Below are 65015 nucleotides of genomic sequence, written 5' to 3' on the forward strand. Positions count from 1 at the left end.
ACCCACACTAACAAAACGGTTAAGACAGCCCGAATGAGAGCACCTGTCATCTGAAACCCAGCTGTTACTCATATTACTCATGTCAACAAGAGCTGTGTCAAAAAGGTGGGTTTGGTTAATCTTTGGCTGGTTTGTTGAAGAGAGAGATTGTTTACAAATGGAGAATTTTAGGAATATTGGCTTCTAAATACTGGGACAATTGAAGGGCTAAAAGCATGGTGTTCTAGTGTGTTTGACTGCAGTGGTCATGTTTTTTCAAAGGATTTTGTTTTTCTTCAGCGTGTGAAATTGACCAGAGGAATGTCGTTTGACTGGGGAAGTCCTTGGGGAGTTAATATGCTTTACAGCCTGCAGAGATAGTTTGTTTTTCAACTTCGGAGATGAGGTCATTGCTGTGTGAGCCCAAAAATGCACAGAGGCAGGAGGTTTTGGAGAAGCTTTGGGAAAGAGAAGAGGTGAATTCTCATCTGCCCAAAATTGAGTCCACAATTATCTCAGTTGGATAGTTATAAAAGAGTAATAATATGTAAAGCAGAGCAGTCTTGTCTGGGACAAAGAAGAAGCTGAAACACGCCAGATGAACCAGATTTTTGACGATATTCAGCCAGAGTCTGAAGGGGTTCCAACCAGAGCCAAATCTGTTTTCTCAAGCAAGTATTACTCTATGCTACGCTAATTTTAAGATTGATTGAGAGCTGTATGTTTCTACTCTTGTTGTTTAATGGGAAATTGCACAGTAGTGTTAAGGGTGTTATGGGCCAGGATTTAGAGAACCCCAAAGTGTATCATAGATTTCACCTGACCCACAATGTTTAATAGATTGTGGTATGGTAGATTGCTCTACAGGTGTGGTACAGCAGAAATGGAAAAGTATTTTTTAAGGCAAAGCAATGTTTATTCTATGAACTCAAGTTAACCTTTTTTAAAACATACAGTGAACATCTTAGCAACCATCAATTCAAATAAACCCCTCAAAGACTACAACACTAAGTAATCCTTTAAGCTTTCCTTTTAACATCCATACGACTTAAAAACAAAACCTTTAACAGAATGTTAAAGTCACTACTGAAAACATTTATAATTATGAAGTCACCAAATGATCAAGAGATAGTCTTTTGATGGCAGAGAGAACAGCAGTACACCTGCTTTGTCTGGCTTCAGTTCCAATGCTAAAGAAAAACTAAAACACACCCTGCAGCAAACAGCCTAAAACGAAAGTAAAAAGCCGACAGCCCAGCTCCACCCACTCTCTGACATCACTGCAGTAGTAAACACCCATTTCTTAAAGGTACTCCCACTACAGATATTTATATACACACCCATTTATAAACACCCATTTCTTAAAGATACTCTGACATGACAAGGGGTAATTGTAAGCTGTTCTTTTCGGGTGTGAAGTTAAAAGTTTAATATTGTATTTATAATAAAGTTTTGTTTTAGAAATACCAAAGCCCTATTTTTTCATGCAATCACTTCTGGAGCAAATCATTCTTTCCACACGGTGTTACAATAAACTAAAATATTCGGGTTTCAGATCAATATCCTAGCAATATCCAATATCCTTGGGATCTGGCCTGGGATCATAAAATACTGTTGAGGCAGCATTGTGTATTTCTTAACATCCTTCTTATGATAGCGGGCAATTCTGGACGGTCACTAATATTCTCAGGTCAGCTCAGGCATTCTTGCCCTACGGGGGTGATCAGTGTGCTGTTATTAATCCTGTTCTGATCCGTTGGTCTCGGGGATATTTCCCTTTTTGTACCAAGGGAGGCGGGATCAGCACCCCTACCGGGGCCCACAATTATTGGGTGTCTTGGTGATTCTTCTTCTCTTCGGTGATGTGGTCTCCCCAGCTGGACCTGGCTTAATTTTTTCTTTAGTGCAAATGGGGTCAGTGCACTGCCCTGGGTATGGTTGGTGAGGTGCTGAACCATCTGAGGTGTCTGTTTTGGGGTGTATTGGACGTCCTGGGAACAGTGATTCCTATGTGTCAGAGTGTACTGGGCTAGGCTGATCTGGTGCTGTGGCTGATATCCTTTTGCCCCTTGGAGCTTGGGATTTCCCTTCTCGAAGGCATTTATTAGGGACTTCCTGAGAGGCTGTTTCTTCTGTGCAAGGGGTCCTGGAGTTGAGCCAAGTCCAGTACTTTGGTTGATATCCTGTTGCCCAACGCCCCCCCCCCCCCCCCCCTAATGGGAGGGGCACTTTCTTGTTTGAATGAGCCGCTTGTTCTCTTCTTCATTAATGGGTGATTGGCGTGCACCAGGGGAATATGAAACCATGGTTGGTACTTTATCCTTTGTTATCCTTTGATCTACATCTGGAAGTTCTAGTTCGCCTTCCTTTCTGTTTTTCTTGGGAGGCCTTTAAGGCATCAATCATTATCTCAATGCGTGTTGTCAGTCCGCTCTGTATTAATGTGGGTTGGTTCTGTACTGGGCCTGAGATTAGGGTTGTATGGTACCTTTGTAACTCACCTTTAGAACTGGGGTTTTTGTGTTATTTGTTTGATTGTTTCATCTTTTCTATAAAGAATCTGTGATTTGTTCCTGCATGGTGCAGACAGGTCTGGGGCGGGATTCTCTGCGCTGAAATCGCGCTCGGCACGGGGGCAGAGAATTACCCAAAATAGGCTCCCACACCGGCATACAGAGAATCGCCACCAGTTGCGCTCGCGCGTTCGATGCGCCCGGTTGGCGATTCTCCGCGCTCAATGGGTCGAGTGCCCAGTGAGTCCCACTGGCATCATTTGCGTATCGGGGACAACCGTTCAGCGGGTGCGCTCATTCTGGGGGGGGGGGGGGGGGGTGGCCTATGTTCCTCCCCGCAGGGCTCCGCCATGTTGCATGGGGACCGGCACGCATATGGCCGCTGCGCGCATACGCGGACTAGCAGGGCCCCATATCCAGAGCAGTAGCTGCGGGGAGCATGCCGAGGCCCTGCCAGCCCCCTGAACAGCGCAGAATGACTCCGGACTTTTTGAAAGAATTTGGACATTTTCGGAGAATCCCACCCCTGGTAACTGAGGAGAGGTGTGTCATTGGTGCCTCTCATGCTGATGGAGTTTTTTTTAAAGTACCCAATTTATTTTGGGGGGCAATTTAGGGTGGCCAATCTACCTAGCCTGCACAGCTTTGGGTTGTAGGGGTGAGACCCATGCAGGCACAGGGAGAATGTGCAAACTCCACACCAACAGTGACCCAAGACTGGGATCGAACCCGGGTCCTCAGTGCCCTGAGGCAGCAGTGCTAACCACTGTGCCATCGTGCCACCCCACACTGCCGGTGTTGAGGGAGATATATTTTGGAGCATATCCAAGCATGGGCTGGGATTCTCCCCTACCAGGCGGGGTGGGGGGTCCCGGCGTATTGGAGTGGTGTCAACCACTCCAGCGTCAGGCCTCCCCAAAGGTGCGGAATTCTCCACACCTTTAAGGACCAAGCCCTCACATTGAGGGGATAGGCCCGCGCCGGAGTGGTTGCCGCTCCGCCAACTGGCACGACCGGCCTTTAGCGCCCTGCCAGCCAGGGCCGAAAGGCCTTCGCCAGGCGGTGGACGTCCGCGCATGCGCCGGTGCGTCAGCGGTTGCTGACATCATACCGGCGCATGCGCAGCGGAGGGGGTTCTCTTCCGCCCCTGCCATGGTGAAGGCCATGGCGGGGCGGAAGAAAAAGAGTGCCCCCACGGCACAGGCCCGCCCGCCGAACGGTGGGCCCCAATCGCGGGCCAGGCCACTGTGTGGGCACCCCCCGGGGTCAGATCGCCCTGCGCTCCCCCCTCCCCCAGGACCCCGGATTCCACCCACGCCGCCATTCCCGCCAGCACCAGAGGTGTTTTGATTCCCGCCGGCGGAATTGGTCTGTCAGCGGCTGGACTTCAGCCCATTGGGGGCCGGAGAATCGCTGCGGGGGGCCCGCTAACCGGCGCGATTCCCACCCCCACCGATTCCTGGGTGGCAGAGAATTTGGGCCACGGCGGGGGCGGGATTGACGCCGGCCCCAGGCGATTCTCCCACCCTGCGGGGTGTCGGAGAATTCCGCCCATGGTGTGTAAAGCTTATCCTGATCTCTCATGGTAATTGCGAGTAATGGCAGCACAGGAAGGTGTGTGCCATTTCATCACGTTTTCATGGCTACGTCCTGTTTCTCCCTTTTTCTCTTGTGGGTCTGAGAGACATCAAGTTCTGTCTAATGATTGTGTGGACCCAGCTGTTCTGGCCCCCTCTCTATTCATATATATTGAACTGTTCTTTGGCTTGCTTGTGATGTGCCATTTTAGTAGTTTTGTTGCGTTGTTTGTAAACATGTAAAACCTTAATAAACACACCTTTTTAAAATAAACATTGCTTCAGCTTAGGTACACTCTACGAAAAGCGTCTTTAGAATGCTCAGTCTCTGTGCTCTAAGAGCGATCTAAATCCAAGGCAGTGACAAATTGATCAAGTGTTTAATCAACATAGAAATCCAACATATGCAATTCATCTAACTGTCATAGCTGCATATAAATCATTAGCCTGACAGCACTTGCCCCCATTATGCCCTGCCGGCAATTGTCTTGTCCATGTGCTTTCGCTCGTTGTTCCATATCCGTTTGTACTTAAGGTAGCAGATTATCTCACGATTTACAAGAAATAGGTTGCGCTGAACGGGCGGGGTGTTGAGGTTTTCACGTGATGCAGTCAGTGTGGCTGGTGATTCCTGACAAGTAACTTCTCGTATGTGTGACATGATGGTATTATTTTGCCTTTTCCTAGAGTTACTGTTCGCCCTCTCAGGTACGTGACACATTGATAATACTTTTAGTTTGGAAATCTAAACTAGAGAGACATTAAATTTGAAGTTAGATCTGTGTCTAATGTCATTAAGATAATTTACATGATATGGATTTCCTCCACTGAGTTTTTGTAAAACGAGGATAGGAATATTTCAGTTTTACCTAAATCAGCGATATCTAAATATATTACCTGCTTAACTTCCACCTGATTTCATTGCCAAGTTATAGTTTAATTGTGCAATATGCCACTGTATCCTGGTAAATGCAACTGAAAGCTGTAGGGAATGGATGTAAACTTTTCAAACAATCATTGTAGACGCCAGAAATTAGTTGGTTTATGCAAAATAAACTATCCGATTCAAAGATGCTTGAATCACTTGCTGCATGTGCCGTTCGTGAACAAGCCATTGATGTTGCTCCATTTAGCTTTCATAAACTACCATTCCGTGCTTTTATCCCCTCGTATAGTACTTGCTCTTCGGACAATGCAGTTTTAGTAAAATACCATAATATTCTCAGTTATTAAGGTGGATATAGATAATAATGCGTTTCATTCCATACGGTCTCCCGTTACTACAGTATAATGCATTCGGATTATGTTGTAAACGCTGTTTATATTTTGAGTCCGGTCTTGTTCTTGTGTTAATCGGGTAATTTGTGACCATCGTGATACTAAATTCCTGTTTGTTTTTAACACCTGGAGAAGCTTCTTTAAAACAATACGAGGTTGAAAATGCAATATTAGATGTTTAGGAACAGGCACATCCAGCACATTGATGTTACCCCAAACAAATATTTCATTCCTATTTTAACAAAGAAATTAAGAGTTAACGCTCCAATGAAAATAGCAGAGGAGTTTCACATGGTATTCACTTTTATTACTAATAATACCCAGTGGGATTTTGTATTGCTTTTCAAGCTGGACAGCGCATTGGCCAAGATTTACGGCAGCCTGAAAATCTTTCTGCCACAAAAGGAGACTTGATCGCGTTAAATTGTTTCTACTCAGTACCTGTTCTCCAAAGATTCGAAGCATGGTGGATTTTCCAAAATCACAGCCGGTGTCCTCTTAAGATCATCGCAAACGTTTCGGCCATTGGACCGCAAGTAATTCATGCTCGATATTCTGCAACGCACAACTCCAGGCAGAAAACGTTCACTTTAAGGATTACTGATGTTCATTTCAATGACACTGGAGTCTATCGCTGTGAGATGTTTAAGACCGCGCCTCCACCAAGTGGTAAATTGATCGGCAAAGGAACGATGCTGAAAGTAACCGGTACTAATATCTAACTATAAATTAGATGTCCTGGCTATATTATTTGGTATATTCGTGCAAACTTTCCGCTGCAATGAATTTTGTACAGTCCCGTGTCAGTCAGAGAGATGTGAGAGGCCTCGGGTTTGATTGTCAGGATGTGGCGAGTTGGCCTCAGTGCCCCAGAGGTTTCCACTCGATCTTTATCAAGTTTTCCAGATGTATATAAATGACATTGATGGAGGACAGAATCGGGTCTCCGTAGCAGAACAGCTTCGTTATTTCTTAGGTCAGATGCTGGAGGGGGACCTCTGGCATAGTACTCCAGTGGTGAATGGTGGGAAAAGGAGTGACTGCAACAGTCACATAAGGGTATAAATTAGAAAACCACGACCAATATTTGAGATAACAATGCTTGGAATACTGACAGCATTAAAATATAATATATATATTAAAATTCCCTTCACCCTACCTAAATATGGTTGTATTTTTCTCAATCTGCTGACGTTAACATAATCGTGAGGGAGACTCTGAGATAGTGTTAACATACGTTTACCATTACTAACCAAAGTACATATTTTTATCCCATGCTTAAAATATTGGAATAATTGGAGCAAAGGCTGTTTGACATCTTGAAGATTGAACATTGAAATAGCATTCCTCAATTTGAGCTACTAAAATAAGTTTGGTTATTTTAAAAATCCATCATAATAACACTGATCTTTTCTCAGCCCTTACTTTGCTAAAGGCAATCATGAAGGATTTAGTACATGCGTCTGCTATTTTTTGCTACTCTACAATTTGACACTCCTCTCTCCAGTTTCACCTCCCTTTTTAATGATTCTCTTTTTGATATACTTATAACATACTGCAGTCTCTCTTTTGAAGAGTTTTGAAATTGTTTTCTCTTAATTTCTCTCAACTAATCTATCCATACAATAATTAAATTACTTATTTATTTGACTAATTAGCTGACAACTTTAGAGTCAGAAAATACTGGAAACATTAAGCAAATCGGCAACAGTATCTGCCGAGGAAGGTGCAAGTTGACTTTTCCAAGCATAACACTCCATCAAATTTCCTGCATCTGCAAACCTTTTCTTTTTCTAGAGTGTTTGGCACACCCTTGAGAAACGTTAATTTCCTTTGCAGAACAGTGAAAAGAGGGCACACAGCACTAATTTCCCAAGTGATCTAGTTTGTAAAGATAACTCATGGAATTTCAGAAATCTCCATAAAAATGAAATCTGCAGAGAACTATGCACATTGTGACTATCAGTGCTCAACGAAGGTCATGATTATAGATCCGAAAGCATAGCACTGTTTAGTAATGAACTCCTCCAGGAGGAGAAAGAGGCAGACCTTGCTTCCCTGGTAGCCGGAGACAGATACTATTAGTTTGGAGGGACACAAAGCACCTGAAGTCGGAAACCTGGCTATCGGACATGGTTAGCTTTCTTTGTTTGGAGAAAATCAAGTTCGCCTTGAGAGGGTCACTGTTGGGGCTTGCCCGGAGGTGGCAACCGTTCATCGACTTCTTTGCAAAAAATTATTCGGGGGGGGGGGGGGGCTAGTTTAGCTTAGAGTAGGGGGTTAATAAAGGTGGGACCTGTAAGGGAGGGAAACGGCTTTTGCACTATGTTTATAGTTTCATGTGTGTTGTTATAATACCAAAAAATACCTCAATAAAATGTTTATCAAAAAAAATAATGAAACCCACCATTAAAACATTTGTTTGAAAAGAAGTATCACTTTACTCAGCGGAGCAATAGTGTTACATTGAGAGAGAAAAGGATAGTTTGCCTATCGTGTTACATATTTAAATGTTGGTTTTTCAAACTATGGTATATTTTTGAAAAGAAAAATCATTGTTGGATACATAATTTATCATGAATAATGGTAGCTACTAAGAAGTATTATTTTAAACAACAATGGATTTTTTACTGTACCTTCGTTTTAAAACAAAAATACCGTTTCACTATGTGCAATGAATTTTTACTGTACCTTCGTTTTAAAACAAAAATACCGTTTCACTATGTGCAATTAATTATCTGCCTCTGTCCACTTTAAGTCTGATATTAATAAGAAAATCCAATAGTAGAAATTAACTCGACAAATGAACATTTTTTGGAGCAATATATTGTGCACTGCGGCAGGTCTGGCAACATCAGGGGAGAATGAAAAGTGCTGATTGACACATCGAACAGTACAGCACAGAACAGGCCCTTCGGCCCTCGATGTTGTGCCGAGCAATGATCACCCTACTCAAACCCACGTATCCACCCTATACCCGTAACCCAACAACCCCCCCTTTAACCTTACTTTTTAGGACACTACGGGCAATTTAGCATGGCCAATCCACCTAACCCGCACATCTTTGGACTGTGGGAGGAAACCGGAGCACCCGGAGGAAACCCACGCACACACGGGGAGGACGTGCAGACTCCGCACAGACAGTGACCCAGCCGGGAATCGAACCTGGGACCCTGGAGCTGTGAAGCATTTATGCTAACCACCATGCTACCGTGCAACCAATCCTTTATTGCTCATCCAGCAAATTTGCAAATGAAGTAATATAAAAAAGAATGAAAAATAGAAAGCCAAATGCCACTTTCAGTTCAAATCCACAAAGTGCAAGTGTTAATTTATAGATTGAGAACAATAAAAGCAAACTTGCACCCAATCAAAATTGGATTGAGACTCCTGCAAATTCTTTCCGCATCCGAGTTTAATCAATCATTTTTTTTAAATGTTCGCCATTAGATGTGGGTGGGAGACAGGAAGATTACCTAAATTGTTAAAAGTAAGTGACCAGACTCTCAGCTACCAGGCAGTCACTGTAGAGGGCTGCTGTGGCCCTCTGATCCCCGTTGCTCCAGGGTGGGAGTATTTAAAGGAAGTGTCAGTATCACCCTCTATTGCTGTTTGCGGAAAGATTACTAGCGCCACCAATATGACTCTTAAGTGGGCACTTAACTGTGACTCTAAGTGGGCACTTAACTGACCCTAATTTTGTTTCTGTCGAAGCTGAGAACGGAAAAAGTTGACCCCGCTTCCGGGCAAGATCACTTGGAATGAGCTGGGGAGCCGACCCAACGTGAGATTCTCCATTTTTGCTGCTGGTCCTGTCTCCAAATACAAGATTTCACCCATTGTTTTAAAACAGTGGTTAGGACCTTCAATGTGGCTGACATCATTTATTTGTTTTGGGCGGTGTGAGTATATTCAAGAGTGGTTGATGTCTCACTTGTTTAATAATAATATAATAATCGTTTATTGTCACAAGTAGTCTTCAATGAAGTTACTGTGAAAAGCCCCTCGTCGCCACATTCCGGCACCTGTTCGGGGAGGCTGATATGGGAAATGAACCCGCGCTGCTGGCATTGTTCTGTATTACAAGCTAGCAATTTAGCCCACTGTGCTAAACCAGCCCCTAATTCAATTGAGTGTGACCACAGGACAAAGAACAAATGTCAAAAGGCTGACAGAATCAACAAAAGAGACAGTCAGGTGTGGTTGAGGGCAGCACGGACTCAATGGGGCTGAGGCAAGAGAGCTTGCAAACACAGAAATCTGAGCGAGGCATCAGTGGTGGGCGAATGGAAAATTAAACAAATGACAACGGATGCCGGGGTTAGGCTCGACAATGCCTCACACAATAAATGTTCAAACAGGGGTGGGCAGATTGTGGAATCTGATAACTAAATCGAAGACTGGGTGAAAATTTGTAAATATTTAGTCACATTTAAACACATCATATTCGATTCCTAGAACCCCACCTTAAAGTTTAAGATATATGTGCACGGTAATATAACTTAATTTTAGTAGCTTTGATACTCGAATGATTGAAATGCACACTGATCTCAGATGAGTCCAGTTCCATTATTAATCCACATTTCTGCCCTCCAGCTCGGCCTTCTCTTCGGCTATTTGCTTCCGCTGAAGAAACTGCATCTTCACCTTCAGTTATTGTCACATGCTCCGCATACAGGTTCTATCCAAATATGATCACAATGATGTTCCAGACAGCCTGTCTCACCAACCAGCTCACCAATGGAAGCTCACCTAACCTCGATGGAACCTACAACCATACAGCTTTCATTAACATCTCCATCAAAACCTGCACCAACTCAACCAAATTCACTTGTCTAGTTCACCATCCAGCATCACAGTCCAAGATAAACCACACTATCTTCATTGATGTACACCCAACAGGTGAAGGTAAGGTAAAAACATTATCAGCTTCTTCAGTGTATTTTCAGAGTATTTATATGCAAGAGTACAATTTTCTTTTGATACATGGTGGAAGGATTGTGTCACTTGCTATGGGTGAGATAAACCGATTTTAATGAAAGTCAATCAATGCAAACCCCACACCTCTCCTCTCTTCCCTCACCCCTCCTTCCTCCCACCTCTATTCCCCTTGCCTCTCTTTCCCCCCCCCCCCCACCTCTTTTGATTGGAAATTATATATGTCAATATGATGAACAGATTGCACAGTCTGAAAACAGACACTGCTGCTAATTTTCACACAAACAAATTTCCATTTCCGTCCATTGCTGAAATAGAAACGGAAGCTACATTTCCTGTGGTTTCTACTGCTCTAAGCATCTTGAGCTGAGCAGGTTGCATTTTAGCTTATTTGACACCAGGGTCTGGATTTCTTTGTCCAGCCAGAGGTGTGAAAGGTGGGTGGTGGTGATAGCTAATTCCTGTGAGGGACGGCATCTTCATCCTCCTCAGTGACTGCCTCAGCAGTTGGAGCACAACTGCCATCTACTCCAAACATCTCTGCCACTAACCGGTAAAGGCTACATAGTGCGGCCTGCATCCTATGAATGGCAGTGCACAGTTGCTGCATGTGTGCTACTGCATATATCTCTCCACGAAGTTGGCCACTCTTCATATGGAAAAACTCATGCACTCCAAGCCTTGAGACATGGTGGTGTACAGGAGCTGAATGGACTCCTCCATTCTCAGTCCATGACCTCGGGAAACTCGACATGTGGACGCACACAACCATTGCTGCAGGTTTAAACGGAGCTTCCTTTTCTTTGGCTTCTGGAAGCCTGCATCTGTGCTCAGTTTTGCAAGGCCATGCCTGTCCTCCATTTTTGCAAGGGTACTGCCCGCAGCTGCCTCTGCCTCCTCCTGCACACCTGTGACATGTTCATCACAGTGCCACCCTCCCTAAGCATGTGGGAGAACGCACTGAGTTGGCAATACCTGATGGAGATTGCCACTATAAGGAGTGATGGTGTTTGCTGTGCTCTGGCAGCACATGGTCCAGTGATGGAACAGGAATCAGTCTTCACAGCTCAATGTCAGAACCTGTGGTAGACATGAGACAAGATCATTTCCTAATGCAGCTAAGTTTTCGCATGCTGTCAGTCAAGTAGAGTTTAATGCATTCCAGTTTCTATTCAGCATTACCAACTGAGTTGCCCATCCTGCCTTCAACACTTGCTTGTGGTCAGTAAATCTGGTGATCGCTATGGTTCGTTCTTTCATACTGGTGGCAATGCGAAGCATGGGTAACTGTAGAAGACAGGTATTTTAAATACACTTAATATAGGTAAGAAGATTGTTTAAGACAGAAATATTAAATCCCAGTTTTAAAATGAAAGAAATATACAACTTCCAAACTCAGACATGTGTTTGGGAAAAACAGAACCACTGATAAAAACATCACATTCTTTCAAGGACAGCAGCGAAATCCCATGGGCTGTAAGGTGAGATAATTAAAGGCTCCATTGTTCTGATTCAAAAGCCACTTGTGATAACAGCCTGAACCACATTCCATAACGTATGCAAGCCGAAACATTTTAGACTGTGTCAAAATACAGTTTCATTTATATTTTCGGAATAATAGCATGATGAGATGACTAACGTCTCAATTGTTGCAGATAAGCAACAATTGGAAGTGGCGTTGCATTGGGAGGATGGATGGCTTGTTATCAAATCAAATCAAATGTGTTTTGAATATAGCTTAAACCAATTAGGATTATATTGGGGTGTGATCGGATCGCTTAAGACAGATATGAAAGAGTATATCCATGGATGATTTGGCCACCATTTTAGACAAGAAGACAGAAAGACAGGAAGACAGAGACAGAGAGAAAGAGACAGGAAAGAGACAAAGAGAACAAGACAGAGAGAGAGAGAGAAAGTAAAGGAAGAGAATTAGAAAAGAGTTCTGTATTCCTATTTCATTTTCATACTTTGACTTCAGCCTTTGTATAAGATACTACACTAGGGAAGGGATTCCCTCAATTATCCATCCTGCCGACTACGCCAAGTGTAGTATCTTTGAATCTGATGAAGTTTTGTTTAATTTACGGTTGCCGGTTGTTGTTGAGACATTGCTGAAACTCAGTAGAAATTCAAGTTTAAAAACTTGTCAGGTGCAAATAAGAATTGTTTTATTGAAGTTCATTGGTTACAACTTGAAAATGATTTAAAAGGTAGTTTGTAGACAATTTGATCTTCTTTAAAGAATCACAGGAATTATCTTCTGAGACAATAGCCTGAACACAACTTTAAAAGTCAAAGGCTGAAGTCAAAGTATGAAAATGAAATAGGAATACAGAACTCTTTTCTAATTCTCTTCCTTTACTTTCTCTCTCTCTCTCTGTCTTGTTCTCTTTGTCTCTTTCCTGTCTCTTTCTCTCTGTCTCTGTCTTCCTGTCTTTCTGTCTTCTTGTCTAAAATGGTGGCCAAATCATCCATGGATATACTCTTTCATATCTGTCTTAAGCGATCCGATCACACCCCAATATAATCCTAATTGGTTTAAGCTATATTCAAAACACATTTGATTTGATTTGATAACAAGCCATCCATCCTCCCAATGCAACGCCACTTCCAATTGTTGCTTATCTGCAACAATTGAGACGTTAGTCATCTCATCATGCTATTATTCCGAAAATATAAATGAAACTGTATTTTGACACAGTCTAAAATGTTTCGGCTTGCATACGTTATGGAATGTGGTTCAGGCTGTTATCACAAGTGGCTTTTGAATCAGAACAATGGAGCCTTTAATTATCTCACCTTACAGCCCATGGGATTTCGCTGCTGTCCTTGAAAGAATGTGATGTTTTTATCAGTGGTTCTGTTTTTCCCAAACACATGTCTGAGTTTGGAAGTTGTATATTTCTTTCATTTTAAAACTGGGATTTAATATTTCTGTCTTAAACAGTCTTCTTACCTATATTAAGTGTATTTAAAATACCTGACTTCTACAGTAACATTGTGAGCCTGGTTTTCCTGCAATGACAAAAGGGGGAAAGATAAAACCTTGCTGGCCTATATCCAATGCCAAACATTAATATTCCTACGAGACTGCATGTATCGGTGTTGAAAATACCTCAACATCTCTATGATTCTGAGTCATGTTAAAGAGCAGCATGTGCCCTCGGGCTCCTCCAATCCTGAGAGCCCAGAGTTGCACTCACCTTGGCCGAGTGAATGTGACTGAATCCCTTCCTGCACTGCATCAGTTCCTTCTGACCACACACATCTTTTAATGATCTCCACCATCTCATTCTAGGCCTGCTTGGTTTGGGATGGTTGCCTCCTGCTCTCCTCCAGTAGGAAGACCTGTATTCACTCTCTTTTTGCCCCAAGGAAGGCCTCCCGGTCAGCAAAAACAAAGCAAGGACAGCCCTGCCTCAGGTTCCAGGCTTCTGCCTTTCTTGCTTCATGTGTACTACGGTTCGTAAATTTCAACAACAAAAGCACAGTACTGGCAGCTCTGGTGGGTCTAAATCGGACAAGCTCTCCTCAATCCTGCCTCCTTTCTTCCCACTCCTCCACCATCATGGCCAATAGATTGCTGCACAACATGAGCTCCAGATCTCCAGCCAATCAACAGGCGCTTGTGAAAATCAAGGCTTGTGGCTGCTCCCCCCCCCTTACTCAGCACCACTCTGCTGGAAGGCCCAGGACCTGGAAACAGTCTTGTTGCCCGTGTCCCAACCCTGAAAGAAAAATCTGACCTCGGGTGGAATTAAATCATGTGATGTTAAGGATTTGGCTATTAAAGAAAAACTAAAACGTCTTTAGAACCAAATAGGATCTGCAATCGTAGATTAAACAGATCAGATGTGCAGATTAACAATAATAGGTAATAATGAAATAATTAGTATTACATAGAAAATGGAGATTAAAGATTAAAGCATCATCATCAGAACAGCTTCTAAGTAAACCAGAAAGAAAAAGGTATTAAATAAAACAGCAAATGGAAATTTGTTATTAAATAAAAAATCCTGGTGCTATATGTCATCTGTCTAGAGGGTGTTAGACTCAAAAAAAGTAGACAAGGATCAAGCGTAGAAGGTTATGTTCACAAGCTTTCTTGAAGATCTTAAACAGCCGGGAGAGGAGCTTTTGCTTATCCTTCATTTAAGGAGTCAGCCAAACTTAACTCGGCTTGCAAGCATAGGAACAGATACACTTTTAGCCATTTTGTACCACACCTCTTTACCCCTCCCATTATTCTGTATCCTTGCCTTTTGCCAACAAATATTCTTTAATCAAGACCCTCAGAGGTTTACATGATGACGTTATTATTCCAAATCTCGGAGTCCCCTGTGACGTTTAGAATTGATAATAGGGCATATCCCTAGACATTTGCTAGCCTGAGACTCCTTCATCCTATAAAGGAGGAATTTATAGCTGCCAATCCCCCTGTTGCAGGCTGATGCCAGCAGCCTAGATTCTTGAAGAAACAAAGCCTCAGTTTTCCTTTATTAGCTATCTTGCTATGAGGATCCAGTCGGTTTTACTTCAGGCCTTGGAAGCTACTTTCAAGACAAAAGATAATATGGAACTGCTCATGACTCATAGAATATGGTTTATAATACTGGTGTAGAAAGATTGCAATATACTTAAGGTTATACAGAGTGGGTTCTCAATATAAGTGCATTGGTGGGGAGGGGGGGCACAGTGGCGTAGTGGTAAGCACTGCTACCTATGGTGCTGAGGACCTGGGTTCGAGCCCGGTTCCGGCTCACTGTCTGTGTGGAGTTTGCACATTCTCCCCGTGTCTGTGTGGTTTCACCCCACAACCCAAAGCTGTGCAGGTTAGGTGGATTGGCCACGCTAAATTGCCCCTTAATTGGAACAAAGTATTTGGGTACTCTAAATTTATAAAAAATATATATAAGTCTATAGCCATAATCACAGTTTATAAAGGTTATACAGAGTGAATACACAATATAAGTGTATGGCAATAGTCACAGTTTATAATATGATATTCTAAACCAGTCTTCTTATACTTTTAGTTAATACATTGTGTTAAATAATAATGATATAAAGAATTGTATCATTGCTCACGTACTGTTACAAAGTCTATGCTAATACAAAGTTACTTATGTTCTATCACTTAAAATAGGCTGGCATATAATGAGCATTTGTGACTCTGTCACCCACACCCCCATGCACCTTCACAGTCCTGTCTTAAATCAATGATTATCACAACCAGCATTTGGTTTTAAAGGAAGTCTTTTTAGCTCCAATCTCTTAAGGGGAGAGAGTATGTTCCTGCAGGCACAGTGATTTCTGTTATTGAAGGTGGATACTCATACTGTTATCTTGGATTATATTACTGGCCCACCGAACAGGTGTTCATGAAGCAGAAGTTAAAGTTTCTGTCGAAAAGGCCATGAGTTATCCCTGAAGGCGAATGGGACAAATGATCACAAGGCAAGAAGTATTGTCAGATGATCCTGCATTATGTCTGGGATTGCACAGGGCAGATAAGGAGCAAAGCTCTCTAAGCGCTGTCTAGTTTTCATGTAGTGTCCAAGATGGCATCTGTTCTGTTCTGACCAGCCCAAAATGGAGGAAACCTAGATCCCAAATCCTTCAGTCCCCCCCTTCCAACTCCCATTTGCACCATGGGGGTTGGACCCATTAAACCAGAAGTAAAAGCTCCCGCTGTACTTTATTGATGTCCTCATCCATGATACAATGGTAGTTGCGTCTTTGTTGCACAGAAAAGTGGCTTATAGAGCGCTTATCGCTTCGTGCACTTGGCTTTGGGTGCACAGGCAATGGCTCGTGCGACCAATTTCAGCTCATGCGCACTGCAAGGAGGAAGAGTAGTGAAGCCCCTGTCAAGGTCAGAAGGACGTGGCCTGCATACTTAAGGATGGCCCCGAGCTATCCACCCACCCACTGTGTTTATGTCCTGTTTAACCTTCTGCCCAAAGTCTCCAGCAGCATGCAGCAAAACAATGGGCGCAGATTTGAGTCCTCCCCAGGGTGGTCAGGAGGCAGACCTCCCGGGCGGGAAATCCCTGTACTGATGTGTAGGGGCCACTCAGTAGGGTACCGGGGAAGTGGATCATGGCATGGCGGCGCGTCGGGGAATACCCATGATGGTAGCCATTGAACCTCTGTTGTGATGTGTATATGTCACACAAAGGCCCGTGATGGCCCAGGGTGTACAAGAGCCGCTGGTCATTTGAGCAGATGGTGGACAGTGTGTGCCATGGGAGGCTCTGCGCCAACAAGGAGACGGTGCGGCATCTGTGCCATGTCCTCACGGACCTAGCACAACATGGAGGAGGAGGATATCTGCTCTCCGTGGCCGTTAAGGTCACTGCAGTCACGATAGCACAGTGGTTAACACTGTCGCTTCATAGTATCAGGGTGCCAGGTTCGAATCCTGCTTGGGTCACTGTCTCTGGGAGTCTGCGCGTTACCCTGTGTCTGCGTTGGTTTCCTCCAGGTGCTCTGGTTTCGTCCCACAGGTCCCTAAAGACGTGTTAGGTGAATTGGACATTCTGAATTCTCCCTCAGTGTATCCGAACAGGTGCCGGAATGTGGAGACTTGGGGATTTTCACACTAAAATCCCATCAGCCAGAATTTGTCCCATGATGCAAAATCCAGACAGTCCACTGCAACTTCAGTCCTTGGATGGGGAAACTAAATTTCAAATCCTTCAATGTCACCCCCGTCCCGCCCACACCCCTCACATAACATGTGTTAAATTTCATTTCATTCAATAATCTTTTGTAAATTGAGGGTGATCTCTGAATAATTAGATTGATACCCCTTACTCTCTGGCATGCCCCCTTGCAAATCACCTCATTCAATATCATTCAAAATAACAACATGCATGGACCTAAAATATTCTCCAGCTCTCCATTCATCTGCATCCATCTTGTGGATTCTTTTCGTCAAGACCTTAATTATTCCTATCCAAGTGATTTACCCTTTCACATGAATTTTACTCATTTTTGACAGGCTTTAGTGTGTTTGGTTCGATCCTAATTGTTATAAAGTCAGTTTCTCTAGTTTCTCTATGGAGTATGTGGCAGTGCCCTGATCATTTGAAAGGTGTTGTTTGACTCTATTGACCCCATTAACCATTGCATGCCAAGCTGTTTGTCAAGTAGTGTGCATACATGGGACCTGCTCTTCAATGCATACTAGCAAAGAATTTCAAACCCCTGAAAGGGTCTATCTTGAGCTAATTTCTTGCCTATTAGTTACTTCACACGTAACTCATCTGCACACTTACACAGTGACCCAAATGTCATGCCGCACATTCTTGAACTCTTTTTTGATCTTATCAAAAGATCTCAAAGTTGTTGCTTATCTCTCCACATATGGTCCAGATGCCTTGTTTGTTTAAATACAAACGTAGGCAAGGACACAAGCATTATCAAGCAAACTTTTATCAATTTACTAGGGATAGGTATATACTGCAAGGCAAGAATTATAGCTGGGGGAAAGGCAATTATGATGCTATTCGGCAAGATTTAGGATGTATAGGATGGGGAAGGAAACTGCAGGGGATGGGTACAATCGAAATGTGGAGCTTTTTCAAGGAACAGCTACTGCGTGTCCTTGATAAGTATGTACCTGTCAGGCAGGGAGGAAGTTGTCGAGCAAGGGAACTGTGGTTTACTAAGGAAGTTGAAGCACTTGTCAAGAGGAAGAAGAAGGCTTATGTTAGGATGAGACATGAAGGCTCAGTTAGGGCACTTGAGAGTTACAAGTTAGCCAGGAAGGACCTAAAGGGAGAGTTAAGAAGAGCGAGGAGAGAACACGAAAAGTCGTTGGCGGATAGGATCAAGGAAAACCCTAAGGCTTTCTATAGGTATATCAGGAACAAAAGAATGACTAGAGTAAGATTAGGGCCAATCAAGGATAGTAGTGGAAAGTTGTGTGTGGAATCAGAGGAGATAGGGGAAGCGTTAAATGGATATTTTTCGTCAGTGTTTACACTGGAGAAAGACAATGTTGTCGAGGAGAACACTCGGGTTCAGTCGACCAGGCTAGATGGAATTGAGTTTCAAAAGGAGGAGGTGTTAGCAATTTTGGAAAATGTCAAAATAGATAAATCCCCTGGGCCAGATGGGATTTATCCTAGGATTCTCTGGGAAGCCAGGGAGGAGATTGCAGAGCCTTTATCCTTGATCTTTATGTCGTCTTTGTCGACAGGAATAGTGCCGGAAGACTGGAGGATAGCAAATGTTGTCCCCCTGTTCAAGAAGGGGAGTAGAGACAACCCTGGTAATTATAGACCTGTGAGCCTTACTTTGGTTGTGGGTAAAATGTTGGAAAAGGTTATAAGAGAGAGGGTTTATAATCATCTTGAAAAGAACAAGTTGATTAGCGATAGTCAACACGGTTTTGTGAAGGGTAGGTCATGCCTCACAAACCTTATTGAGTTTTTTGAGAAGGTGACCAAACAGGTGGATCAGGGTAAAGCTGTTGATGTGGTGTATATGGATTTCAGTAAGGCGTTTGATAAGGTTCCCCACGGTAGGCTATTGCAGAAAATAAGGAAGTATGGAATTGAAGGTGATTTAGCGGTTTGGATCAGTAATTGGCTAGCTGAAAGAAGACAGAGGGTGGTGGTTGATGGCAAATGTTCATCCTGGAGTTCAGTTACTAGTGGTGTACCGCAAGGATCTGTTTTGGGGCCACTGCTGTTTGTCATTTTTATAAATGACCTGGAAGAGGGTGTAGAAGGATGGGTTAGTAAATTTGCAGATGACACGAAGGTCGGTGGAGTTGTGGATAGTGCTGATGGATGTTATAGGATACAGAGGGACATAGATAAGCTGCAGAGCTGGGCTGAGAGGTGGCAGATGGAGTTTAATGCGGAAAAGTGTGAGGTGGTTCACTTTAGAAGGAGTAACAGGAATGCAGAGTACTGGGCTAATGGCAAGATTCTTGGTAGTGTAGATGAACAGAGAAATCTCGGCATCCAGGTACATGAATCCCTGAAAGTTGCCACCCAGGTTAATAGGGCTGTTAAGAAGGCATATGGTGTGCTAGCCTTTATAAGCAGGGGGATTGAGTTTCGGAACCACTAGGTCATGCTGCAGCTGTACATAACTCTGGTGCGGCCGCACCTGGAGTACTGCGTGCAGTTCTGGTCACCACATTATAGGAAGGATGTGGAAGCTTTGGAAAGGGTTCAGAGGAGATTTACTAGGATGTTGCCTGGTATGGAGGGAAGGTCTTATGAGGAAAGGCTCAGGGAATTGAGGTTGTTTTCGTTAGAGAGGAGAAGGCTGAGAGGTGACTTAATAGAGACATATAAGATAGTCAGAGGGTTAGATAGGGTGGACAGTGAGAGTCTTTTTCCTCGGATGGTGATGACCAACACGAGGGGACATAGCTTTAAATTGAGGGGTGATAGATATAGGACAGATGTCAGAGGCAGTTTCTTTACTCCGAGAGTAGTAGGGGTGTGGAACGCCCTGCCTGCAACAGTAGTAGACTCGCCAACTTTAAGGGCATTTAAGTGGTCACTGGATAGACATATGGATGAAAATGGAATAGTGTAGGTCAGATAGGCTTCAGATGGTTTCACAGGTCGGCGCAACATCGAGGGCCGAAGGGCCCGTACTGCGCTGTAGTGTTCTATGTTCTATGTTCTACTTGCCTCTTATACCAATGCAAGATTGAAATATTCCATTGCACCCAAATTCCCAGTTGCTGTTTTAATTTCCTGTCTCTATTGTCTACCCTCAATTACTTAATCTTATCCTAATCACAAGCCCTGGAGAATTTTTGTAGTAACAAAATATCTTAATGACATCTTTAAAACAGAACTCAAATATCTCTGTTTGATCCCAGGCAGTAACATTTTGATTGCTTGTTCTTTATCTTAAATGACATTTTATTTCGAAAGGTAATTGGCCCAAATTCAGACAACAATGTTTTTGGCTTTCAGATTTTCATTAATGTCTAGTTCATCTCTTCTCCAAAAGATGTTTTGTCCCTATGTCCATGGAAACCACCTAAATTGTATGTTTTTTAAAATCGCTTCAAATGTCCATTTTTTTTCCATCATCGTTCTCATTACCTGTCAAATTGATGCCACTTTTAATTTCATCCCGCCTTGTTCAACTATCACCCATCCTGTTATTGGCTCTTCATTCACTCCGCCGTAACCTGTCAACAAACAGGGTCACAATGGCCTCATCTAATCACTCTTCTCCTACCCTAAATACTTCCTCAACTCCCATCTAGCATCGGAGATCATTTTGAAACTTCCCATGTTCAGAATCTGCACTAAGGGGTGTTCTATATGGATTTCTATATCCAGCAGCAATTGCTGATTGCCTGTTGGAGCGAAAGACTACAGGTCTCTTATAATCTCTATATTGTTGGGTCAGTACAGCAATGTAGTAATTCCCATAATTATGGCCATCTTTGTGGAAGGGAGGCAAGTAAAATCGGGCAACCCTAATGCCGGCTCTGTTGCTCGGACGTGTTTAGGACTGGTGAATGCAACCTCGCATTCCTTCATCTATTCTTGCTTGTATAACTTCCCACTAGACATCATACATCTTTGTTTCGATCTAACCAGAAATACGGGCAGGGACCCATTATATTTATCTCTACTTTGTACCCTTTTCTTTCTCCTTGATCTCAGAACTCTTTCTTTCTTTCTTTCTTTCTTGTTGTGTCAGCTGTGTCAGGAATCATTTTTATTTGAACCTGACAAGGAGTTTTAACACAGGATCAATCCAAGACAGGATTGGGCGTACTCATTTTAGATTCCCCAATGTTCAATCAAATCTATTGAATTAAAATGATCTCATTCTTACATGTGTGAATTTGTGTCCGGATTAAAATTTCCACATATTTAGCAAAAATATCCTGGAATCATGCCTCTGGCCAAAAAAACATGACTCCAGGTTTTGTCAACTGTTTGACTTAAATCGCTTAAACTATGATATCAAACATCACAATTTCAGACAGAAAACATAAAAACTTGAAACAGACCCACACAGATATCGTTCACACACACGCAGCAAAACATATCAAGTGCTTTAAAACAACAATATAGACTTTCGCCCCCACAACCCAAAAATGTGCAGAGTAGGTGGATTGGCCACGCTAAATTGCCCCTTAATTGGAAAAAATAATTGGGTAATCTAAATTTAAAAAAAAAAACAACAATATAGAAAAATAGTAAATAGTCTTGTCGGGTAACCTTGCCCTTCACCGTGGATGTTCCCCTGACTGAAAGAAAAATCATGGCCATTTTAACTCCCAGGTCTCGGGGGTTCTACTGGTTTGGTTTGCCCCAGTGTCTCCATCTGCTATCCAATTTTCTCATAACACCAAAATGAGGTGTCAGTTGTCAGAATGATTTGAGAAGGGCCACCCCATCCAGTCTGGAAAATTATCTTTTATGAGGGTTATTTTAATAGTTCAATTCATGTGCTCATCCATGCCAGAAGGGGGAATATGGATTCTCTGTTGTGCTCCTAACATTTTTAGAGCCTGTTTCATCGCTTTTCTGGTGAAATGGGAACCCTGATCTGAGTCCATCTAGTAGGGCTCTGCCCATCATGGGTAACAGCTCTGTGGCCACGATCTTGGCTGTGGAGTCCACCATTTGTTTTCCCGGGTGAGTAAAGCCTCTACCCAGCAGATGAGATGATTGTAATCTGAGGGAAATTTCCGCACCGTCTACGCCGGTTCGCGTGTGCTGGAGTAAGCCGGGGTGGTCAGGCTATCATTTATGGGATCCCAGTTCGGAAAATCATCCCCAGTCTCTAAGTAATTCTATAACTTGAGGGTACTACAGACACGAGTCTTCTCTGGTGTTTGGGTCTAATTAGGTGTCCCAGAGAGACAGGATGTCCCTCTTTATTTACAACAACCGCTTCCATCTGGCCCATCTAACTACAACGTAAAACAACCCCAAATTTAGATGTACTTTTGTCACTTTGTTTCTCCCATCAATTTACTTGATCTATGACTAGCTCAGTTTCTTTCCAGCCCTACTTTACCATCACAGCTTGGTACTTTAGATGCTTCTTTTGGGCATTCTTGGATATCACTAAAGCTTGTTGTCTCAGTAAATTCTCCTGTTCTCATGACCTTTTGAGACATCGTCAAAAAGTGATGATACCTCAATTGTCAGGATTATTCCCTAATACTGTTGTCAGGTTTCCCGGGGACTGTCTATGTCAATCCTGAATCGGAATACCCAAGTTGCTGTGTTCAATCAATCTACCTGAACCCACTGGGTTCAATTGGCCAACACTCTCTCCTGTCACCCGCCTCAGGGTAGAGTCCCCACCTTCAGTACTTTCATGCTTATACCTTTTTAAAAAAAATTTTATTCAAGTTTTTCAATAAAAAATTTTCTCCACACAATTTAAAACAAACAAGGCGTGTTTCCACACCAACACAAGAAAAGAACTCGCCCCCCCCAAAATAAATAATAACAAAAAACCAACAGCAATACAAGAAAGAAGAGAGTAACAACATAGCAAACCCACCGCCGCAAGAACAAACCTCCAAACCCCCCCCCCCCCCCCCCCAAAGTTGCTGCTGAGACCGACCACTCTCTACCCCTTCGCCAGGAAGTCGAGATAGGGCTGCCACCGCCGAAAGAACCCCTGTACCGACCCCCTCAGGGCAAACTTCATCCTCTCCAACTTGATGAACCCAGCCATGTCGTTGATCCAGGCCTCCGAACTCAGGGGCCGCGTATCCCTCCACTGTAACAGAATCCTGCACCGGGCTACTAGAGACGCAAAGGCCAGAATGCCGGCCTCTCTCTCGCCTCCTGCACTCCCGGCTCCGAAGCTACCCCAAAGATCGCGAGCCCCCAGCCCGGCTTGACCCTAAGCCCGACCACTTCCGACAAAGTCCCCGCCACCCCCTTCCAAAACCTCTCCAAGGCCGGACAAGCCCAGAACATATGGGTGTGGTTCGCCGGGCCTCCCAAATCTGTCTTCCCCTCCGAAGAACCGGCTCATCCTTGCCCCTGTCATATGAGCCCTATGCAGCACCTTCAGCTGAATTAGGCTGAGCCGTGTGCAAGAGGAGGAGGAATTCACCCTCTCCAGGGCATCTGACCACATTCCATCTTCAATCTCTTCCCCTAGCTCTTCCTCCCACTTCACTTGGAGCTCTTCTACTGAGGCGGCCGTCTCCTCCTCCTGCATCAGCTGGTAAATAGCCGAGATCTTTCCTTCACCGACCCACGTCCCCGAAAGCACCCTATCTTGCACCCCCCTTGGCGGCAGCCGCGGAAACTCTGCCACCTGCCTCCTTAACAAATGCCCTGATCTGCATATACCTAAAAGCGTTCCCAGGGGGGAGGTTCCACTTCCCCACCAGCTCCTCCAGAGTCGCGAACTTCCCATCCAGGAACTGTCTGGTGCCTGCCCTGTGCCAACTCCCAAATCCCCCACCCGTTCTCCCTGGTGCAAAACGGTGATTGCCCCGTATCGGGGCCCAAACTGAGGCCTTCACCCCCCCCCCCCCCCCCATGCTGCCTCCACTGTCCCCACTCCACCACTGGACTCGTGGAGTACTTTGCCGGGGGGAGTGGAAGTGGGGCCGTCACCAAAGCCTCCAGACTCGTACCCGCACAGGACGCCACCTCCAATCTCTTCCATGCGTCACCCAACTGCGAATCATCGCCACGTTCGCCACCCAATAATATCCACAGGTTGGGCAGTGGCAGACCCCCTATCTCCCTTCTTCGCTCCAAAAATACCCTCCTTACTCTCGGGGCCTTCCACGCCCACACAAACCCCAGAATCGACTTATTCACCCTTCTGAAAAAAGCCTTTGGGATCAATATGGGGAGGCACTGGAAAAGAAACAAAAACCTCGGGAGCACCGTCATCTTAATCAACTGGACCCTGCCCGCCAACGAAAGTGGTAGCGCGTCCCACCTCCTAAACTCCTCCTCCATCTGCCCCACCAGCCTCAAAGTTAGGCCTATGCATGGCCCCCCAGGTCCTAGACACCTGGACCCCAAGATACCTAAAGCTCCTCTCAGCCCTCTTCAACGGGAGTTCACCTATCTCCCTCTCCTGATCCCCGGGTGCAGGACAAACAGCTCACTTTTCCCCACATTGAGCTTATAGCCCGAAAAAGTCTCCAAACTCCTCAAGTATCTTCAGTACCTCTGGCATCCCCTCAGCCGGATCCGCGACATACAACAGCAGATCATCTGCGTACAGCGACAACCGGTGCTCCTTCCCCCCCGCACAATCCCCCTCTAACTGTTTGAGTCCCTCAGCGCCATGGCCAGGGGCTCAATCGCTAACATGAAGAGCAGGGGAGACAAGGAGCACCCCTGCCTCGTCCCCCTGGAAAGCTGAAAGTCCGCCGACCTCCTCCGATTCGTCGCCACACTCGCCACCGGGGAGCTGTACAGCAACCTCACCCAGCTGATGAACCCCTCACCAAACCCAAACCTCCGCAACACCTCCCACAGGTAACTCCACTCCACCCTATCAAAAGCTTTCTCCACATCCATGGACGCCACTATTTCTAACTCCACAGCCGCCGGCGCCATCATCATGACATTAAGGAGCCTCCGCACGTTGGCATTCAGTTGTTTCCCCTTTAGAAACCCCGTTTGATCCTCATGAATCACCGTCGGGACCACATCCTCCACCCTCCTGGACAGCACCTTTGCCAACAACTTAACATTTACATTAAGGAGCGAGATCGGCCTGTAAGACCCACACTGAAGGGAGTCATTGTCCCGCTTCAGGAGCAAAGAGATAATTGCCCTGGACATCGTTGGGGGCAGAGCCCCCCCGCTCCCTGGCCTCATTCAGCGTCCACACAAGCATGAGGGCCCAGCAAATCTGAAAATTTTGTATAAAATTCCACCGGGAACCCGTCAGGCCCCGGTGCTTTCCCTGTCTGCATACTTCCCAACGCCTCCACTAGCTCCTCCAACTCGATTGGGGCCCCCAAGCCCTCCACCCGCTCGTCCCCTACTCTTGGGAACTCCAGCCTATCCAAAAAGCGGTCCATCCCACCTGCTTCCCTGGAGGGCACAGCCCGGTACAGCCCCTCGTAAAAGGATCTGAACACCCCAGTGATGTCCTTTCCACCCCGCACCAAGTTCCCTCCTGCATCCGTGGCTCCCCCAATTTCTCTAGCTGCCTCCCGCTTCCGGAGCTGGTGAGCCAACATCCGACTTGCCTTCTCCCCATACTCATATACCGCCCCCTACGCCCTCCTCCACTGCGCCTCCGCCTTCCGGGTGGTTAAAATGTCAAATTCCGCTTGGAGATTGCGCCACTTCCTCAAACGCCCCTCCTCTGGGAGGGTGTCTGCATATCTCCTATCCACCCTGACCATCTCCTCCACCAGCCTCTCCCTCTTGACCCTCTCCCCCCTCTCCCTGTGCGCCCAAATAGATATCAGCTCCCCTCTGACTACTGCCTTTATCGCTTCCCAAACTACCCCAACTCGCACCTCCCCATTATCATTGGCTTCTAGATACCCCTACGGATCCGACCGCACACTTCCTCCTCTGCCAAAAGCTCCACAGCGGGCGTTGATCCTTCCCCTCCCCCAGCTCCAGATCCACTAAATGTGGGGCATGATCAGAAATGGCTATCACCGAATACTCGGCCCCCACTACTCTCGGGATTAGTGCCCTGCTAAACACAAAAAAATCAATCCGGGAGTACGCCTTATGAACATGGGAGAAAAAGGAGAACTCCCTACCCCCCGGCTCCAAAAACCTCCAAGTGTCCATCCCCCCCCCCATCTGATCCATGAACCCCCTCAGCACCGAGGCCGCTGTCGGCCTCCTGCCCGTCCTAGACTTAGAGCGATCCAGAGCCGGATCCAGCACAGTGTTAAAGTCCCCACCCAGGATCAATCCCCCTGTCTCCAGGTCCGGGATCAGGCCCAGCATATGCCGCATGAAGCCCACATCATCCCAGGTGGGAGCATAAACATTAACCAAGACCACCCGCTCCCCCTGAAGTCTCCCACTCACCATCACATATCTACCTGCACTATCCGCCACCACTTTGGACGCAACGAACGACAGTCTCTTACCGACCCAAATTGCCACCCCACGGTTCTTCGCATCAAGCTCCGAGTGAAACACCTGTCCCAACCAACTTTTTCTTGGCCTCACCTGATCCGTAACCCTGAGGTGGGTCTCCTGGAGCATAGCCACATCCGCTCCCAACCCCCTCAAGTGAGCCAAGACCCGGGATCGCTTCACCAGACCATTCAGCCCCCTCACGTTCCATGTGACCAGCCGAACCCGGGGGGCATCCCCCTCCCCCTAAGCCGATCAGCCATAGCTCTTCCTCAACCCGCCACACGCCCAGGGAACCCCCCAAATCCGCTCCCCATGGCAGCAGCCCCCCCTCCCAACCCCCCCCTTCACCATCCATTCCCTGCAGCAACAACGCGGTACCCCCCCCCCCTTCTTCATCCCCCCACCCCACCCCCCCAAGCTAGGGCTCCCCTAGCTGCGTTACACCTAACATTGTGCTTCTGTGAGTCAGCTGACTTCTGCTGACCCCGGCTACTCCCGCCATAACCACGACACCCCCCCCCCCCCCCCCCCCCCGACGCAACACAGCCACGAATTCCTCCCTGCCGGCTCCGCCCCCAATTCCTCCGGCGCGGGAAGGAGCTCCGCCCCTCAACCCAACACGCGGGAAAAAGACGGACACATGACCATTGGGACCCCAAACTACTCCCCAAACCACCAGTGGACAAAACAAAAAAAAAAACACCACAGTAAATAAACAACAGCCCAGAAAACAACCCTGTAAAAACCAAAATAGCGAAAACGAACAGGCAACATCAATCAGCAAACACAGCCAATATAAACAACAGGATACCCAGGAGGGCAAAGCCTTCAAACAAAGTACATTTTCCCCAGTCCTCAGTTCGAGTCCAAGTTCTCTGCCTGGACAAAAGCCCAGGCCTGCCCTGGAGAGTCAAAATAGAGCTGGCGGTCCTTGTAAGTGACCCAGAGGAGAGCCGGCTGTAGAAGGCCAAACTTCACCCCCTTCCTATGAAGCACTCCCTTCGCTCTATTGAAGCCAGCCCTTCTCTTCGCCAATTCCGCGCTCCAGTCCTGATAAATCCTAATGTCCGTGTTCTCCCACCTGCTGCTCCTCTCCTTCATCGCCCATCTCAACACACACTCCCGGTCGACCAAGTGGTGAAAACGGACCAGTACCTCCCTGGGCGGCTCGTTCGGCCTCGGCTTCCGCTGCAGCACTCGATGGGCGCCCTCCAGCTCCAGGGGACCACGAAACGACCCCGCACCCATCAGCGAGTTCAACATTAGGACCACATAGGCCCCCAAATCCGAGCCTTCCAGCCCCTCCGAGAGGCCCAAAATCCACAGATTCTTCCAGCGGGAGCGGTTCTCCATCTCCTCCATCCTCGCCAGCCATTTCTTGTGCAGCGCCTCGTGCAACTCCACTTTCACAGCCAGGCCCAAAAGTTCATCCTCGTTGTCCGAAGCCTTTTGCTGCAGCTCCTGATTCTCCATGGCCTGGGCCGTCTGAGTCGCCACCAGCTTGTCCAGCGAGGCCTTAAATGGCTCCAAGATCTCAGCTTTGAGCTCCTTGAAGGAGCGCTGAAGCAGCTCCTGCTGCTCCCGCGTCCACTGCTGCCACGCTGCTGCTGCTTCCCCGCCCGCCGCCATCTTGCTTTTTCTGCATCTCGCCTTCCTCTGCTGTAAAGCCGGCTTTTGGACCACACCACTGCGAGTCCAGTCCATCCACCAACCGCTGGGCACACTGGCTGTGTTTCCCCCCGGGGAAAAGTTAAAACAGCGCCGTTGCGGGCTCTTAAAAGAGCCCGAAAGTCCAAAAAAAGCGGGAGCTGCCGAACCACCGGAAGTCATGCTTATACTTTTAACAGATATTGTCAACATATAACCTTAAACTGTAAATTGAGGGCGAAATTCTCCGCAACGGCTGACGCCGGAGTGAAACCCGGAGTGTTTCTCTCCGGCGTCGGAGGCCGCTCCTCGCCCCCTATTCTCCCCCACCCCAACGCTGCGTCAAAGCGGTGCGCCGAGATTGACGTGACCTGCGGCGCCTAAGTGACGTCAGCCGCGCATGCGTAGGTTGGCCGGCTCCAACCTGCGCATGCGCGGTTGCTGTCTTCCCCTCCGCTGCCCGCAAGACGCGGCGGCTTGATCTTGCGGGGTGGTGGAGGGGAAAGAGTGCGTCGTTTACAGACGCTGGCCCGACGATCGGTGGGCACCGATCGCGGACCAGTCACCTCCTGAGCACGCCCGTGGTGCTCGATCCCCTCTCCGCCCCCCACACTTACCTGTCACGCGCTGTTCATGCCGGCAGCGACCAGGTGTGCCCCATTCTATAATGATTCACTGATGGAAACGAGAACAATGGAGCTCTGAAATAAATTGCTGCAGGAAGTCTACATGCATAATTAAGCTAAATATATACATTTTTAGTTTTAGAACGATGGCTGCATAATCCATGTCTATGTTGAGTACAGAATTTATATTTTACAGATCATAATGGAGATCTCTGGGCCTCATCACTCATTTTACTTTCTGTATGTGGCGGATCAGCTTGTATTATTCTTCTTGTGCTCATCTTTCTCATAAAATGCACATGTGGTAAGTGGCTCCCATGCAAACAAAGTAGATCAATCCAAGAGCAACAAAGTCTTTTTCAAACTCTTGAAAAAAAAATGAAAATTGCTTATTGTCACGAGTAGGCTTCAAATGAAGTTACTGTGAAAAGCCCCTAGTCGCCACATTCCGGCACCTGTTCGGGGAGGCTGTTACGGGAATTGAACCGTGCTTGCCTTGGTCTGCTTTCAAAGCCAGCAATTAGCCCTGTGAGCTAAACAGCCCACTGCCCAGCTGACTCTAAACCACAATCCTTACTCCTTCCCTTGGAATGAACTGTCCCCGAACTGTCCATTTGGCTTTAAAGTGTTTGTTGATTTGACTGTTGGTGATATAAATTTGTACCTTAAGTACCAATCAAATATTTCAAGTTTTATATTTCCCTGGCTTAGAAGAGCTCAATATTAGTGCCTGTCTACAATTGCATTATTGTCATCAAGCATGCTGGTGTATATGCGAGGGTATCCCAACTTGGACCACCACTTTGTGGGGGTGTATAGCCTTGGACCACCACTTTGTGGGGGTGTATAGCCTTGGACCACCACTTTGTGGGGGTGTATAGCCTTGGACCACCACTTTGTGGGGGTGTATAGCCTTGGACCACCACTTTGTGGGGGTGTATAGCCTTGGACCACCACTTTGTGGGGGTGTATAGCCTTGGACCACCACTTTGTGGGGGTGTATAGCTTTGTTTTGTTTTGGTATGAGGAGACAAGTGAAACCCCAGTGAGAGCCCAGTCATTGTGTAAGAATTATTAAAGACTATTACAGTAAAGAAAACACAAATACACATAAACAGGACTTCTCTACTCTCATCCACTTAGGATGTACGGATTACTACACACACACACACACACACACACAGTACATACCCTTTGTTACAAAGTATATCTACAATATCAGAAACTCTGTAAGACTGTCTCTGTTCCTCAATCAACATCAAAATTGAATAACCAGCTATAGTTACCCCGCAATACAGGGATGATTCTCAAATCTCACACTTGATTATTATCTGAACTGCCATTACCCGGAGACATGCATACCATTTGAGCCCCTTTGAATAATATCTATTGCTGTCTCTAGGCAGATTCATGATTTTAAGTATTTTCTTTATGCATTATCATCACATGGCAGTGCTCTGAAAGTTAGAATCAAAAAAGTAAAAAATATTTATTGACTAGTGTTGCTCTCTTTGTTTGGTTCTAAATATGGTGGTCAATATGGTCACCTTCCTTAATTCTAATTATGTTTGCTTTAGAGTCACCAGGTATCTTCTGATACCACCACAAGGTTCAAACCTGAATACTGATCAAAGAGCTGGGACACCAGTTAGTTAGTTCAAAGTCAATACTATTTATTTACACACACACAGCAATATCTACTCATGCACGAAATACTACACACTAAATTATCACTACTGCTAAAGCCTATACTTAGCTTCGGGCACCCACTCAGTCAGAGGAACAATGGCCGTTGTTCAGTTCTGAGGCTGCTGGGGTCAAAGTGGTAGAGGGGAACAGCTAAGGTCGTCTGTCTGGTAGCGAGCGTTGACCTTGGACTTACTTGCTTCTGGTGTAGCTGGTGGACTGGTCTCTCTGCTTTGATAGCCAAGTCCAAGAGAGCAATTCTCTCTTGGGGCCGCCTTCTTGTACCCGAAGGGGGCTTTGGGCGCTTTTGGGCAGGCCTTGAACTTGGCCCCAATCAATTGGGCCGTTTCTTGATCATTCGCATTGATCCTGACCAATAAAAGGGTGGGTGCCCTGATGGCTGGGCGTGTCCTCGGTGGCCGTTGGCCTGGCTTTGTTTGCGCTTTCGGTTTGGGGAACTGGCGCCGTGAGGTCTGGGGCCAGATCGGTTACTTAAGTATCTTCCTTTGTTCCCGGAGATGGGCCATCCATATGCTAATGGGCCTACAGTTTCAGTCTCTTCTGGGAGCTGCGGTTCCAATACGCATACAGGCTCTGTGCCTGCCTGCTTTCTTAGCATTGTCCATATTTCCCTGCAATCTTTGCAAATATCCATTTTGTATTCTGGAAGTGGCCAGCCCAGATGGCTACACTAGAATTAGAATCCCTGCAGTGCAGAAGGAGGTCATTCGGCCCATCAAGCCTGCACCGGTCCTCAAAGTGCACTCTACCTAGGCCCACTCCCCCGCTCTATCCCCATAACTCCACGCATTTATCACGGTCAATCCACCTAACCTACACATCTTTGAACACCAAGGGGCAATTTAGTGTTTAATTTCACATGCATTCCGGTCGGGCACGCAACCATTTTCTTCATGTAAAATTCCGGCCACCTAACCTGTATATCTTTGGACTGTCCAAGGGCACCGGAGCACCCGGAGGAAACTCACGCAGACACAGGGAAAATGTGAAAGCTTTAACCACTGTGCCATCCAAGTTATATTTATGATTTCACTTGATGTGAAAGGAATATACTTATAAGAAAGTTAATTTCCCATGATATAAAGGGAATCTGAAACCAGCTACGCATAAACACCAATACATGATTAAATTTATAGGCCTGAATTTCACACATGTTGGACATGTGTATTCGGTGGGCCTGGAAGCAAATGTAGAATCTGCTCCCAGGAAAATTAAAACCTTCACAGACAATGACTTCACAAGGTCACTACCAGTACGAGAGATGGATGAGGTGCCGAGTCCCCCTGCTAGGTGCCCATCCACCAATGGTGAGCAGGGAGGTTCAAACCCCCCATGTGCCAGCGCCTCTCCTCCCTGGGACACTACCTTCAGTCACCTGGCTTATCCCTCCTGGTGTCTCCCTCCTGGCCCTCTCTTCCTAAGAGAAGGAGGTCCCACTAGCTAAGTATACAAACGTCATGATCAGAAATGCACACAACACTGCCTCATGTGCCTAAGGGTTCACACTGCTGAAATCTTCAGACAAAGTTGGCAAGAAAAAGTATTCCAAAAGAAAGGTATCCATGATGAATGCACCAGGAACCTCTCAAGTCACATAAATTTCACAGCAAAAAACTCTAACCTAAAGAGACAGAGTCTTTGGTCCAGGGGCCTTTTATCCTACCTTTGGATGAGAACTCGAGGAAACATTGTTTGCTGCCTACCTCTGTTAACCATGTGGCCAGCACAAAATCACACGGGAAACATAATATTCCTTTCAATTACTAAATTAATTACCTTAAATGGCCCTTTAACTGTCGGCAGGCAGGCTTCCAACACCCGTGTTATGCCAGCTGACCGTAATGTCGCTTGTATGCGCGATGACATCAGGACATTCGCACAATCTCTTGTCATGCGATTTCACATGAGTTCCGGTCGGGCATGCAACCATTTTCTTCATGTAAAATTACGGCCATAATATCTGATGCTGAGAGTACAGCTCTTATTTGTTTTTTATAAAATAAATTGAGTACCCAATTATTTTTTCCAATTAAGGTGCAATTTAACGTGGCCAATCCACCTAACTTGCACATCTTTGGGTTGTGGGGACGAAACCCACGCAGACACGGGGAGAATGTGCAAACTCCTCACAGACAGTGACCCAGGGCTGGGATCCGAACCCAGGTCCTCAGCGCCGTACGCAGCAATGCTAACCACTGTGCTGCCTACAGCTCTCATTTGTGATCGTTCTCTGGATTTGGAGGCAATCAAACCAAATCAAACTGTTTTCATAAGTAGCACATATATTTAGTTTCATCAACTTTATTAATTGGAGCTCATTTACTTTGTTAGCATGACCATCACAATAATATTTGAATAACATTCAAGAGTTGAATGATTTTGACCCAGGTCAATATCTTCAGTCAGTAACACTTTTGATGGTAGCATTGGTGAACTCCTTGAATTAGTATATAAATTAATTTCAGCGCTTATGGTTTAAGAGCTCTCTGTATGGGTAGCACAGTGATTAGCACTGTTGCTTCACAGTGCTAGGGACCCAGGTTTGAATCCCGGCTTGGGTCACTGTCTGTGCGGAGTCTGCACGTTCTCCCCGTGTCTGCGTGGGTTTCCTCTGGATGCTCCAGTTTCCTCCCACAATTCCTGAAAGATGTGCTGTTGGGTTATTCGGACATTCTGAATTCTCCTTGTACCCGAACAGGCGCCGTAGTGTGGCGACTGGTGGATTTTCACAGTAACTTCATTGCAGTGAAGGGCAGCACGGTGGTGCAGTGGTTAGCACTGCTGCCTCACGGCGCCAAGGTCCCAGTTTCGATCCCAGCTCTGGGTCACTGTCAGTGTGGAGTTTGCACATTCTTCCCGTGTTTGCGTGAAATTGTCCCTTAATTGGAAAAAATGAATTGGGTACTCTAAATTTATTTTTAAAAGACTTCATTGCAGTGTTAATGTAAGCCTACTTGTGACACTAATAAAGATTATTATTGTGAACATGTAAGTTTGTTAGCTCAGTTGGCTTGATGGCTAGAGCATGATACAGAAGAACATCAATGGCCGGGTACAACCGCAACACTGGTAGTCCATTCTCCTCAGCTTGCCCCATGTTGGTGGAGTGGTGACCAACAACCTAATACAACCAATTTTTGTGGACTATGGCTAATTACCTAAAATTACATTTTGCAAGTCCACTAACGTTTACAGGACGAGGTCTTTTCAGTGTTGCAGTTACTCGCACAATCCACCGTCTCCAATGATCCAGCTGCTTGCAGCAATATGGGACTCCCTGGCTGGTCAGGAAGTGAACCACTAAACCAGAGCCCAAAAGTCAATCTTTTTAATAAGTCTTTTTTTTCTTTCATTTCAGTTATTTTCACAAACACCAGCAGGCCAAACTTCTTTATCCAATGCCATTCATTAATAATAACATTCTGATAACATAGACAGTCATTAACTGCTCTTTTTAATAAGCTGCTTAATGTTCACAGCTTAATAATGGTGTTTAGCTTAATTCAGACTTTCGGAAGACTTTTTCCCTGTTATCTATTTCAATTTTACTTTAAGTAAATGTGCAGTGTTTCCAATTCGTTCGGCGACCAAAGTCCTTAACTGATAATTCAAGAGATGTGTATCATTTGTGCTTAAGTCATTCAGTTACGAACGATTAAACACAAATCACAAGCATTTGTTTCCATAGTTTCTTTCTTCTCACGTTAGCCTTTGTTCTTTCAGTTTGTAACTAGCTTTGAAAAATATCAGAAGATGATACTAAAATATATTATATATCATTGTAGTCCACTGCACTACAAAATATTTTACAACAACACCTTATCCTATGTCCCTATTAATACTTTATATAGGAAGAAAAGGAACTCTAGAACAAAAAGGAACTCGAGTTGGTCATGGAAGATTGCACCAAAGGCAAGACAACATGGTAAACTTAATTTCTAAATGTTTATCTGTAAATTAGTGGCCTAACATCTGTTACGAGTTCAAATCAGGATTTTTTGGCAGCCATCAATAAAAAAGTATTAAGTAAAAGCTCTTCATCTGCCACTGGGCCACATGAAGTAGTGGCTTGGTCTGAGAGGATATGGGCAGCAAGATGTATGATAAGTTCAAGTTGATGGAGGGTGGAAGTTGGGAGCCCAGCCAGGAAAGCATTGGAATAATCAAGTCTACAGGTTTCAGCAGATGACCAGAAGTAACTGACACCAGGGGTTGACCAGTGGGAGCTGTCACTGGAAGGATACCAGGTGCTCTTGGATTATTTTAACCACTGACAGTCAGTGGTGCTGGAATAATCTGAAAAAATAAACTACGCAGTAATAGAAAATGATGGAAGAATGTAGGTAGCAAAATAACAAAATTATATTCAGAGAATATTCAGAACATTTCTTATTACATATCTTTGCAATGACTGATGACTTAAGAGCTGAAGCGGCCTCACGGTAGCATGGTGGTTAGCATCAATGCTTCACAGCTCCAGGGTCCCAGGTTCGATTCCCAGCTGGGTCACTGTCTGTGTGGAGTCTGCACGTCCTCCCTGTGTGTGCGTGGGTTTCCTCCGGGTGCTCCGGTTTCCTCCCACAGTCCAAAGATGTGCGGGTTAGGTGGATTGGCCATGCTAAATTGCCCGTAGTGTAAGGTTAATGGGGGGATTGTTGGGATACGGGTTACGTGGGTTTAAGTAGGGTGATCATTGCTCGGCACAACATCGAGGGCCGAAGGGCCTGTTCTGTGCTGTACTGTTCTAAGCTTCTAAGCTATGCTTGAAGACCCAAACATAGATTGTTTTCATAGGGGGCGGCACAATTGCACATTGGTTAGCACTGCCTCTCGGCACCGAGGACCCGGGTTCAATCCTGGCTCCAGGTCACTGTCCGTGTGGAGTGTTCACATTCTCACAGTATCTGCGTGGGTCTTCCCCTACAACTCAAAGATGTGCAGGGTAGGTGGATTGGCCAAGCTAAAATTGCCCCTTAATTGGAAAAATAAAGAATTGGGTACTCTAAATTTATTTTTTAAAAGCAGATTGTTTTGATAGTACTTATTTTGATTGTCATGAGATGTGCAATGTAAGCCATTAATTAGCTCTCTCAAATAGACACTGGTATGTCAAAACAAAGAAAATGAACAAATCAAAATCATTCCACTCTCTGCTTTCCTCAATTGAAGAGCTCATGCCAAACTGTTCTTTATCTATTGAAAACTTTATCTACTCAAAAATTCCAATAGTGAAATGAAAATCGCTTATTGTCACAAGTAGGCTTCAAATGAAGTTACTGTGAAAGCCCCTGGGGCAGCAGGGTAGCATGGTGGTTAGCATAAATGCTTCACAGCTCCAGGGTCCCAGGTTCGATTCCCGGCTGGGTCACTGTCTGTGTGGAGTCTGCACGTCCTCCCCCTGTGTGCGTGGGTTTTCTCTGGGTGCTCCGGTTTCCTCCCACAGTCCAAAGATGTGCGGGTTAGGTGGATTGGCCATGCTAAATTGCCCGTAGTGTCCTAATAAAAGTAAGGTTAAGGGGGGGGTTGTTGGGTTACGGGTATAGGGTGGATACGTGGGTTTGAGTAGGGTGATCATGGCTCGGCACAACATGAAGGGCCTGTTCTGTGCTGTACTGTTCTATGTTCTATGTTCTAGTCGCCACATTCTGGCACCTGTTCAGGGGAGGCTGGTACAATAGTGTATAAGAACAGCAAATTTGTAAAACGAAAATTCAGAGAAAATCTGAGATAAAACGAGCGCCAAATTTAGACTTTAAAAGTCTGCAGATTGTATGAGGAAGGAGGGCTGAGGAACAAAGAACAAAGAAAATTATAGCACAGGAACAGGCCCTTCGGCCCTCCCAGCCTGCGCCGATCCAGATCCTTTATCTAAACCTGTCTCCTATTTTCCAAGGTCTACTTCCCTCTGTTCCCGCCCATTCACATACCTGTCTAGATGCTTCTTAAATGATGCTATCATGCCCGCCTCTACCACCTCCACTGGTAAAGCGTTCCAGGCACCCACCACCCTCTGCGTAAAAAAACTTTCCTCGCACATCTCCCTTAAACTTTCCCCCTCTCACCTTGAAATCGTGACCCCTTGTAACTGACACCCCCACTCTTGGGAAAAGCTTGTCGCTGTCCACCCTGTCCATACCTCTCATAATTTTGTAGACCTCAATCAGGTCCCCCCTCAACATCCGTCTTTCCAACGAAAACAATCCTAATCTACTCAACCTTTCTTCATAGCTAGCACCCTCCATACCAGGCAACATCCTGGTGAACCTCCTCTGCAGCTTCTCCAAGGCATCCACATCCTTCTGGTAATGTGGCGACCAGAACTGCACGCAGTATTCCAAAAGTGGCCGAACCAAAGTCCTATACAACTGTAACATGACCTGCCAACCATTGTACTCAATACCCCGTCCGATGAAGGCAAGCATGCTGTATGCCTTCTTGACCACTCTATCAACTTGCGTTGCGACCTTCAGGGTACAATGGACCTGAACTCCCAGGTCTCTCTGCACATCAATTTTCCCCAAGACCCTTCCATTGACCATATAGTCCGCTCTTGAATTTGATCTTCCAAAATGCATCACCTCGCATTTGCCTGGATTGAACTCCATCTGCCATTTCTCTGCCCAACTCTCCAATCTATCTATATTTTGTTGTATTCTCTGACAGTCCTCCTCGCTATCTGCAACTCCACCAATCTTAGTATCATCTGCAAACTTGCTAATCAGACCACCTATACCTTCCTCCAGGTCATTTATGTAGATCACAAACAACAGTGGTCCGAGCACGGATCCCTGTGGAACACCACTAGTCACCCTTCTCCATTTTGAGACACTCCCTTCCACCACTACTCTCTGTCTCCTGTTGCCCAGCCAGTTCTTTATCCATCTAGCTAGTACACCCTGAACCCCATACGACTTCACTTTTTCCATCAACCTGCCATGGGAAACCTTATCAAACGCCTTACTAAAGTCCATGTATACGACATCTACAACCTTTCCCTCATCAATGAACTTTGTCACTTCCTCAAAGAATTCTATTAGGTTTGTAAGACATGACCTTCCCTGCACAAAACCATGCTGCCTATCACTGATAAGTCTATTTTCTTCCAGATGTGAATAGATCCTATCCCTCAGTATCTTCTCCAACAGTTTGCCTACCACTGACGTCAAGCTCATGGGTCTATAATTCCCTGGATTACCCCTGCTACCCTTCTTAAACAAAGGGACAACATTAGCAATTCTCCAGTCCTCCGGGACCTCACCCGAGCTCAAGGATCCTGCAAAGATATCTGTTAAGGCCCCAGCTATTTCGACCTTCGCTTCCCTCAGTAACCTGGGGTAGATCCCATCCGGTCCTGGGGACTTGTCCACCTTAATGTCTTTTAGAATACCCAAAACTTCCCCCTTCCGTATGACAACTTGACCGAGAGTATTTAAACATCCATCCCTAGTTTAAGGGAGATGTGCGTGGAAAGTTTTTTACGCAGAGGGTGGTGGGTGCCTGGAACGCTTTACCAGCGGAGGTGGTAGAGGTGGACACGATAGCATCATTTAAGAAGCATCTAGACAGGTATATGAATGGGCGGGAACAGAGAGAAGTAGACCTTGGAAAATAGGAGACAGGTTTAGATTCTGGATCGGCGCAGGCTGGGAGGGCTGAAGGGCCTGTTCCTGTGCTGTAATTTTCTTTGTTCTTTGTTCTAGCCTCAACATCCGTCTTGTCCCTCTCCTTTGTGAATACCGATGCAAAGTATTCATTAAGAATCTCACCTATTTCCTCTGACTCCACGCATAAATTCCCTCTTTTGTCTTTAAGTGGGCCAATCCTTTCTCTAGTTACCCTCTTGCTCCTTACATATGAATAAAATGCTTTGGGATTTTCCTTAACCCTGTTAGCCAAAGATATTTCATGACCCCTTTTAGCCCTCTTTATTGCGCGTTTGAGATTCGTCCTACTTTCCCAATATTCCTCCAAAGCTTCATCAGTTTTGAGTTGCCTCGATCCTATGTATGCTTCCTTTTTCATCTTAGCTAGTCCCACAATTTCACCCGTCATCCATGGTTCCCTAATCTTGCCATTTCTACCTTTCATTTTCACAGGAACATGTCTGTCCTGCACTCTAATCAACCTTTCCTTAAAAGACTTCCACATTTCAAATGTGGATTTATCCTTAAACAGCTGCTCCCAATCCCCATTCCCTAGCTCCTGCCAAATTTTGTTATACTCTGCCTTTCCCCAATTTAGTACTCTTCCTTTCGGACCCCTCTTGTCCTTGTCCATGAGTATTCTAAAACTTACGGAATTGTGATCGCTATTCCCAAAGTAATCACCGACTGAAACATCAACCACCTGGCCGGGATCATTCCCCAATACCAGGTCCAGTATGGCCCCTTCCCGAGTTGGACTATTTACATACTGCTCTAAAAAACTTTCCTGGATGCTCCTTACAAACTCTGCTCCATCTACGCCTCCAACACTACACGAATCCCATTCAATGTTGGGGAAGTTAAAATCTCCCATCACAACCACCCTATTGCTCCTACATTTTTCTATAATCTGTCTGCATATTTGTACCTCTACTTCATGGTCGCTTTTGGGAGGCCTGTAGTAAAGTCCCAACAATGTTACTGCACCCTTCCTATTTCTCAGCTCCACCCATATTGCCTCAGTGCTCGAATCCTCCATTGTACCCTCCTTAATCACAGCTGTGATATCATCTCTGATGAGTAATGCAACTCCTCCACCCCTTCTACCTCCCTCACTATCCCTCCTGAAGCATCTATACCCTGGGATATTCAGTTGCCAGTCCTGCCCTTCCCTCAACCAAGTCTCAGTAATACCAATAGCATCATATTCCCAGGTACTGATCCAAGCCCTAAGTTCATCTGCCTTACCTGCTACACTTCTCGCATTAAAACAAATGCACCTCAGACCACCTTTGCGTTCATCATCTCTTCCCTGTCTACTCTTCCCCTTAGTCACATTGAGTTTATTGTCTCGTACCTTACTGGCTTGAGTTGCTGCTTCTTTACTGACCTCTAACTTCCTAATCTGGTTCCCATCCCCCTGCCACATTAGTTTAAAACCTCCCCAACAGTGTTAGCAAAAGCACCCCCTAGGACATTGGTTCCAGTCCTGCCCAGGTGTAGACCATCCGGTTTGTAATGGTCCCACCGCCCCCAGAACTGGTTCCAATGTCCCAAAAATCTGAACCCCTCCCTCCTGCACCATCTCTCAAGCCACGTATTCATTCTGACTATTCTTGAATTTCTACTCTGACTGTCCCGTGGCACTGGTAGCAATCCTGAGATTACTACCTTTTTTGAGGTCCTACTTTTTAAACTTATCTCCTAACTCCCTAACTTCTGATTGTAGGACCTCATCCCTTTTTTTACCTATATCGTTGGTGCCTATATGCACCACGACAACTGGCTGTTCATCCTCCCCCTTCAGTATGTCCTGCAGCCGATCGGAGACATCCCCGACTTGAGCACCCGGGAGGCAACATACCATTCGGGAGTCTCGTTTTCGACCACAGAAACGCCTGTCTACTCCCCTTACAATTGAATCCCCTATGACTATAGCCCTGCCAGTCTTTTTCCCGCCCTTCTGTGCAGCAGAGCCAGCCACGGTGCCATGAGCCTGGCTACTACTGCCTTCCCCTGGTGAGTCATCTCCCCCAACAGTATCCAAAACGGTATACCTGTTTTGGAGGGAGATGACCGCAGGGAACACCTGCACTGCCTTCCTGCTCTTTCTCTGCCTTTTGGTCACCCATTCCCTGTCTCCGTCACCAATCCTAATCTGCGGTGTGACCAACTCACTGAACGTGCTATCCACGACCTCCTCAGCATCGCGGATGCTCCAAAGTGAGTCCATCCGCAGCTCCAGAGCCGTCATACGGTCTAACAGGAGCTGCAGCTGGACACACTTCCCGTACATGAAGAAGTCAGGGGCATCGGCCGTGTCCCTGAACTCCCACATTGCGCACGAGGAGCATAACATGGGTCTGGGATCTCCTGCCATTTTTACCCTTTACCTTAACTGATTACAAATATAGTATCAAATAATTAATAAGTGATAGGAATAAAGATTTTACTTACCGATCACAGTACTCACCAACACACGAAGAGTTAAATTTCTCCCAGCAACTGCTAATTGGAGCACTTTCCTTGCCAGCCAATCAGGTCACTGCTTTGCTGTGATGTCACCCTTCAAGGTAAGTTTTTAAAGAGATAAACTTAGCTTCCCGACAACCACGGTTGTTTTTTTTTTGGTTAGAGGAGGGGGTAGGGAGGGAAACACTGAGGAAGTGTTTCAGGTTAAATTGTCACTTGACGACAGCCCCTTCACAAACCACCTTCAAATTAGGCTGACCGCACTGCACGTATGCAAATCTCCCCGGAACAACCACTCAGTAGCTCCGCTCTGCTGCCCTCTGCTGGATCAATAAGATAAGATCAGGAAGAGAAGTACAGAAAAAAAATCCATTTGTATGTCTATGTCTTTCCCATTTTGCAGGATGAGAACAACGGGAATAATATCTGCTATGCAGAACTGAAACTGGGAAACATGAAGAAAGTAAGAAAAAAGGAAGAGGAGATTGTCTACAGTACAGTGCTTTTGTCAAAATCTGGTGAATAGGACACACAACAAATAATGACGCATGTCATTCTTTAAACTAGTCACAACAGCAGTGAACTGGAATAACGAAAAGCCAAAACAAATCTTTTGGCAGTGGCACACATCACTGAAATGAAACAGAGCCTTTAACCTTTTGAGGACGAAATGTAATTTGAAATTTGCATATTTGTTAAGTTAAAAATACACAAGAACCATCCGGCAAAGAACCTTAGATCAAACTGTTGCATCTTTGTCATCATTCTCGCAGTTCTTTTCTCTTGCATTATCTTAGAATTGGGCAGTTAGTTGTGTGTCATAATAATACATTAATGCATATATGTCTATGTGCCCTATGATTGTACATGTTTGCATATAATCACTTATCCAAATATGGGTATGTGCTGTCTGAGTGCTCCATTTGTGTTTGTGCTGTATTTGTTCTGTCTTGCTGCATTTTCATACTTTGTCTGTGGTCTCTGTGTATGTTACTTATGTCCATGCGTGCATCCCTGTTTGGTACGTGATGTGCGATGTTGTATTCTCTGTGCTTTGTAAGTATGTGTTTATGTTTGTGCAGAGTAAATGTTTATAATTAGGTTTGGTCTTTTTGTGTACTGCAGTTTATTTTGTAAACTTAAATACATATTTAAATTCTGCATCTAGAATGTAATTTTAAAATTATTATGTAACAAACTTGGGCCAGGATTTTTGCCTGACTCATAGGTCACTTTGCCAGCACCAACTTGTCCTAGTCATTTTTGGAAAGGGGTTGGGATAGAACGGCTCCCAGCAGCAATTGTCTGGTAGCTTGTTCAGTCAATTAACAAGCCATTTAAGGCTAGTATCAGAGGCTAACTGGGTACTTCCAGTTGGGCTGTAGGCCCCTTGTGGCATCAGGATCAAGTCATCTGCCAGGTGACAGTCTCCCTGCAGCAGCAGGGAGGGCCAGAACTCGGGTAACTTTAAGCTTCCCTCGTCCACCTGGCCACAGCTGTGGCTGCAAACAACTTGTCCGGCAACTGTGGCCATTTTTTCCTTCAAATGGGTTCGAAGTGCCGAGAGGGTGTCTAAGTGGAAGCACCCTTTTTCTCCCTTATATCAATGGCAGACTAGAACTTCATTACTGGAGGGCCTCCTATTGACCTGCTAGTTTAGAGTCCCTGCCGGCCATACTTAATCAGAAGGCAAGTCTGCCCTCTGGCTGCTAATTGGCCAATTCAGTAAAATTTTGTTTTGGGTTGCTGCTTTTTACAGTGTTGAATCAGGAACTGCATTTGATACCAATATTGGACCCCTGACTGTAAATGGAAAAACCTGCCTTTGGTACAGTTTCTAAAATATCAGAAAATGTTATATTATCGATTAGTGTGTTGGCTTTCTTTTTTTTTTTGGAAATGTTTTTTATTAGTTTTCATATTTTATATCTAACAAATTATTAGAAAAAAACACGCAAAAATTAACCTGTATATTTACAGGCAAGCATCTTCACAATAACAACTGTGGCCACCCCCTTTAACCGGCATACATAATTTACATTCCCCAATATGGCCGAGGCACATGTTTATAGGCATTTATTTACTATTTGGTTTTGGGCCTTAGCTTGCCATCAGACTGTCGCTTGTGGCTTTGTCCTTCCTTTTTTTTTTGGGAATAATTTTTATTCAAGTTTTCAACAACAAATCTTATCACAACAGAGAAAAACAGTAACCCCTCCCCTCCAACACAAAAACAAATTAACAAGAAAAAAAAATAAGCATAAAACCATGAGAACAAACCCCCGTAACGAACCCGTACCCCACCCCCCCCCACCCCGGCTACCTTTCCCCCGATTTCTGTCCATTTTCCCCTGATTCTTGGCCACCCGACTATTCTTCCTCTTGTTCGTTGGCCACAAAGAGGTCCCGGAACAATTGCATGAATGGCTCCCACGTTCTGTGGAAGCCATCGTCTGACCCTCGGATGGCGAATTTGATTTTCTCCATTTGGAGAGATTCCGAGAGGTCGGACAGCCAGTCTGCAGCTCTGGGCGGTGCTGCTGACCACCAGCCAAACAGGATTCTATGGCGGGCGATCAGGGAGGCAAAGGCAAGGGCATCCGCCCTCCTCCCCAGGAATAGATCTGGCTGGTCTGAAACCCCGAAGACCTCCACTATCGGGCATGGCTCCACCCTCACCCCCACCACTTTGGACATAGCCTCGAAGAAGGCTGTCTAGTACTCCACAAGTCTGGGGCAAGACCAGAACATGTGGGTGTGGTTGGCCGGGCCTCTTTGGCACTATTCACATCTGTCCTCCACCTCTGGGAAGAACCTATTCATACGGTTTCTTGTTAAGTGGGTTCTATGTACCACTTTTAGTTGCGTCAGGCTGAGCCTTGCGCACACGGAGGTGGAGTTGACCCTATGCAGTGCTTCGCTCCAGAGTCCCCACCCTATCTCAATCCCCAGGTCATCCTCCCATTTCTTTCTTGTTGCGTCCAGTACGGTGCCAGCCCTTTCTACCAGTCGGTCATACATGTCGCTACAGTTCCCTTTATCTAGGATACTTGCGTCCAGTAGGTCTTCCAGTCGTGTCTGTCATGGCGGTTGTGGGTACGTCCTTGTCTCCTTTCGTAAGAAGTTTTTGAGCTGCAGGTACCGTAGCTCGTTCCCCCTGGCTAGCTGAAATTTCTCTGTCAGTTCGTCCAGTGTTGCGATCCTACCGTCCGTGTATAGGTCCCTGACTGTCAGTGTCCCTCCGTCCTGCCTCCACCTTTTGAAGGTGGCATCAGTCAGTGCTGGTGTGAACCTATGGTTGTTGCAGATGGGAGCCTTGTTCGACATTTTGGTCAGGCCAAATTGCTGCCGCAGTTGGTTCCAGGATTGGAGGGTGGCTGTCACCACTGGGCTGCTGGAGTGTTTTTTGGGTGGGGATGGGAGTGCTGCCGTGGCGAGGGCCCGGAGGGAGGTCTCCATGCAGGAGGCCTCCTCTGCACGCACCCACTCGGCCTCTGGCTCCTGGATCCATCCCCTTACTCGCTCGGCTGTTGCCGCCCAGTGGTAGAATTGTAGATTTGGGAGGGCTAGCCCCCCCCAACCCCCTCCCCCTGGATTTTGTTTTTTGTAGGACCTTCTTTGGGATCCTAGCATTTTTACCCCCGCCCCCCCCCCCCCCCCCCCCCCCCCCCATACGAACGCCATGATTAGTTTGTCCAGCACTTTGAAAAAGGCCTTGGGGATGTAGATCGGAATAGATCTAAACAGGAAGAGGAACCTGGGCAGTACGTTCATTTTGATCGTCTGGACTCTCCCCGCGAGGGAGAGGGAGAGTGGGAGTGTGCTCCATCTTTGCAGGTCCTTTTTTACTTCCTCCGTCAGACTGGTGAGGTTCCATTTGTGGATCCCTTTCCAGTCATGGGCTATTTGGATCCCCAGGTAGTGGAATTTGTGTCGGGCTTGTTTGAACGGCAGCCCCTCCCCCCCTCGCGGGTGTACTGGGAAGATCTCGCTTTTGCTCATGTTGAGTTTGTTGCCCAAGAAGGCTCCAAACTCTTTCAGGAGCGCAATGATTCCGTCCATGCTGCTCTGTGGGTCCGAGATGTAGAGGAGCAGGTCATCTGCATAGAGTGAGACTCTGTGCTCTCTGCCTCCCCTTCGGATCCCCCTCCAATTTTTTGCTGCCCTGAGCACGATTGCTAGCGGTTCGATTGCTAGTGCGAACAGCAGCGGGGACAGTGGGCATCCTTGTCTGGTGCCCCTGTGCAGTTAGAAGTATTGGGGGTTAGCACTGTTGGTCCGTACACTCGCCATGGAAGTGTTGTGTAGGAGCTTTACCCAAGCGGTGAACCCTGTTCCAAGCCCAAACCGCTCCAGTACCTCTATGAGGTATTTCCATTTGACTCTGTCGAAGGCCTTTTCTGCGTCCATGGAGACGATCACCTCTTGTGTTCTCTCCCCGGAGGGGGTCATTATCACGTTCAGCAGGCGCCTGATGTTCGAGGTAAGTTGTCTACCTTTGACAAAGCCCGTCTGGTCCTCTGTGACCACCTCAGATACACAGTCTTCTAGCCTTTTGGCTAGGATTTTGGCCAGTATTTTGGCGTCTGCGTTCAGCAGGGAGATGGGTCTGTATGACCCACATTCCGTTGAGTCTTTGTCTTTCTTGGGTATCAGCGAGATTGAGGCATGTGCTAACGTGGGTGGCAACGTGCCCCTAGCTAGCGAGTCTGTGAACATCTCCCACAGGTGCTGGGCCAGCGCTGTCGCGAATTTTTTGTAGAAGTCTGCCGGGAATCCGTCCGGTCCCGGCGCCTTCCCCATCTGCATGGAGCTAATGCTCTCCATGATCTCTCCCAGTGCTAGTGGTGCTCCCAGATCCCGTTTTCTGCCCTATCCCACGACTGGTATGTCCAGTACATCAAGGAACCGGTTCATCCCAGCGTTCCCCGTTGGGGGCTCTGAGGTGTACAGCTCTTGGTAGAAGGCCTTGAAGGTTTTGTTAATCCTCTCTGGTTCTGTTTCCAACGTGCCTCCGGTACCCCTGATTTGTGCAATTTCCCTGGTGGCTGCCTGCTTTCTCAGCTGGTGTGCCAACAGGCGGCTGGCTTTGTCTCCGTGTTCGTACAGGGTCCCGCGCGCCTGGCGGAGTTGGTGCACTGCTTTCCTGGTGGAGAGCAGGTCAAAGTTCCTTTGTAGTTCTTTTATCTCTGCCAGGAGCTCTACGGTCGGGGCCTCGGAGTATTTACGGTCTACCTCCAGTATGGAGTCGACCAGCTTCTACCTAGCCACCCTTTCCTCCCTATCTCTTTGCGCTTTGAAGGCAATGATTTCCCCTCTTAGTACGGCCATAAGCCCTTCCCAGAACGTGGAGGATGAGATCTCCCCGTTTTGGTTGTTCTCTGTGTACTCTGCTATGGCCCGCGCTATCCTTTCGCTGAAGCCCTTGTCAGCTAGTAAGGCACCGTCCAACCTCCATGTGGGGCGCTGGGCCCTTCCCGTCTCTAGCCGCACGTCCATGTAGTGTGGAGCGTGGTCTGACATCACAATTGCGGAGTATTCCACTTTGTCTATCCCTGGAAGCACCGTTTTCCCCACCACAAAGAAGTCAATTCTGGTGTACACGTTGTGTACTGGAGAGAAGGAGAATTCTTTCTCCCCCGGGTGGGCGAACCTCCAGGGGTCCACTGCTCCCATCTGCTCCATAAAGTGACTGAGTTCCCTTGCCATGCTCGAGGTTTTCCCTGTTTTGGGGTTTGATCTGTCCGTCTTTGGATCCTGTACACAGTTGAAGTCCCCCCCCATGATTAGTCGATGCGTCGCTATGTCCGGGATTTCTGCCATAGTCTTTTTGATGAAACTCGTGTCATCCCAGTTGGGCGCGTACACGTTGACTAGAACTACCGGTGTCCCATCCAGGGCCCCGCTGACCATGACATACCGCCCCCCCTGGGTCTGTAACCGTCTTTGTCGCCCTAAACATTGTCCTCTTGCCGATCAGGATCGCCACCCCCCGTGGCCCTTGTCCCATAGCAGGAATGGTAGGTTTGTCCCACCCAACCCTTTCTTACCCACAGTTGGTCCTGCTCCCTCAGGTGCGTCTCTTGGAGGAAGACTATGTCGGCCCTCATGTTTCTGAGTGTGTTGGCTTTCTTTATCGGTTTAGTTTGTTCTGCTGACCTAATTTGTGTGTTCCTGCACATGTCTTGATGATGAACTGTTTTCAGTTGGATAGTAAATCAAAATTCCCACTTCTGATTCAGGTGAATACTAATAAGCTGATGAGAGTTAAAACAGTGATGGAGATGGTGGGAATGGCACTTAATAAACTGCTCATTTCGAGAACTAATCCAGACACAATAGGCTGAACATCCTGCTTTTGTCCTGCAATATTTCTGTGACTATGATTACAAAAGTGCTTTGGGACGTCGTGAGGTGTGAAAGGTGCTTCACAAAATTTCTTTAAAGGACTGCGATAATCTGGGATGCAAGAATTAGTTCCCTCACAAAGTTTATAGCACAGAAGAAGGCCATTTCGCACATTATGTCCATGCCGGACAAAAACAGAAAATCTAGTTCAGGGTTTCGCAAACTATGTTCAGAGCCACCCAGAGGTTCAGTGATAGGCCAGGCTCATATGTAAAATTTGAAGAATGCTATGGAGCTGTTTGTCCGATCAGTGATCTTATGAGCTAGGAACAGCACAAAACTCAAATCTCGATATTAGGCTGAGCACAGGCAGCAGAGCGTGGCGAAAGTGGACCTCAGGTCCAGATGAGAGCAGTTCTCAGAGCCAGATAGAGTGGGCCTTGGAGACAGATGGGAGTGGACCTCGCAGAGAGACGAGAGAGTGTTTTTGTGTTTGAAAGAGACGAATGTGTCTGTGTGAAACAGAAGAGAGTGTATATGAGAGAGAAAAATGTGTGTGCGTGTAAGAGACAAGTGTGCGTGCAAGTGAGACAAGTGTGTGCATGAGAGACAAGTGTATGTGTGAGAGAAAGACAAGAGTGTGTGTGTGTGAGAGAAGATTGTGCGTGTGTGCAAGAGACGAGTGTGTGTGTGTGAGAAGAGAAGAGCGTGTGTGTGTGTGAAAAGAAAAGTGTGCGTGTGTGTGTGTGTGTAGTAACGACAAGGGGAGTGTGGCGAGTTCACAGGGAGACATTTATTCAGCTTTACAGCGACACTTACATACGGCCCAGTTACACATATCCGGGTTTTTACTCAATTCTGGCAGCGAAGAGATTGAGGTATAACTATTGTGTTCAAAAGAAGTACTACTCCATTAATGATACTGAATTCGGATCTTATTTTGTAGAACTCCATACATTGACCTCGGGGCCACTGAGTTGATGTTCCTCATCACCTTTGAAGAGTTTGATCCTTCCTGGTCTCTTCTTGGACCTCACGTAGTTTCGTTTCTGATACTGGTAGTAGTGTTGAATTAAGATTGACATGCAGATCTACATCTTCAGCAATTTCATTACTAATATTTTATATTGCCGCTCTCGATAATGTATCTGCTAAGAACAAATATTTGCCTGCTGTGTAGATGAGATTGAAATCATAGCATTGTAAGTTCATCATCAACCTCTGAATACGCAGAGACATTTGAGATTCTTCTTGATGATATTAACCAAAGGACGATGATTTGTCTCAACTGTGAAAGCTGGAGAGACCATACACGTAGCCGTGGAATTTCTCCAAGCCTACAACTAAATCTAGGCATTCTTTTTCGATTTGAGCGTACCTCTGCTCTGTTGTCGTCATGGATTGTGATGCATATGCGACTGGTTTCCAATAGTCATGCTCTTTTTTAATATGAATTTAGAGTACCAAATTCATCTTTTCCAATTAAGGGGCAATTTAGCATGGCCAATCCACCTACCCTGCATATCTTTGGGTTGTGGGGGTGAAACCTACGCACACACGGGGAGAATGTGCAAACTGCACACGGACAGTGACTCAGGGCCGGGATCAAACCTGGGACTTTGGTGCCGTGAGGCTGCAATGCTAACCACTGCGCCACCGACCTGCCCTCAATCGTCATGCTTGAGTTGCAGAAGAACTGCCCCTAGACCATCTTTTGACGGGTCTGTTGACTCTTTAATCTGCTTAGATGGGTCAAAAAATATGAGAACTGGGGTGGTGGTTAGTGAAGTCTTGAGCTTCTTCCACTCTTACTCATGTTGCTCAGTCCAAGTGAAATACATTGTCTTGTGCAGGAGATCGCGTAGATGTGTTGTTTTTTGCTGACAGGTTTGAATGAATTTCCCTATAAAATTGATCATACCCATCACTCGTAAGATGGCTTTCTTGTCATGTGGTTGTGGCATGTTGAGAATTGCTTGGATTTTGTCCTTGTCAGGTTCAATGCTTTGCAACGAGAGCTTGTCACCTAGGAATGTGACCTTGGTTACACCAAATTGGCACTTTTGCTTGTTGAACTTAAGCCCATTTCTCCTGATGCTCATTAGAACTTTAAGCAACCTTGTATTGTGTTCTTCTATGGTTGAGCCCCAAATCATGCTATCATCCATGTACACCTTCGATGTCTTTGATTATGTGCTCCATGGCACAGTGAAAATCTCTTATGCCGAAATTATGCCAAACGGCATTCTCAGAAAGCAATACCATCAAAATGACGTATTAAAAGTGCAGTACTTTGTACTTTGTTCCTCTAGCTTTAGCTGATAGGAACCTTGAGAAGCTTAAAGCTTCGTAAAGAATTGTGCACCGGCCATCTCAGATGTGATTTACTCATGCTTTGGTATTTAGTAGTGTTCTCGTTAAGATCTTTGGGATCCATACATATGCGAATATCACCATTCTTTTTCTTTACACATACCATGGAATTTACCCAATTGGTAGGTTCTTCTATCTTTCTGATTGCTTTTAATTTTGTCATTCTGTATAGCTCATTTTTGAAGTGATCCCGAAGAGGTACAGGTACTCTTCTTGGCACGTATCACACGTTTTGCATCCTCTTTGAGTTGCGTCTTGTAGGTGAATGGTGGTGCACCAAAACCTGTGAACACATCGCTGAATTTGCTGATAATGTCCTCAGAATTGTTGGAGTGTTAATCCAATCCTTTGTGGGGGCTATATACCAACTGCACTAGACCTAATTGTTCTCAGGACTGTAGCCATCTGGGATGGCCACTTCCAGAATACAAAATGGATTCTCGCAATGACTGTAGGGAACAATGGACAATGTTAAGAAAGCAAGCAGGCACAGAGCCTCAGATCCGAACAACAGCCATTGTTCCTCTAACTGAGTGGGCACCTGAAGCTAAGTATAGGCGTTAGCGTTAGAGATAGTTTAGTCTGTAGTCATTTGTGCATGAGTAGATATTACTGTGTGTGTAAATAAATAGTATTGACTTTGAATTAACTAACTGGTGCATTGGCTCTTTGATCAGTATTCGGGTTTGAACCTTGTGGCGGTATTGAGAGATACCTGATGACTCTAGAGCAAACATAATTAGGATTAACAAAGGCGACCATATTGACCGCCATACTTATAACCAAATAAATATAGCAACAGGACTGATCCTCTAATGATGAAGGGCAGCACGGTAGCATGATGGTTAGCATAAATGCTTCACAGCTCCAGGGTCCCAGGTTCGATTCCCGGCTGGGTCACTGTCTGTGTGGAGTCTGCACGTCCTCCCCGTGTGTGCGTGGGTTTCCTCCGGGTGCTCCGGTTTCCTCTCACAGTCCAAAGATGTGTGGGTTAGGTGGATTGGCCATGCTAAATTGCCCGTAGTGTCCTAAAAAGTAAGGTTAAGGGGTGGGGGGTTGTTGGGTTACGGGTATAGGGTAGATACGTGGGTTTGAGTAGGGTGATCATGGCTCGGCACAACATCGAAGGCCGAAGGGCCTGTTCTGTGCTGTACTGTTCTATGTTCTATGATGAATCCATGCCCTTGGATACAATACGGAATAGGTTAGAATAAACTGTGTTCTTCACCACCACACTCGGGTCACAAGCACCATAACATTTAATGCTTGAACCATTATAATCTCTCGGAGATATTTTGTGGTTTCTTCTAATCAGCTGGAAGTTTCCCGCCTTTTTGGAAAAAGGGCGGGAACGGACGCTTTCCTCCAAGAAGACGCCGCCATTACTGAGAAACATTTTAGAATGCTGCACTGCTAAACCATGAGCCTGACAAATCTTGACTGTTTGTTCCAAGGAAAGCTCCGATTCCCTCAGCAGCCGTTCCCTCAGCTTATTTTCATTTACACCAAACACAATTTGGTCCCGAATCATGGAAGATTCCACCGCAGAAAAATTACAGGTTTTAGCTTTTAACTTTACATCAGTGATGAAAATATCTATGGACTCTTCTGTCTTCTGTAAACATCATCTAAACACATAGCGATCATAAATTTAATTCTTTCTGGGGGTGCAATATTCATCAAATCTTCGAATTACTTTGTTAAAATTTTTACTTCTCATTTTCAAATTTAAATGTATTAAACACAGCAATTGCTTCAGGCCCTGCCGCTGTTAGGAGCATTGCTACCTTACACAAATCTGATTGATCCCCTAAATTTACTGCAGCAAGAAACAGATTGAATTGTTGTTTAAACACGCCAGTTGCTGTCACATTACCATGAAATCTGAGACCCATTGGTGGCTTCAACGACTCCATGTTTTTCATTCTTGCAGTCTACAAAATGTTCAAATCTCTGTGGACCTTGTGGCAGGCTTGTGTTTAATACCATCCAGCCCTGGTACCATGTAATGTTCTTGTCGGGTGGCCTGATTTATATTACATGAACACTTGTAGCTAAAATGATAAATGATTTATTAACATTAACTGTGGGTCAAGTATATACAAAACAACAGATGAATAACAGTATGAATATGCACAAGCAACCTCTCTCCCAGCTCCCTCGTCAGTCTGAAGTCACCTGACTCTAACATTCATTCATATACTAATGAGACACCAAGGGGTCAGTCGGTGAATTACAACCACGATATCACTACACTCTGGTTACAAGATTAACTTTACTAAGTGTGAGGCCATGCCGGAGGGGGTGTTGAGGGGTAAACTGTCTCCCTTACTAACCTTCCCTTTACATGGTTACCCCATGTGATTTAAATATCAGGCAGATATTTAGACAGTTATATTGGGCCAACTTCCCGCAGTTGATCGCAGCTATAAGGTGGGATCTTTATCGGAGGTTCGCGCTCCTGATGTCATGGCTATGGAGGATTGCCCTCATTAAAATGAACGTGTTGCCCAGATTGTTGTATCCCTCCAAATGCTGCAAATATTGTTGTCGGCTAGAATTGTTAAAGAAATGATTGGATTGATTTGTTCATTCATTTGGAAAAAAAATAAACCACGCCTTAAATTTGCTAAGTTTCCATTATAAGAGCTGGTTAAAGGGATAGGGAACATGCAGTCGGGGAAGGCGCCGGGGCCGGATGGGTTCCCGGTTGAATTTTACAAGGCGTATACAGACCAGCTGGGCCCCCTGTTGGTTAGGACCTTCAACAAGGCGGGGGGGGGGGGGGGGGGGGGGGGGCTTTGCCCCTGACGATGTCTCGGGCGCTGATCTCCTTGATCCTTAAGCGAGACAAGGATCCCCTGCAGTGTGGGTCATACAGGCCGATCTCACTCCTGAATGTGGACGCCAAGTTGTTGGCAAAGATCTTAGACACAAGGATAGAAGATTGTGTGCCGCAGGTTATCCACGAGGATCAAACGGGGTTTGTGGAGGGGAGGCAGCTGAACACTAATATACGGAGGCTCTTGAACGTTATTATGATGCCGGCGGTGGAAGGGGTGGCGGAGATAGTGGTGGCGCTAGATGCGGAGAAGGCCTTTGATAGAGTCGAGTGGGGGTACTTGTGGGAGGTGCTGGAAAGGTTCGGGTTTGGGGAGGGGTTTGTCAGTTGGGTGAGGCTATTGTATGAGGCCCCGATGGCGAGTGTGGCCACGAATAAGAGGAGGTCGCAGTATTTTCGACTATACCGAGGGCAATTGCGCTGGCAATTGAACCCCTGGCTATGGCGCTGAGGGAGTCGGGGGATTGGAGAGGGCTGGTCCGAGGTGGGGAGGAGCACCGAGTGTCGCTCTATGCGGATGGCCTATTGTTGTATTGTTGGATGGCGGACCCGGTGGGGGGAATGCCGGTGATGATGGGGATTCTCTGGGAATTTGGGGATTTCTCAGGGTATAAGCTTAACTTTGGGAAAAGCGAGCTGTTTGTGGTACACCCGGTGGACCAGGAGGAGGGGGATTTGGAGGCTCCCACTGAAAAGTGGGAGAGAAGCTTCAGGTACTTGGGGGTTCAGGTGGCCAGGAGCTGGGGGGCCTTGCATAAGCTAAACCTCACAAGGCTGGTGGAGCAAATGGAGGAGGAGTTTAAGAGGTGGGACATGCTGCCGCTGTCTTTGACGGGTAGGATGCAATCAGTCAAGATGACGGTGCTCCCAGGTTTCTGTTCCAGTGCCTCCCATCCTTATCCCGAAGGCCTTTTTCAGGCGGGTTAACAGGAGCATTACGGGGTTTGTGTGGGCACACGGGACTCCAAGGGTGAGACGGGTGTTCTTGAAGCGGGGCAGGGGTGGGGGGGGGGGGGGGGGGGGACTGGTGTTGCCCAACCTCTGTGGGTATTATTGGGCTGTCAACGCAGCAATGGTGCATAAGTGGGTAGTGGACGGGGAGGGGGTGGCATGGAAGTGTGTTGTTCCTCGTGTCTTAATAAAGCTCGTAGTCTCAAAGGTGGAGAAGATGCTTTTTGTGAATTTGTTCTGTCTTCAGAGCTTAACTTACGGCTACCTCAAATGCTGCCTGCCTGTGTGTCTGTGTCCTGCTCCCAGTTCTGCCTTCTGTGAAGTGTGTCCTCACTTCCTGTCCTTGTGTATTTATAGCTCTCCCGTGCTCCCTCTGGTGCTTGGTCAGTTGTATTGCATCTACTCAGATCTACAATCACCACATCCCCCTTTTTTTCTTTACATATTTTCTGTACATCGTTAAAGAAAATTGGACAAAACAGTTACTTATGATATGTGTATCTATACAAGTGATGGTGCTATTGAATATTTTACAAAGCCAATTTATATTTATGAGTTCACTCTTTAATAAAAACATTTATGAGTCCAAACTTGATGAATTTGTTCACTGAGTTTTTTCTTTTGTTGTTGACGTGGTGAATGTTGTCGGTGTTCTTGTTATTTTAAGTAACCAATGTGTCATCCCGAGGTGTTTGCATGGTCGAACCACTGATGTTGACTGACATGGACTTTTTTCTGTGCTTGTGGTATCGATTTATTATGTCATCTGCCTTGAAAGCTGGTGTGCTTGCTTGTTCTGGAGCAGATGTGAGTTTGTGCACTTCATTATCATCCCATGGCATGTTTGTAGTCTTGTCATTGTTTTGCAGTGTGCTGTGGCATTGTCCTCCATGTGTAGAGTTGTACCATTTTGTACAAGTCGTTGTTTCATTGCTGTTGTTTCTGTCGTTCCTGTCTTTGTTGTTTATGTTGCCGTTCTTGTTGCCGTTTTTGTCGTTTCTGTCTTTGTTGTTGTCGCTATCTTTGTTATGCTTCTTGTTGGTTTTGGTGTTCTTCTTGTAGTTTTTGTCGTTGTGCTTGTAGTTTTTGTTGGTGCTGTTTTGTTGTTCTTGTTTCTGCAGTGCTTCTTGCGATTTTTGTTGTTCTTGTCACGCTTCATATTGCTTTTGTTCTTGCTGTTGTTGTTCTCGTTTCTGCTGTGCTTCTTGTGGCTTTTGTTTTTCTTGTTATGCTCAATGAGTGTCCCGTGTGGATAATTTGAGTCATTGTCACAGTTATTGGTGCAAGTGTCCTTTGTGGAATCTGTTGCATTGACGTTTCGTCTCGAGAATGGTGAGACTGATCTGATGTTGCATTGATGCTGGTGACATCAGTCATTTGTGGTGGATTTGATTCCTCGTCTTTGCTTTCTTGGTGCTCTTATTCTGGAGTCAAATTCTTCACTATTTCATTTGACGCGGTCTCTCTGGACTCTTGCCGTTCCTCTTCTGGAGTCAAAATCTTCATGGTTTCTATTGGCGTGGTCTCACTGGACTCTTGGTGCTCCTCTTCTGGAGTCAAAATCTGGATGGTTTCTATTGGCGTGGTCTCTCTGGACTCTTGGGTGGCCCTACTCTGCTTCTGTACAGACAAGCTGAGAACTGTCAGTCTCGCTGTGATCCTGTACCTCCTGTATGTCGAGTGTGATCACCTTGTCACTGATTTTGCATGCAGTGGGTAGATGTACATTGTCTTCTTACATAAGAACATAAGAACTAGGAGCAGGAGTAGGCCATCTGGCCCCTCGAGCCTGCTCCGCCATTCAATGAGATCATGGCTGATCTTTTGTGGACTCAGCTCCACTTTCCGGCCCGAACACCATAACCCTTAATCCCTTTATTCTTCAAAAAACTATCTATCTTTACCTTAAAAACATGTAATGAAGGAGCCTCAACTGCTTCACTGGGCAAGGAATTCCATAGATTCACAACCCTTTGGGTGAAGAAGTTCCTCCTAAACTCAGTTCTAAATCTACTTCCCCTTATTTTGAGGCTATGCCCCCTAGTTCTGCTGTCACCCGCCAGTGGAAACAACCTGCCCGCATCTATCCTATCTATTCCCTTCATAATTTTAAATGTTTCTATAAGATCCCCCCTCATCCTTCTAAATTCCAACAAGTACAGTCCCAGTCTACTCAACCTCTCCTCATAATCCAACCCCTTCAGCTCTGGGATTAACCTAGTGAATCTCCTCTGCACACCCTCCAGCGCCAGTACATCCTTTCTCAAGTAAGGAGACCAAAACTGAACACAATACTCCAGGTGTGGCCGCACTAACACCTTATACAATTGCAACATAACCTCCCTAGTCTTAAACTCCATCCCTCTAGCAATGAAGGACAAAATTCCATTTGCCTTCTTAATCACCTGTTGCACTTGTAAACCAACCTTCTGTGACTCATGCACTAGCACACCCAAGTCTCTCTGAACAGCGGCATGCTTTAATATTTTATCGTTTAAATAATAATCCCGTTTGCTGTTATTCCTACCAAAATGGATAACCTCACATTTGTCAACATTGTATTCCATCTGCCAGACCCGAGCCCATTCACTTAACCTATCCAAATCCCTCTGCAGACTTCCAGTATCCTCTGCACTTTTCGCTTTACCACTCATCTTAGTGTCATCTGCAAACTTGGACACATTGCCCTTGGTCCCCAACTCCAAATCATCAATGTAAATTGTGAACAATTGTGGGCCCAACATGGATCCCTGAGGGACACCACTAGCTACTGATTGCCAACCAGAGAAACACCCATTAATCCCAACTCTTTGCTTTCTATTAATTAACCAATCCTCTATCCATGCTACTACTTTACCCTTAATGCCATGCATCTTTATCTTATGCAGCAACCTTTTGTGTGGCACCTTGTCAAAGGCTTTCTGGAAATCCAGATATACCACATCCATCGGCTCCCCGTTATCTACTGCACTGGTAATGTCCTCAAAAAATTCCACTAAATTAGTTAGGCACGACCTGCCTTTTACGAACCCATGCTGCGTCTGCCCAATGGGACAATTTCTATCCAGATGCCTCGCAATTTCTTCCTTGATGATAGATTCCAGCATCTTCCCTATTACCGAAGTTAAACTCACTGGCCTATAATTTCCTGCTTTCTGCCTACCTCCTTTTTTAAACAGTGGCGTCACGTTTGCTAATTTCCAATCCACCGGGACCACCCCAGAGTCTAGTGAATTTCGGTAAATTATCACTAGTGCATCTGCAATTTCCCTAGCCATCTCTTTTAGCACTCTGGGATGCATTCCATCAGGGCCAGGAGACTTGTCTACCTTTAGCCCCATTAGCTTGCCCATCACTCCCTCCTTAGTGATAACAATCCTCTCAAGGTCCTCACCTGTCATAGCCTCATTTCTATCAGTCACTGACATGTTATTTGTGTCTTCCACTGTGAAGACCGACCCAAAAAACCTGTTCAGTTCCTCAGCCATTTCCTCATTTCCCATTATTAAAACTCCCTTCTCATCCTCTAAAGGACCAATATTTACCTTAGCCACTCTTTTTTGTCTTATATATTTGTAGAAACTTTTACTATCTGTTTTTATATTCTGAGCAAGTTTACTCTCATACTCTATCTTACTCTTCTTTATAGCTTTTTTAGTAGCTTTCTGTTGCCCCCTAAAGATTTCCCAGTCCTCTAATCTCCCAGCAATCTTTGCCACTTTATATGCTTTTTCCTTCAATTTGATACTCTCCCTTATTTCCTTAGATATCCACGGTCGATTTTCCCTCTTTCTTCCGTCCTTCCTTTTTGTTGTTATAAACCTTTGCTGAGCACTGTGAAAAATCGCTTGGAAGGTTCTCCACTGTTTCTCAACTGTTCCACCATAAAGTCTTAGCTCCCAGTCTACCTTAGCTAGTTCTTCTCTCATCCCTTCTTCTTGTTTATGTGAGCTTGGTAGACTTTCATAGTCTGCTTGCGGTTGCTCAGATACGGCGGGTTGACCTTCATGGTCTTGTTCATGCATGGTGTTTGCAAGGGAGTGTTTGCTTGCTTCCCTTTTGGAGTCTTTCATCACTCTCATTGTGGAGCCTTTCTGTGCTCTCTGTGTGGCGTCGTCTTTGTCTTGGGTATTGCTGTCATCCAATGTATCGTTGGTGTTGGTGTTGGATTCCTCTACCACGAGTAGATTCGTGTTGAGCTTTGCGACCGTGTCGCTGATGCTGTGATCAGTATATCCGAATACTCAGCCATGTTTGAGTAGTATTCTTCGAAAACCAAATCATCTTAGTTGGATTCATCTACCACGAGTAGATTTGTGTTGAGCTTTGCGACCGTGTTGCTGACGCTGTGATCAGCATATCCGAATAACTCAGCCATGTCTGAGTAGTATTCTTCGAAAAACAAATCATCTTTTTTTGTTTCGGATTTCTTTTTGTTCTCTTCACTTTGGGTGGTGCACACTGCTTTTTCCAGGGTGTTGTGAGAGTTATTTTCAACTGCTGGTTTAAGTTCAGGCGTTTTTCTGTGTTCTGAGGCAAGAAAATTTGGTTTTACAGCTTTAAATATCTTGTTTTCAATTTTCGGACATTTCCCTTTTAAGTAGGCGTGGTCCGGATGCTCAGACGTCATGATGCTCGTGACATCATGCGTAGGAATCAATTGCGCATGCGCAAATCGGCCTTCCTTTACTGTGCGGTTTTGTGTCCACTGCGCATGCACGGCTTGTGCATGCGCATAACGATCAGCAACAAGGACTTTTTTCCGCGCATGCGCAGAACGCAAAACTGGTGATTGTAACTGCGCATGCGCGGCTTCCGTTTCCTGCGCATGCGCAGACGCAGTTTTTTGTTCTTTGTCTCCCAGATACTGTAAAATGTGCTCCAACACCATTTTATCGCGGATTTCAGCGTTTTTTCTTTCTGAAAGTTGTAAGTTACCTTTTCCTTTCGATCTGAACTGGACCTCAGCATTTTGGCTTTGTGAAAAATTCAAGTTAATTCTTCTTTTTGATTTGTACTTTTCACTCACGATTTCTTGACTGAACCCATTATTCTTTGATAGTGATTGTTTAAGTTTTGGATCACTCAGTCTCTGTGCAGTTTGGCCTCTGAGCATACTGTGCTGTTCAAATTCCATACAGTACTCTTCAAATTTTTTTAGTATTATTTGTAAGTTTTGAGTATTTAAATCCATTATATACTTTCCTAGCTTCATGTCCTGCGATGAGCATTGCTATTTTAATTTGTCTGAGGCTACTGCTACATCATTAGCTATGATATAAAAATCGAACATTTGTTTAAATATTTTCCAGACATTTCTTACATTGCCGGTTATGTCCAGCTGAGGTGGGGTTCCAAGCCATATCCTCGAATAAGCGATGTCTTCCCAAGTCGAATGTCCAGTAGAAGTTTTTCTTGCCATTTTATTCTTTCTGTGTCTGCAGCTGAGTTGTCTTGTAGTAAGCGTCTGAAGCCACTCCTGGTTACCATGTGTTGTTCCTCATGTCTTAATAAAGCTCGTAGTCTCAAAGGTGGAGAAGATGCTTTATTGTGAATTAGTTCTGTCTTCAGAGCTTAACTTACGGCTACCTCAAAAGCTGCCTGCCTGTGTGTCTGTGTCCTGCTCTCAGTTCTGCCTTCCGTGAAGTGTGTCCTCACTTCCTGTCCCTGTGTATTTATAGCTCTCCCGTGCTCCCTCTAGTGCTTGCTCAGTTGTATTGCTCAGATCTACAATCACCACAGGAAGAGGCTGGAGATGGCATCCTGTGTGGGTACGAGCCTGGAAGCGCTGGGAATTGCACCGCTGCCGGTCCCTCCAACAAGGTATACCACGAGCCCGGTGGTGACAGCTACCCTCAAGATTTGGGGGCAATGGAGGAGGCACAGGGGGAAGGTGGCGGGCTTCGATGGGGTCCCCAATACGGGGGAACCACAGGTTTGTTCCGGGGAGGATTGATGGCGGGTTCCTGAGTTGGCACAGGGCAGGTGTCAGGAGGCTGGGGGAGGTGGGGAGGGTTGTCTCTTTGTTTTTGTTTTGGGTTGCATATCTGTTTTTTGCCAATGACGGGTGTTAATTTATTGTTTCTCTTTTATATTTACGGCGGGGCGGAGGTTCTGTTTTTTTAAATTTTTGTTCTTAGAATTTTCTGAAATTGTTTTTTTTTGTGAAAATGAAAATTTGAATTAAAATTATTTTTTTTAAAAAACGTTTTCTTTATAAGGAACTGAGGGGCAGGGGTGGGGGAGGAAGTCCAGAGAGGGCAGATGGTTGGAGGGCAGGACGACCCCAGGACTAGCTGCCATTCAAATGGTTTTGGACTTCTGGAACGGACAGTCCAATTGATTGTAGAGATGTAGTCGCAGAGCCAGGAACTACATGAGGGGATGTCAGTGAGCATCCAGCACCTGCAGGTGCAGTTGGAGGAGTTGCAGCAGCAGGAGGTGCCGATCATGCATGCCACCCAGGCCAACACCGCACGGGTGGCATGCGTGATGGAGGCATTGGAGATGACGGTTTTGGCTACGGATCAGCATGTTCTAGGCTTGGGGCATTCTGTGCAGGAGCTGGCCGTGATCCAGGACAGGGTTGCCGCCTCACAAGCGACCATGTGCCGGAGCCACCTGGACATCACAGCGGCACCCTTAGCGTGGCGTAGTCACAGCGGACTGGGAACGTCGGCAGCATTGCCCATTCGATGGCCAACGTGGCACAGATGCAGAGGGAAGTAGCACAGTCCCAGAGGCAGGTAGCTCAGTCACTGGCTGATGTTACACAAACCCAGAAGGTGGTGGCACAGTCAGAGGGTGATGTGGTGCCGGTGACTCCCGCAGGGGAGATGCCGGAACACCGCAGCACCTCAAACCACCCCCCCCCACCTGTCCCTGGTGCAGCCGGTGGGCAGTGGGCGTAACACCACGCCACCTGGGACACCCGGGCAGCATCTGGGTCCATCCAGGCCCCGTCTCCCTAGAAGACGCCCGCCAAAGGGACCCAGGTCACAGGGTGGGAATCACAGCAGGCCGCCTCCACTCTTGCTGTACCGTCTAGGAACTCGCCTAAATGTAGCGTTAGGGCCCGTAAGGCCAGAAAGGAAGAAACTAGTTAAGTTGGCATGGGTGCAGGGCACAGTTTAGTTATAGGGGCTAGGGCACAAACATTTGTTTTCACCACCCGTTACCTCTGTTACAACCTGCCTCGGTGCTCTGTCAGATGGGTGTGAGGGATGGGCTGGCCAGAGAGTGGGTGCTGGGGGTTGGGGAATGGGCGGCCATTGTGGGTGACCTGGGGCCCCCACCTCTGTCACCCCAGGGACCAGATGGACCATATGATAGACTGGCCAGCTCGCATTCAGAGATCACCCAGGCAGTCGGTGGAAAGTGTTACTGTCGGCAGCAGTCGGACCTCGTCGTACGATGCGGAGCACCAGAGCTCATCACAGAGCGGGTTATCATCATCCTCCATCCCATGGATCAGACCTGCTGTTACTGCCAACCCAGGGCCCGCACCCCGTAGTATGGCAAGTATGTATCACAGAGGGAGTTGCAGGCAGGGAAGGTGCGGGGAGGGGATGCGGTGCCAGCCCCCTGGCCAGTCCCTACCCCACACCAGTTGGTGAACCTGGAGGCGATCAGTGCGTCCCGTGCACATTGGCCCTGGTGCACACATCATGTGGCCTCCCGTGGCTGCCTGGGCCCCATATCCTGCCCATTATCCCCCTCCCCCGCATCCTCATTGGACGAGGCCTGGCATTAATCCTCTTCCTCCACCACGTCGCCCCTCCACTGCACAATGTCATGGAGGATGCAGCAGGTCGCACAATGTGGGTGACCCTCACAGCATCATACTGGAGGGCCCCTCCAGAGCGGTCCAGGTACCTGAATCACATCTTCAGGAGGCTGAAGCACTGCTCGATCACAGACCTGGTCGCTGTGTGGGCGTTTTTTGTGCCTCTTTGTGTCCTACCTCCTCTCTCTCCCCCATCAGCCACAACGCTGATTTCACGATATTTAAAGGCACAAGTGAACCGCGCCATTGGGAACCCGGCCGATCGGAGGAGGAGAATCACGGAAGCCACGGAGAATACCGGGTCAGGCCCACTAATGACATGCAAACGATGTTTACTGTATGTGCGTTCCGGAACGCATTGACACCATTGTCAAGGTGACAGAGAATTGCGATTTGGCGTCAAAGCGGCACCAGCTGCAATTATGGCGTCTGAACCAATTGTCCTCCCAATTGCGTTTCACAATTTCAGCGTCAGCTAACAGAGAATCCCGCACAAGGGCGGGATTCTCCGACCCCGCGCCAGGTTGGAGAATCACCGGGGGGCCGCGCGAATCACGCCATGCCGCCCCAATGCCAGGACACGATTCTCCGCAGAGGAGAATCGGTGCCATTGGGACCGGCGTGGTCAGCACGGCGCTGGTCAGGGGCCGCTCTATGCGGCCTCCCCGCGATTCTCCGGCCCGGATGGGCCGAGCAGCCATAAAAAAAACCGAGTCCCGCCAGCACCGCTCTAACCTGCTCTGAGCCAGGGGAATCTCGGCATTGAAAGGTCGGGTAGCGGCCTGTGGGGGAGAGGGAGGGTCCGAGCCCAGGAGGGCCTCCGATGTGGCCTGGACCGCGATTAGGACCCACCAATCGGCAGGCCAGCGTCTATGTCTCCCGGCCTCCTTTCTTCCACGCCGGCACCTGTTCTCCTGCGCCATGTTTGGTAGAGGGCAGCGCGGACAAGGGAGACACTGTACATGCGCGGAAATCGCGGCGGACCCACTGAGCATGCGCACATCCCCCGGCGCCCATTCCACGGCCGGATCAGCAGCTGGAGCGGCGTGAATCGCTCCAGCGCCCTGCTGGCCCCCTGTAGGGGCCAGAATTGATGATCCTGGAGAATTGTTGACGCCGTCAGGAAACGCAACGGCGTTTCCAACGCCATCAACACTTAGCCTCAGGATCAGAGAATCCCGCCCAAGATGTTTCTAGAATGGGGTTGAGTTCAGCAACTGAACTTTGCGACTCACAGGACAGGATATTGGGTTTGGGTTCGACTCTATAAACTTTTTTTATTCAACATTTTCAATTTTATGCACAACAATAGAATACTAACAAACAACCCAAATCCATCCTCCCCACCCTCCCGGGCCCCGCCAAATGAAAAGAACCCCAATAAAAAAGCCATCCTCAACTCCCTTCTCCCCCTACCTCCCACTCCTCTCCCCAGCAACTAATGGTGACCAGCTCTTTAAAGTACTGAATAAACGGCTATCATCTCTGATAGAACCCATCAATTGCCTCCCTCACGGAGTATTTGACTTTCTTGAGGTATACCAACCACAATGAGAAGCTGACCTCCACCCCATCAGTGCCCGCTTTCGAACAATCAGCGAGGTGAAGGCCATAACATCCTGCTGGACCGTATAGTTAGAGTCAAATGTGGTCCCTACCTCTCACTGTGTGGGGAACAGCCAGTCAGCAGTGATTTTCCCTGGATGGCCAATTAGTGGCCAAAGGATGGGCTCAATGTTCAATTAAGGATGGCGGCTGGGCCTTCGAAGCTGGAGAGTTTACAGGAGGAAGGGAATGAAGCCTGCAGTTCAGATGAGTGTGTACGTGAGAGAGAGAGAGAGAGGGCGCTCCCATCTGGGAGAGGCATTGAAGTGCCCACTCTCCAACTTGATAGACTTTTAAATAGAAAATGGAGTCAGCAGGCTGGCCAAAAATTGGAGACGAATCCACCTCACAGGGTGATGTGTAGCATCACCGCAAATCCAGCGAGAGAAGTGAGAGCATCGGAGGGATAAAAGGAATGAAAGAGTCACAATGAGACCAGCTGGAGAGGAGGGAGCACAGTGAGAATAAGAGGAATGGCAGAAAAAGTGGAAGAGTTGCTGCAAGACCAGGCTGAGTTCTCCAAGGGAAAAGAAGTATGAGATGACAGGAAATCAGGTCAGTAATTGGTGGTATTCTTCTATTGAAATGTGAGTAATTGTTTCAAATCAGGAGGTAGAATTTAATAATTTAAATCAGATTACTTTATCATTAAGTGAATTAATAAGGTTGTAACATGACAGCAGATCTAGAGCCTTAATTGGAATTAATAGTTCAAACAGGGCACTAGCTAGATTTTTCACAGTGCTCAGCAAAGGTTTATACCAACAAAAAGGAAGGACGGTAGAAAGAGGGAAAATCGACCGTGGATATCTAAGGAAATAAGGGAGAGTATCAAATTGAAGGAAAAAGCAAATAAAGTGGCAAAGATTGCTGGGAGACTAGAGGACTGGGAAACCTTTAGGGGGCAACAGAAAGCTACTAAAAAAGCTATGAAGAAGAGTAAGATAGAGTATGAGAGTAAGCTTGCTCAGAATATAAAAACAGACAGTAAAAGTTTTTACAAATATATAAAACAAAAAAGAGTGGCTAAGGTAAATATTGGTCCTTTAGAGGATGAGGAGGGAGTTTTAATAATGGGAGATGAGGAAATGGCTGAGGAACTGAACAGGTTTTTTGGGTCGGTCTTCACAGTGGAAGACACAAATAACATGCCAGCGACTGATAGAAATGAGGCTATGACAGGTGAGGACCTTGAGAGGATTGTTATCACTAAGGAGGTAGTGATAGGCAAGCTAATGGGGCTAAAGGGAGACCAGTCTCCTGGCCCTGATGGAATGCATCCCAGAGTGCTAAAAGAGATGGCTAGGGAAATTGCAGATGTACTAATGATGATTTACCAAAATTCACTAGACTCTGGGATGGTCCCGGTGGATTGGAAATTAGCAAACGTGACACCACTGTTTAAAAAAGGAGGTAGGCAGAGAGCAGGAAATTATAGGCCAGTGAGCTTAACTTCGGTAGTAGGGAAGATGCTGGAATCTATCATCAAGGAAGAAATAGCGAGGCTTCTGGATAGAAATTGTCCCATTGGGCAGACGCAGCATGGGTTCATAAAGGGCAGGTCGTGCCTAACTAATTTAGTGGAATGTTTTGAAGACATTACCAGTGCAGTAGATAACGGGGAGCCAATGGATGTGGTATATCTGGATTTCCAGAAAGCCTTTGATAAGGTGCCATACAAAAGGTTGCTGCATAAGATAAAGATGCAAGGCATTAAGGATAAAGTAGTAGCATGGATAGAGGATTGGTTAATTAATAGAAAGCAAAGAGTGGGGATTAATGGGTGTTTCTCTGGTTGGCAATCAGTAGCTAGTGGTGTCCCTCAGGGATCCGTGTTGGGCCCACAATTGTTCACAATTTACATAGATGATTTGGAGTTGGGGACCAAGGGCAATGTGTCCAAGTTTGCAGATGACACTAAGATGAGTGGTAAAGCGAAAAGTGCAGAGGATACTGGAAGTCTGCAGAGGGAATTGGATAGGTTAAGTGAATGGGCTAGGGTCTGGCAGATGGAATACAATGTTGACAAATGTGAGGTTATCCATTTTGGTAGGAATAACAGCAAACGGGATTATTATTTAAACAATAAAATATTAAAGCATGCCGCCGTGCAGAGAAACCTGGGTGTGCTAGTACATGAGTCACAGAAAGTTGGTTTACAGGTGCAACAGGTGATTAAGAAGGCAAATGGAATTTTGTCCTTCATTGCTAGAGGGATGGAGTTTAAGACTAGGGAGGTTATGCTGCAATTGTATAAGGTGTTAGTGAGGCCACACCTGGAGTATTGAGTCAGTGTTGGTCTCCTTACTTGAGAAAGGATATACTGGCAGTGGAGGGTGTGCAGAGGAGATTCACTAGGTTAATCCCAGAGCTGAAGGGGTTGGATTATGAGGAGAGGTTGAGTAGACTGGGACTGTACTCGTTGGAATTTAGAAGGATGAGGGGGAATCTTATGGAAACATATAAAATTATGAAGGGAATAGATAGGATAGATGCGGGCAGGTTGTTTCCACTGGCGGGTGAAAGCAGAACTAGGGGACATAGCCTCAAAATAAGGGGAAGTAGATTTAGGACTGAGTTTAGGAGGAACTTCTTCACCCAAAGGGTTGTGAATCTATGGAATTCCTTGCCCAGTGAAGCAGTTGAGGCTCCTTCATTAAATA

The 65015-nt window shown here is 46.2% G+C and overlaps 1 protein-coding gene across 3 annotated transcripts; it reads left to right on the forward strand.

Annotated features, from left to right (window-relative positions):
- The first annotated feature begins 4552 nt into the window (after positions 1-4552).
- Positions 4553-41610, forward strand: LOC119973505 (tyrosine-protein phosphatase non-receptor type substrate 1-like). Of its 3 annotated transcripts, none has more exons than XM_038811744.1 (6): positions 4553-4777; positions 5696-6016; positions 9944-10255; positions 28822-28929; positions 34184-34257; positions 40851-41610. In XM_038811744.1, the coding sequence occupies exons 1-6, from the start codon at positions 4720-4722 to the stop codon at positions 40971-40973; spliced, it is 996 nt and encodes a 331-aa protein (XP_038667672.1). In that variant the 5' UTR covers positions 4553-4719; the 3' UTR covers positions 40974-41610. The 3 variants fall into 3 exon arrangements, with proteins under 3 accessions (XP_038667672.1, XP_038667673.1, XP_038667670.1); XM_038811742.1 differs by having other exon boundaries at positions 4558-4777; positions 5696-6055; XM_038811745.1 differs by lacking the exon at positions 28822-28929 and having other exon boundaries at positions 5696-6055.
- Positions 41611-65015: the final 23405 nt, after the last annotated feature.

This window comes from Scyliorhinus canicula, chromosome 11 (assembly GCF_902713615.1).
Source record: "Scyliorhinus canicula chromosome 11, sScyCan1.1, whole genome shotgun sequence".
Taxonomy (NCBI): Eukaryota; Metazoa; Chordata; class Chondrichthyes; order Carcharhiniformes; family Scyliorhinidae; genus Scyliorhinus; species Scyliorhinus canicula.

Excerpts from the sequence above, each read along its gene's own strand:
- LOC119973505 (XM_038811742.1), top strand. The coding sequence starts at position 4,720 with ATGTGTGACATGATGGTATTATTTTGCCTTTTCCTAGAGTTACTGTTC. Across the intron at positions 4,778-5,695 it reads GTTACTGTTCGCCCTCTCAG|CTGGACAGCGCATTGGCCAA; the intron begins GTACGTGACACA and ends TTGCTTTTCAAG. Across the intron at positions 10,256-28,821 it reads TGTACACCCAACAGGTGAAG|ATCATAATGGAGATCTCTGG; the intron begins GTAAGGTAAAAA and ends TATATTTTACAG.